This window comes from Acinonyx jubatus, chromosome D3, assembly GCF_027475565.1.
Source record: "Acinonyx jubatus isolate Ajub_Pintada_27869175 chromosome D3, VMU_Ajub_asm_v1.0, whole genome shotgun sequence".
Classification (NCBI taxonomy): Eukaryota; Metazoa; Chordata; class Mammalia; order Carnivora; family Felidae; genus Acinonyx; species Acinonyx jubatus.
In genome coordinates this window covers 52,171,050-52,231,717 of record NC_069392.1, presented here as the reverse complement: position 1 = coordinate 52,231,717, position 60,668 = coordinate 52,171,050, and the positions used below count along the sequence as shown (strand labels likewise).

Below are 60,668 nucleotides of genomic sequence, written 5' to 3'. Positions count from 1 at the left end.
TGTGCTATGTGAAGGTGGCCATCTACAGGGCAGGAATAGGGGTCTCCCCAAGAACTGAATCTGCTGACACCTTGATCTTGAACTTCCCAGCCTCCAGAACTGTAAGAAATAAATGTCTGTTGTGTAAGTCACCCCGTTTATTGTATTTTGTTGTAACAGCCTGAGCTAAGACACCTATTGAGGTATTCTTACTAATTCTAAGATCATGACCTGAGCTTACTAATTCCAGGGACCCCTGGGTGGCTTAGTCAGTTAAGCGTCCAACTCTTGATTTCAGCTCAGGCCATGACCTCACAATTCATGAGTTCGAGCCCTGCATCCAGCTCTGCACAGACATCATGAAGCCTGCTTGGGACTTTCTGTCTTTCCCTCTCTGCCTCTCCCCCGTGTTCTCTCACTCACTCAAAATAAATAAATAATTTTTTTCTAATGTTTATTTATTTTTGAGAGAGAGCGCGCGAGAAACAGGGAGAGAGGGAGACACAGAATCCAAAGCAGGTTCCAGGGTCTGAGCTGTCAGTACAGAGCCCAATACAGGGCTTGAATTCACGAACTGTGAGTTCATGACTTGAGCCGAAGTCAGACGCTTCACCAGCTGAGCCACCCAGGTGCCCCATCCAAATAAATAAATTAGTTTAAAAAAAATTAAAAAATAAAATGCACATTAAGATGTTGGGTAGGGGAGCTTGGATGGATGGCTCAGTCAGTTAAGCATCCGACTCTTGATTTTGGCTCAGGACATGATCTCACAGATTATAAGATTGAGACCCATGTCAGGGGGAGCCTGCTTGAGATTTTCTCTCTCTCTGCCCCTCCCGCTCAAAATAAATAAATAAACATTAAAAAAATTTTTAAAGATGTTGGGTAGTTTAGTGGTGCCTGCATTCAAGGGATTTATATTCTAAAGAGGACACTGAATAAAAATGAAAATAAACACGTAAGCTAATTTCAAATTCTAATAACAGTTAAGAAGAAACTATAGTAGGCAAATGACAAAATGGGGAAGAGTTTTTGGCTAGAATTGTGAGGAAATATCTGGTGAGAAATGACATTTGAGCTGAGAGTTTGAATGATTTAGAGGCAAACACACCAAACTCCAGAGAAAGAGCCTTCAAACAACAGGAATAGAAAGTACCATGGCACAGGGACCACCTTAACCTTGGTGTGTTTAGTGAACCTAGAGACCAGTGTGGCTGGGGTGTCAGGATCAAGGAGAAGAAGAGTGTAGTGAAGTGAAATTGGAGAGGTAGGTAGGGGCCAGATCATGAAAGTCTTTTGAAGAGAACGGGAAGGCATTTGGGTTTTATTCTAGTAATAAGGGGAAGCCTTGGGAACAGTTTAAGCAGCGGAGAGGGAAAGGACATAATCAGACTTCTGCTTTTGAAGATCCTTCTCACTGCTGTATGAATAACGGACCATAACGTCTTAAGTGGAGACAGGAAGTCCTGTCTACTGCAGGAATCCAGGCACACGATGAAGATGATTTCGATTAAAATTGTAATCCCAGAGATGGTGAGAAATGGATGGATTTAAAACATTTTGATAAGTTGCTGATGAATTGACCAGAATTTCAGACATTCTAATTCTGTACACCCGGGAAGGGCCCAGAAGAATGCAGTAACAAGTAACACAAGTGGCTCTGATGAAGTATACTGAGAAAATATATTTGTAAGGAACTGAGAACGCACCTGACATTTCTTTTAATGAAAAGGAAAAAGTGATTTAAAAAATGAAATTATTGTTTTATGTTTGAGAAACTATAAGAGCTTTCATTTGGTAAAATGATCCCAAACTTTGAGTAAAATTAAGCAAAAATTACCATAGCAAAATGAGTATCAGTTCATGTTTCTAAAAAACTGGTCTCGTTTTAACTTTTTGCCTCTCTTTTCCATATGTATTTTTTTTTAAGTAAACTCTACCCCCAAGGTGGGTCTCAAACTCATGACCCTGAGATCAAGAGTGGCATACTCTACTGACTGAACCAACAAGGTGCCCCTCCACATGTTGTTTTTTTTGTTTGTTTGTTTTATTAGTTTATTTTGAAAGAGTGAGAGAGGGAGAACAAAGGAAGGGCAGAGAGAGAGGGATGGAGAGAGAATCCGAAGCAGGCTCTGCACTGTCAGCACAGAGCCTCATGCGGGACATGAACCTCTGAGATCATGACCTGAGCTGAAATGGAGAGTCAGAGGCTTCACCAGCTGAGCCACCCAGTGCCCCTTTCCACAAGTATTTTTAATACCTTTTCCCTGTGGACCTCCCGATGTCTGCCTCCCGGCTTGTGCTTCCATGGTTAGCATTCCAATATCCAGATCTCTTCTACCTAAGGCAATTGCATTTCCCCAATGCCTTGATATCACATATGGCCAACACTTGCTTTGGCAAATGCACTGTGAGTGCAAATGACCTGTGTAATCAACTCTTTAGCCCACTGTGATGAGGGATGACTGGGGAAGCCCATGGTGATACACAAATGCCATGAGACCAAAACAGTCTGGGATTCTGAGACTGGAGAACAGCTGTCAAGAGAATAGGCAGGATCCACAGTTGACTGAGTGAGCACTGGGGTCTGGGGTTGTTTGTAATTGCAGCATGACCTTATCTACCTTGATCAATCTCTTCCTGGGGGAGTTCCTGGGGGTTCACCTTCATTGGGCTCTCACACGGCTGCTCTGTGGCAATGATTAGCTTTAATCAAGACCCACCTGTGGCCTTCTCTGGAACCTCCAAGATTAAAATACCAGATGATTTTCCAGTAATAAGCTAGAAACTTAAATATATCTTAGCCTCAAAGATCTCAGACATAGGTGTCCCTCTGCCATATATTGTCATCTTCAGTAAAGATAATCTAGATGATAAAGGTAAGTCTTCTCAACCCATTCTGGACTGCTTCTATCTTTTAGGATGCACTCAGTAAACAGTCATCAGAGGTCACATCAATAGCACCTGTGTTCTGTCCTGTACCTCTTGTGGAAAACCCAAAAAGCTTTCGTCTGTTTGAATATATTCACATCTGAAGTACACATGATTGTTACATAGTATGTATTTAGCATAAATACATAGTATGTATTTAGCAAGGAGTAGGATTTATAGAGTTCATTTACATCTTACCTTTTAAATTTCAATGAGGCCCTTTGGAAACAGAACCAGTAATAACTCCATGATGCTCAGCATTACCTTGGCCTAAATCTGGGTTTCTAAACCTCAGCACTATGACCTTTTGGACAGGGTAATTCTTTGCTGTGGAGAGTTAACCTATACATTGTAGACGTTGAACAGCATCCCTGGCCTCTCTCTATGTAGCCACATCCCTGGCCAACAGCACACCTGAGATATGACAACCAAAAATGTCCCTAGGCATTGCCAAATGTCTCCCGGGAGGCAAAATGACCTAACTACTGGCCTAAAGGAAGGTATATGTTTGCGATAGATATTCCTGAACAATGACAATTTAAAAAGCTAATCAAGTTTGTGTAAACATTTATCAATATCCGTATTTAAGAACAGACACAGTAGGGGTGCCTGGGTCGCTCGGTCAGTTGACTGCCTTGATGTTGGCTTAGGTCACGATCTTGCAGTTCGTGAGATCGAGCCTCACATCGAGCCCTGCATCAGCCTCCTCGTTGCAGGTACTGAACCTTTTGGGATTCTCTCTCTCTGCCCCTTCCCTGCTCTCTCTCTCTCTCTCAAAATAAATAAACATTAAAAAAAAAAGCAGACACAGTAGATATTTTAATGAAAGCAATGGTCCTGCCATTCTTTATTTCTAACAATAATACATATTTACAGAAGGAAAAGAATTGTACATTTTAAATTCTGATCACTATACAGATTTGTTGTTGTGGTTGAGTAATAAAGGAATGAATTCCTCAGTGACTTTTTAAAATCCCTAAAATCAATGTTTAAAGGTACAAATGATACTATAAACATTGAATAACTGGAGTACACTCACTTCGAAATGAAAGACACCTAACACCAGGTAAAGAAACAAAGCAGATCTCTCTTAGGAGATCTGATCTGAAACTCTCTTTATCCTAGATTCACAATCCAATTTTTCAAGCTACAATTTAGAAACTTGGGTTAAAAAGCCCACAAAGAAAAATCTCCGTAGGTTTGTGTTGGGTTAGAAGAATTTGATCTTTAAAGAGTAACACGTGAACCAGTTTTTCCTTTATAAGGCCTTGAAAAAATTGCATCTTGAAGCACTATAGAGAAAGTAAAATATTTTGTTAACAGTCAACAGCTTCAAATACTGGTTCTCATCCCACCCCCCCCCCCAACCCCCTGGTTTGATTGAGAAATAACGGACATACATCACTGTATACTTATGTTTAAGATGTACAGTATGACAGTTTGATTTACGGTTTTCATTTTTTTGAAACACTGAATTGTCAATTCCTTTTTATAAAAGGTTAAAGGCACAGTGAAACAATGAGTATTTGCACTTCACCATGTTAGACCTCAAGATAATTAATTCAGAAGGCAAAATAATTCAGGCGGCCAGCACCTCGTTTGTCCTGTAGGTGGCAAAATTATCCTAAGAGGAATCCAGGGACAGGATGCAGAATTGCTGTGCTGAAGTTAATAGTGGTAAAGGATTTAAAGCTTGCCTTAAAATATGGTTTTCAACGTTTTGAAGTTTTTTTGTTTTACAGATTTAAAGATGCCTTTTGTGTTGCTCTGAATTAATAAAGCTTTATTTTTCTGGATAATCAGTACTAATGCTCAGAAATAAATTATTACTATTATTATTATTTTTTTTTTTAGGGACTAGATTTTCAGTCTGGTTATCTTTGAAAAATGCCTCTCTTTTTGTACTTGTCTAGCAGGTTTTGCTTTATTGGATGGTCCATCCAAATTGCAGGACAAGAGCTTGTGAAACTAAAAACCTCTTCCTACTTGTTTGCAGCTGTAAAAAGCAAGCTTGAAGCCAGTATCTAAAAGAGAGGAAATAAGGCCCTCTAGATTTCATCCGGTTTTATGTTTTTCTAATTACCTCACAGAGGATGGCAGAATAGTAAGCAAGACTTTAAAGAAGGAATGGATAATTATAAAACATTTGGGGCAGCGTGATTATGACTACATTTATGTGTAAGAAACAAAGTTTATAATGATTACAATTAAAAAGCTAAGTACAGCCAAATATTTTATCCTCAGTTGTTATCACTAGTCTTCATAGCTTCCTTTTCTTCCTTTCAATACAGAAACATCATTCTATGTCCTGGATTCATCATTAAAGATCCAGATATGAAAAAAACAGAGTCATCAGGTAACCACCAGTGACAAGCACTATATATATAGTTATTTGAAGAAGTAAGACTAAAGGGGGGATAGAAGGGAGACAGTATGTTATGTTATACCAATATGTTCTGGAATTGCTGACATAGTATGACTTTTAAAAATAGAGAATGGGTAGAGCAAATGAAAAAATTTTAATTGTTTCAGTTACCATATTGGTGATGATGGTTTTAGCATTGTTATTCTGAGGCTGCTGCATGTGTAAGGTAAATAAAGGAAGTGAATAATTGTGGGATAGTCTAACTCTATCATGCCCTGTGTCCTTGAAAACCAGGATTCTCGGTGTAGAAAATGGAGACATAGTAGTAACAGGAAGGATTAAGTAAAATCCCTGTAGTACTCAACTTGACTTGGAAGTTTTACAATAAACTCAGAAAGTGTCTTATCTTGTGAAAAAAATAGGTATTTCCTAGCTCTCTCCTAGAAACCATGGCTAAGCTACTAGCAATGAGCATGCATAGAGTCCTGATTATGATTTTGAAATGCCATTTCTCACTGAAAGTAACCAAGCTTTTTAGAGAGATGGCTGATTCCAGGTCTGGGGCAAATAACACACAAGTTGAGCCTGGATCTTCTGAGATAGCAAGGAAACTATTAAAGATGGCTAGTGTAGTGTCAAAACGACTCAGCACCAACTTGGGGTGGCTCCCAATAGCCAGATATGGGACAATTTGAACTTCAATAAGGTAATATTTGAAATGGGTTGAGGCCTATCAAACATGTTTGAATTCATGAGTTCGTAACACTGAAAAAAAAAAAGAAAAAGTGATCTCTGGAAGAAATAGGAAACAAGTTTATTATCTTGAAAATTAGTAAATAAAGGGAAAATACAAACATTTACTTTCCCTTTCCTATACAAATCTGACCGTTGGTCAACCAAATAGTAGATGTGGGGAAACATCTCTTTATAAAAATGTTCCAACTAATAAATGAAAGAGAAATGATAGGGTTAGAATATCCTCCAACTCACAATAAATCAATGGATCAAGGCATTGAGTATCAATTTCAGGAGACATCACGAAAAGAGAGAACCAGACATTGTGTGCCCTCTGATGAAAGAACACACCATGACCTATAATCTTGCCAAAAAGGATTAAACCTGAGTCTATTATATTTGGATCCATGTGTCAATATTCAGAGGAAAGAGGAACATGCTGAATTGCACCATGAGTATGCAAACAGCAAAATACAAGCTGTGGATAACTCTATCCAGACCAAGTTCTTAACTAATAATACATTTTAAGGAAAAGAAAAAACCTACAGATTAAAAATACACACTTAGGTGTTGATATCACTGTAGTGGTTACTCCTGTGGAAGACAGCTAATAACTGTGAGTGGATACACAGAGGACATCCAGAGTGGCTGGCAGAGTTCTAAAACTGTTTCCTACATTTTCTGTTTGGTTTTCAGTATTTATATTTTATTTTATTTTTTCTAAAAGATAAAAGTAAAAAAAAAATCAAAGCCCTTAGGATTTTCCACTAAAAATTATGAATATGAACACTTCTATAAATATCAGCTAAAGGTCCTTAAGAAATTACCTATATTATAGAAATATTTCTAAATAATAAGCTACAAATATTTGAAAATATAATACTAAATTCTTATTGTGCATAGTTATAAAAAGTCAAAGGATTAAGTATACATTGTTAACACATTTACTTTGTTTACAGTATTATGTTTTATAATTTGGTTAAGCGGACTTTGTTGACTTCCAAGATTTTCCTTTCCTACTTTGATACAAGGCTACCCATATTATTCTGTTAGAGATTAGATAAGCACTAGAGCAGATTTCAGGTTTCCTTGAATGTCCATACTTGGTTTCATTCTCCATCTTTTTACATAGAACAAATATAAGTTATCTTGCCCAACTATGATGATAGTTATTAATCTATAGCATTACACATAGTATCATCCAATTTGCAAATAAAGATCGTTCACCCACATATCCTGCCTCATGTTTTCTTCTATACCTTGGTGGCTGATGGAGACTATTTTTTGTTAAGTGTCTAAGAAAGTCAAGAATGTAAAACAGATTTAAACCATCCCAATGAAAGCAGTTTTAAAATGCAATATAACAATAAACATAGACAAACATATAACTGTGTTGTACATTTTTGCCCATCGAACATTGACAATTTCCCTCCAATTGTTCGAGCAGCATCTTAACAAATGGTGCAATTGAATGGTCTCCTCTCCTTTCCTTTGAATAAAATTATGTGGTGTTTGAGTGATTCACATATTCCAGAAGTGACCGGTCTAAAACCCTTCGGATAAGAGCTTCCTCAATTATATTAAAATCCTACAATAAAGAAAAATAATTAGAAACATAGAATCAGAGACGATAGTTTTCAGCAACTGGAGGATAAAGGTCAAGGCAATGCCTCATTTTGCAGGAAAGTAGAGCTCTGAATTTAGTGACCTGTCCCACGTTTCCACAGAAACTCTCATAAACTTATCCCAGAACTTTTGCTTTGGGGCTAGTACATTTTTCTAGTTCTTCTTAATGCATAACAATTAACTTGTTATTGTCACAGTAGAATAGCCTTGATTTGGAGTTTACACTAGTAATCTTTAGTCAACATTATAAATCATGGTCAGGGTGCTATGTTCCAAGTAAACTTCTAATATGGAGTAAAGTCAAGACATTCCCCTAGAATTAACCAATCCCAGGACTTCTACTGAATATCTATCTCTGAAAAGTATATTGAACACAAAACTCTTTCCCCTTGCCTCCCGATGGTCAAAATGGCTTTCGAACCTTTAAGTTAGCACGTGCTGTAAATAAAACAAAAACTATTAAGAGCCCTATCCTGTGCAACTCATCTCCTCTTCTATAATACTAATAATAATAAGGTAAAGTCTCTATTGGAAATCTATCCTAAAACATAAAAGCATAAATGCAAATCAACAAAATCCAAAGGAAAGCCACAAGGCGTAGGTGAGAACAAGATTTGGACCAATCCTGGTTTTTTCTTAGGCAATTTATTAACTTTTGAGCTTCAGATGTTTCATAGCTAGTGACGACAGTAACACAATACTCACTTCATAGAAGCTGCTGTAAGGAATAAAATGAGGTAATATGCCTAAAGTGCTTAGTATAGTACTTCGTAGCTTGGGAAACCAAAAAGTCAAAACAAACAATACTGCTTCTACCTTATTTCCACATCCAAGAATATGGTTTTGAGTGGGTTGAAAGTACTCTCATCAAAGTCGCTTCCTCCTGACCAGCCCTGAATCATACTTTGAAAAATCTCGAGAAGAATGGAGTGACTATGAATAGCCAGAACAGATATGAAATCAACCTAGTTTTTAAAACAACTATCAGAGCTAAGGGAAAGAGGAAGCCCTATGTGTTGTAAAACACGAGAACATATAGACCGGAACCAGCCTCTGTTGAGGCCCTGTGAGCTTCAGCAGCCAGAAAAGACATTATTTGAGCGCTGGAGCTGAGAACATGAAGCCTCTGTTGTGTAGCCTGTTCAATTCTTCAAGTGGTCCTAGTACCCCCATTTATCCTCTCCCCATCTCCAACTCGCCTAACGCCCTTGCCCAAACTGTGCATATCACTTTACATGCACTATCAAATTTAAGCCTCTCAAGAGCTTATGGGACAAAGTGGTTTTACTCTCCTCACTTATCAAATGAACAGACAGGCTCAGTGGTTAAATACCTTGCCCAAGGTCACAGAGCTGTGACCGAGTTGTTACGTAAACCCAGGTCAGAACCCAAGCTCCTCGTGTTGTAACCACAGTGGGCAGATCAGAAAGCAGGGAAAAAATTTTCAAGTGACAGTCTTCAACAATTATTGAATTCTATCTTGAAATTGCATTTAAAAAATTGCATAAAAAGAAAGCAGTAAAAAAAAAATCATGTGAAAATTGTATGCAAAGTTAAATTTAGCCCTTAATATTTCATGTATTTAGATAGAGGAAACAATAAAATATACTATTTCAGAACATGGCTATGAGGGATTTCCTCCCATAATAGGCAATACCGCCTTTGCTGAAAGGGACTCAGGGGATAACACATTACCCTCACATGGCAACACATGGAGCAAAGTAGAACAAAGGCTACATTAACTTTTGGCTTGTTGTTCTCATTCCTGATCATGGGAAATATGGTCATAAGTTAGAACTATTCATACTACATCTAACTTTTCTTCCATCTTAAAAAAAAAAAAATCTTGGGTGGGGGAGAGGTAATTGGATGAAGGTGGTTGAAAGGTACAAACTTCCACTTATAAGATAAATAAATACTGGGGATGTAATGCACAACATGAAGGCTGTAGTTACCACCAATGTATGGTATATTTGGAAGCTAAAAGTTCTCATCACAAAGAAAAATTTTTTATTTTGCATCTATATGAGATGATGGATGTTAAGTAAAATTATTGGTGGTAATCATTTCACAATACATAAACAAGTCATTATACTGTATATCTTAAACTTACACAGTGCTGTAAGTCAATTACTAATAATACTGAAAGAAAAAAATTCTTTTTTAATTTTTTAAATTTTTATTTTTTTGAGAGTATGCATGAGCGCATGTGAGCAGGGAGGGGCAAAGGAAGAATGAGAGTGACAATGTTAACAGGCCCCACACCCACCACAGACCCCGATATGGGACTTGATCCCACAACCATGAGATCATGACCTGAGACAAAATCAAGAGTCAGATGCTCAACTGACTGAGCCACCCAGATGCCCCCCGAAAAATTCTTAATACAATGAGATTAGCCATGAGTTGGTAATTACTGATGGGTAGTTATTGATGACATGTGGGAGTTCATGGTGCTGTTCTGGCTACCTTTGTACATGTTTATAATTTTTCCTAATAAAAACTTTTCAGTTTTGAAAAAGTCCAATAAACATGACTTTTGTGTTTTATGGAATTTAAATAAAACATGACCTGTGTGTCTTACTACACTGATAACACCATATCTGTTATTAGCCATTCAATGTAGTATCAACTGCATGCAGAATAAACTCTGAGCCATTTCATTACTCATGTGATATAATTTCATCTCAGGCACATAAGTTTTCAACTTCATAAATATTAAAACTAGACACACAGAGGGACTAGAGTAAAAATTAAAATAATTTGAAAGTGAACTCTAGTACCTTATACAAGGAGCAATTATCTCAATCACAAAGAAAATAATTTTGTCTAAGGCAGATAACTCATATTAATAGTCAAGTTTATAAAACACTATATTTTATAATTTCCTACTTAATGCTATTACTTAACTTCAGGTCTATACACATTTTTTTCCACCATAATTTTCTTTGCTTGAATTTAAAAAGGTAAGGTTAACACACACCACATAGAAACAATGTAAAAGTAAGAAAATATACTTACTATGAAATCATCATAAAACAAAGTGTGATTGACTTGCAAATGTCTTATTAAACTGCCACTGAAGCTGCCTGGATTTTCATTAGGTAGTAATCGGCAGAGTGGACAGAACTGGAAATGAAGGAAACCAAGAGTTCAAGAAAGAATTAAAAATAATCATTAGTGTCAGAATTTTTACAAAATTAAAAAAAAACTATTCAGCAAAGTGAATTTTAACTTTATGAATCTATTGACCATTCCTCACCATCATATTTTATTTTTTATCTATCTACCTATCATCTATCTATCGATCTATCTATTTTTTGAGAGACAGTGAGCATGTGCATGTGCACTCAAGCAGGGGAGAGGCAAAGGGAGAGGGAGAGAGAGAATTTTAAGCAGGCTTCACTCCCAGTGCAGAGCCTGCCACAGGGCTCGATTCCACGATCATGAGTTCATTACCTAAGCTGAAATCACGGGTCGGACGCTTAACCCACTTAACCAACCGACTGAGCCACCCAGGCACCCCCTCAGCATGATATTTTAAAACTGCATAAATATTAATAATACTAAGTAAAATTGCATTTATTTCTTCATATGCACTTCTGTACATATTTATCAACTTATTATTTAAACAACACTGCAGTTAGCAGATCAATTAATTGCCTCGCTCTTGAAATATATAAGATTTTTTTGGTATGCAGATATTTTGTTATTACAAATGATGTAATCTATAGTGTTCACCTTTAGATTTATTCTCATAGAACAACATAGAACAATTCTCATAGAACAATGGAGATTAGCAGGTCAACAACTATGAACATTTGTAGTTCCTAATATCTATTGCCCTAAAGTTTTTTATTTCCACCAGCAATATAGATTACAACCCACTAGCATCAATTAGTATTTACACATATTTTCCTAATTTAATAGCAGTAATGGCTTTAAAAAATAACCTTCTTCATTTTCAAACATTTATAAACTCATGAGAAATTCCAAAGATAATGCCAGAGGTCTTATGACCCCATCACCTAGCTTCCCCAATGGCAACATCTTTTTTTTTTTAATGTTTGTTTATTTTTGAGAGCGACAGAGTGCGAGTTGGGGACGGGCAGAGAGAGGGGGGGGACACAGAATCCCAAGCAGGCTCCAGGCTCTGAGCTGTCAGCACAGAGGCCAATGCAGGGTGCAAACTCCTAAGTGGTGAGATCATGACCTGAGCCAAAGTTGGACACTTAACTGACTGAGCCACCCAGATACCCCCAAATCTTTTTTTTTTTTAATGCTTACTTATTTTTGAGAGAGAGCAAGCACGAGCGGGGTGGGGGCAGAGAGAGGGAGAGACAGAGGATCCAAAGCAGGCTCCATGCCAACAGCAGAGAGCCTGATGTGGGGCTCAAACCCACAAGCCATCAGATCATGACCTAAGCCAAAGTCGGTCACTTAACTGCTTAACTGATTTAGCCACCAAGCGCCCCGTCCCAATGGCAACATCTTACGTAACTGTAGTACATTATCAAAACCAGTAAATTGGCAATTAACAACAAACCTTACTTAGAGTCCACCTATTTTTGCATGAACTCAGTTTTTTCGGTGTGCCTATGTAGTTGTATGAAATTTTATCACATGTATAGATTTATATAATCACAAACACAATCAAGATACAGAACTGCCATGTCATTACAAAGGAACATCCTTGGGCTTCCTCTTTACTTTGTCTTTTCTCCCTAAACCCTGGTATCCACTGATCTGTTCTCTACCTCTAGAACTCCATCATTTTGAGAATGTTATATAAATAGGATTAATCTTTTGAGATTGACTTTTTTCACTGAGCATAATGGCCCTGAGATTCACCCAGGTTGCTGAATGCATCAAAAGTTCCTTCTTTTTTATTGCCGAGTAGATCTCCCTGATGTGGCTGTGCCAATGTATCCATTTACTTTCTGAAGGACATTTGTTGTTTTCAGTTCTTGGCTGTTATAAATGAAGCTGCGGTGAATATTGGTATACAGATGTTTGCATAAACATGTTTTCATTTCTCTAGAATAAGTTTCCAGGAGTGTGATACCTGGGTCATATGGTGAGTTTTACGGTTAACTTTGTAAAACACTGCCAAACTATCTTCCAGAGTGCTTGTTCCATTCTACATTCCTACTAGCAATGTGTGAGTTATCACCAGCATTTGGTACTGTCTGTATTTTTAAAATTTAATTGTATTGTGTCGTAGTTTATTTATTTTGAGGGAGAAAGCATGAGTGGAGGAGGGGAAGAGAGAGGGAGAGACAGAATCCCAAGCAGGCTCCTCATTGCCATCGCAGAGCCTAGTACAAGGCTCGAACTCACAAACGGTGAGATTATGACCTGAGCTGAAGTCGGATGCTTAACCTTACCCCGTGTGTGTGTGTGTGTGTGTGTGTGTGTGTATTTTTTAATTTTAATCATTTTGATAGGTGTGCAGTGGTATTTCATCATGATTTTAATTTGTATATCCCTAATGGCTAATTTAAATGACTTTCTTTAACAGACACTACTTTATTATGTTTTAACTTCGGTTTCTTTTTAAAAATTCCATTTCCTCATGCATTCATTTTAAAATACGAGATGCAGTGGTGCCTGGGTGGCTCAGTTGGTTAAGCATCCAACTCTTGATTTTGGCTCAGGTCATGATCTTGCTGTTCATGAGTTTGAGCCCTGAGTTGGGCTCTGCATTGATGGTGTGGAGTCTGCTTGGGATTTTCTCTCTCTCTGCCCTTCTCCTGCTCTCACTCTCTAAATAAATAAATAAATAAATAAATAACTTAAAAAAATATGAGATGCAGAATCATTACTGAATGCAAGGTATGTGTTAGGCATTAAATTAGGTACTATTCTTATTTGATCCTCACAACCCAATTTTTTTTAAATTTTTTTCTATGTTTATTTATATTTTTGAGGGAGAGAGAGACAGATTGTGAGCGGGGCAGGGACAGAAAGAGAGGGAGACACAGAATTGAAGCAGTCTCCAGTCTCTGAGCCATCAGCACAGAGCTGTCAGCACAGAGCCTGATGTGGGGCTCGAGCTCGTGAACCTCGAGATCATGACCTGAGTCCAACCGACTGAGCTACCCAGGCGCCCCGATTAATTTATTATCCTATTCCCTTCAGGAACCCAATTTCAGAAAGGAAAAAAAATTAACTTCAATTTATACCACTTTAAGTATCAGAATGGGAATCTAGGCCTCCTAATAGGCAATTCAACATTCTTTTCATATTATAACAGTGTTTAATCTATCTGCTTGGATGATAACATTTTCCTTTACATTTCAATGAGGGCTTTATGTAATTTTTTCTTACTGTTTTATGGAGGTCTTGGTTTCAGTATGCTCAATATCTAAACATATACTTCTGAATTCTGCGCTACTCCACTAATATTTGTCTTATTTTTATTTATTTATTATTTTTTTAATGTTTATTTTTGAGAGCGAGAGACAGTGTGAGTGGGAGAAGGGCAGAGAGAGACAGAGACAGAATCTCAAGCAGGCTCCAGGTTCTGAGCTGTCAGCACAGAGTCCCGTACGGAGCTCGAACTCACAGAGTGGGAGATCATGACCTGAGCCAAAGTCGGATGCTTAACCAACCGAGCGACCCAGGCGCCCCAATATTTGCCTTATTTTTAATAAAATTACATCATTTAAGTTACTATTGCTTTATAATCATTTCCGATTTTCTAATCACAAAATGCTATCCCAAGATAGCACTTAATCTACCCTGAGACCCCTATGTAGTAATGAGAACACAGCTGAGACCAAGAAATATTTTAAGGAAAGGCAACATTAATTTTTTGTGGTGCGAAGGAAGGGAGACTAGTTATAGAAGTATGTTCACTCAATACTCTTTCTTGTGCCTCTACTATGTGCTAGGCACCTGGAATACGGGAACCAGTAAAGATAGGGTTGTGTTGCATGGCCTGTGAAATCAAAGAGCCTTGGGTTCAAATCCCTGCAGATTCTTGCTTGTTATGTGACCTTCAGCACATGAGTTTCCCTCTTCTATGAAGTGGAGATACTACCACCTACCCTGTAGAGCAGTTATGATGTTTAGAGATAATGTCCTTAATGTGCCAGGTACACACTAGGCACTCAGTAAACACCATATATTTACTACTATTTGATCCTTGTTCTTGAAGAGTTGGAGCTCCATGATGGAAGCAACTACGTGTGTCCCGTTCACTCCTGCATTCCCAGTACCTGGAAAATTGTTTCCCATTTCATCTCTACCTCTCACTGACTTAACCTTGGCAAGTAACTAATCTTATCCTGCAAAGTGAGAACTATCTCTGCTTTGCGGGGCTGTTTGTGTATTTAAAACACATCATTTAACATTCCGAAGCTCAGTCATTATATGAGCTCAGTCCTTGGCACAAATACTAAATGGCTGCTATTGTTATCATTGAAGCAAATACTTTTACTACTGCATAGGAAGTGCTATACCTGAGACGTTACGCTATATGTTCAAATGTTATACTCAAAACAACAGTTCAAGACCTAAAAAGGGAATCATTAATTTTGCCCAGGAAATCAGCAAAAGCTTCAGCCAAGCTGCTGGTAACTGAAATGAGTCTGGAAGAACGAGCCAGCAATGCCACAGTGAGGAACATCAACAGGCAGAAAAATCAATGTGGGAAACGGCCGGAGATCTAAAAGGACAGGCCTGCTTAGGCAATGGGAAAAGCTGTAGGAGGCTGAAGACAGGGCATGTGGCAGGAAGTAGTAGGACATGAGTCTGGAAGGATACACTGGGAGCAGTTCTGCTCAATAGATGGTTCATTTGAGCACCTATTCTGGTTTCTGGAGGCCCCATGTCAAGAGTCAGAGGTACAGAGATGCTAACCCCTGGCCCAATGATTAAGGAGCTTTGAGATCTAGCGAAGGAGAAAGATACAGAAAGCCTGGAACTTTAAGTAGCTTTTGTTTTTCGTCTGATTTTAGTAGGAACTAGTGGAGATGAGACTTCAGTCTTCTGCTGTACATCTACCAGAAGGACATTGTAAAACAGGCCAACAGCTATAGTACTCTAAAGATTTTTTGTGTGTCTTACATTGAAGGATCTGACCTGAAGGAGGAGAGGGTAAGAATAAGAAGGGGAAAGAAATGGTATGAGAGTTACTAATCATTACCAAGTACCTAAGTGTTCACCTATACTCTCCCTACTGCTGCCAATGGCTAATATCGGCTCATCCTTTATTATTTGCCTCTACTCAGTGCTCCTGGGCCACGCTACTCAGATTAGGAATCAACCATTGTGCAGTGTGCATTCAACACATGTTGGCCTCATCCCAGTATGGACTTTATCTGATGGTGAACAGCACAGGTGAAAAACAGCCTCCAGATTAGAAGCTACCACCAACTTCAATCCTTCGGAACATCTATTACAATGGACACCCAGCTCTATCTGTGGTTTAGGTTAACTTTTTCACAGCAACCATCTGATGCCAAGCGCCATTTGGGGAAGAAATTTAAAATTCCTGAGTCAAAAAAAAAAAAAAAAAGAGAAAAGAGACATGCACCGAAAATAATTACAGACAAATATGTAACCAAAATTAAGGTACCAGACTGCACATCTAATTTAGTAAGAGTTTGAAAGCAAATTGAATACAGATTTTTCTTCCTTCCAAAACATATTCTCCCACTACCCAGTCGAGTCACAGATATTCTAAATATCCACAGAAATAAACCTCTGTGGGCAGGTGGCTCAGGCTCTAGTCACCACAGTTTATGTTCCAAACCAATAAAAGTCCTGTCCCTTCCCTTAAGGAATGAATCTCAGGAACAAGGCAGAAATTAAGAGACTACTGCATCCTTTGAATGAAATGATGTTTTCTTTAATATCTTATTTTTCGTAATCACTATATCCTCCTATGTGCTAGGTTGTCTTCCAACAGCTGGCCAAGCAGTGTTGAACCAAGAGGTTCCATGACTTCGTGAACCGAATAACTTACAGGGAAAGACAGACATGAAATGAATACACAATTACAAATTGTGATGAATAAGAAAAAAAGAGGAGAGAAAAGCAAGAGCTACAAGTAATTTGGGGGTCAAGGAGGGCTTCCCTGAGGAAGTGAGATTTAAGAGGAGTTCTAAAGGATAAGTAAGAGCCAACCACTGAAAGAAAAAGAATAGCCAGAAAGTGTGGCTCTTGTTGAAACATCTTCCCTTTAGAGGACAAAATACCAAATTTCTCTCAAAAGCGGTCTCACAATTCAATCTGAAGCAAGCTGTTTATGTCATTGGCCTCCTTTGAGTTTAATATTCCAGAAATTTTTTTAAATAAAACATTGCAGATGGGGCACCTGGTGGCTCAGTCATGTAAGCATCTAACTTCAGCTCAGGTCATGATCTCACAGCTTGTGAGTTCGAGCCCCACGTCGGGCTCTGTGCTGACAGCTCAGAGCCTGGAGCTTGCTTCGGATTCTGTGTCTCCCTCTCTCTCTGCCCCTACCCTGCTTGTGCCGTCTCTCATAAATGAATAAATGTTAAAAAAAAAATTTAATAAAACATTGCAGAATATTACTACTGTGTGGCAAAAAGGAGCTGTTGGTTGTTGTTGTTGTTTGTAAGTTTATTTATTTTGAGAGACAGAGAACAGGCGTGGGAGGGGCAGAGAGGGAGAGAGCGAAAATCCCAAGCAGACTCCATGCTGTCAGTGCAGGGCCCAACCCGAGCTGAAACTAAGAGTCAGACGCTTGCCTGACTGAGCCATCCGGGCACCCCAAGGAGCTGTTGGTTCTTAAAGCTGCATGTGAGAAAATTCAAAATTCCCTGATGTTCTTAACCCACTACCCCAGTCTTAAGAAAAGAAAGAAAAGATTAGTTGCTTGGGGTTCGATCTCTGAATTATCTAATTTTATCTAGAAGGCAGAATCATTTGCTCAAATGTCTAACTGCCATGAAACTTCTTATGCCAGATAGGTCAGATGATGTCACTGATCTTATCTGCAAGCAAACCCAGCAACCCTGCCCCTGAAAGCAATGATTCCTTGCTAACTTCCAAACCAGTCCAGAATCAGCCCTGGACATAGGACTTCTCAGGGAGGTGTTTCCCCGACTGGGGATCCCTAAGCATGTGAACCTCAACTATGCCACAGTACCTGCTTCCAGCCTTTTCATAATCAAAGCATATCCCCTGAATTCTAGTGGCTCTAGATCCTTCAGAGTGACACCTGTCTTGATTTCCTATTCAAGCATGGAACATTAACATAGGAAGCTGAAGGTCTTCTGTGCTAGAAGCCACCTAGACGGCCCTCGTGTTATTACTGAACCATGGATTTTGTGAACAATCTGCTCCTGCCTCAAGGCCACAATTGCATCCTGGTCTTGTGAAATTCATTACTTCACACCCCTTCCAGCTTGGGTTCCCCAACAGTGAGGGTACACGGCTTCCTTGAAATCTCCACTGGCCTTGGTTTTATGTAGTTGCAAAAGCGGTAGTAGCCCACCATTATCACCTGACTCACTTACTACCACCCGGTGAAAAGGGCATCATCCCCATTTTAGGAATGATGACACAGAGGTGAAGACATTAATGGGATTTGCACCAAAGATGATCTCCTCTAAAGCTAGGTTTCAGCTATTAATTCTGTGGGCAATCTGATCCCACCATTTCTGGTTTATTTCTGCCCTTGGGTCAGCTTTCTTCAATGATGTCTGTGACCTCTAAATCAAGGAAGACCCAGCTTCCATGGGCACCTTTAATCTGATAGGCAAACTGAGGAGCATGAGGACTGGGCTTCTGTTGGAGCCACGTACACAGTACCAATGGACAGACCAGTACACAGCCTGTCCCAGATTACTCCTGTGATGCAGCCTAATACCAAGGCCCAAGGCACCTGGTGTTCCTCCAGTCAGAGTAGCACTTGGGTACTAGTGGTTAGGACTCAGGCTGTGTGATAATACCTCCACAGGGTAGTCAGCAGACAAGGAAGCACTTAGAACTCAGTACATGGTAGCTATTATTATGCCATCCTAACGCTTTCTTCTAACTTCTTCTAGCTCCCCAGGGACCTATCATAACATAGTTCCTTAGCCCAGTTCCTCCCACAGAGCAACTTACAAGCCGTGAAAGCCCGTGACAGTCTCCCCTGCTCTCCCAACACATATCAAGCCATTCCAAGAACCAAAATGCCTAAGCCATTAGGATCAATAACAAATACCTTTGATCGTATTGTGTGGCTTTTCTTGTGAACCTGTTAGTAGATCATAGGGGTCGACCATGCTCTGGAAATTAGACTACTGTGTTCAAGTTGGGGCTCTGCTACTTAACAGCTGTGTGACCTTGTAAGACTTAGTTAACCTCTCTGAGCCTCAACTTATCATTTGTAAAATGGAGGTAATCACACCTATCTTCTAGGATTGTTGTGAGAACTATCCTTGTATCTATCTATCTATCTATCTATCTATCTATCTATCTATCTATATCTATCTATCTATCTATCTATCTATCACCTATCTATCTAATATACCTATGTTTCAATCTCATCACTTTCCAAAAGGATTTTATGGAGGAAAATAACCTTAAAATTCAAATTAAAAAACAAAACAAAACTCATATCTATATAAATGATACACATACATATATGTCTGTGTGTGTATACACACACACACGTATATATATAACATAAAACTAAAATAAAACTCAAAATAATCTTCGAGGTATCATTTTATATCTGCTAAACCTTTAATTTTCTCTCTTTCTTTCTTTCTTTCTTTCTTTCTTTCTTTCTTTCTTTCTTTCTAAAAGTTTATTTAGGGGTGTCTGAATGGCTCAGTCAGTTGAGCGTCCCACTCTTGGTTTGTGCTCAGGTCACCATCCCACAGCTTTGTGCGTTAGAGCTCCCCCTGTGTCGGGCTGTGCACTGGCAGTGTGGAGCCTGCTTAGGATTTTCTCTCTCTCGTTTCTCTGCCTCTCCCCCACTCGTGTTGTCTCTGTCACTCTCAAGATAAATAAATAAACTTAAAAAAAATAAAGTAAAGTTTATTTACTTATTTTGAGATAGAGAGAGAGAAAGAGAGAGAAAGAGAGAGAGCGGGGAGGGGCAGAGAGAGAGGGAGAGAATCCCAAGCAGGCTCCACTCTGTCAGCTCAGAGCCCAACACAGGGCTGGATCTCACAACTGCGAGATCATGACCTCAGCCCAAATCAAGAGTCAGATGCTTAACCAACTGAACCACCCAGGCGACCCTTTTATTTTAATTTTAAAGTAAATGTACCCACTGTTGGCCAGGTTAAGATGAAGGTGGTTTACTTATCAATCGCTTACACAAATATAAATTGACTCAACCTTTCTGGAATGCATTTTAGAAGTATATTTCAAGAACTATTATAAAGTTTGCTCTCTTGGTCCCAGAAAGATAAATCTAAGGATTTCCTCTCAGGAAAAAAAATCCAATAGAAGGAAGAGTTCAAATGTACAATATGAATTCACATCCTAAAATTGGTAACCAAGGGTACAAAAATAGTAAAATGGCTAAGTAATGTACCCATCACCACCCTGCTTTCCCTCACAACTATACCAAAATGAAAATCATAAAAGTTACACTGCAAAGTGGAACTAAAATGCCAAGCTGAAAAGAAAAAAGGAAGCATTGCAATGAACCTAGGAAATGATAAGCAATATGTATATTTATTGTGCACGCATATGGATAAATACTCAGATTGTGAAATAAAACAACAGATTGATTGAAGATGAATAACTTCCTACTGCTCATTTCTAGTGAATTATTGTGATAACCTTATTTGCATTATTAAAAAATGTTTTTAACTTAGGACGTGACCACAGTTAGTATACTCAAGTTCGATTTTAGCTGTGTAGTTTTTTGTTTTTGTTTTTTAACTTATGTTTATTTATTTTTGAGGAAGAAAGAGGAAGAGAGAGCGAGCGAGCAGGGGAGGGAGGCAGGCAGAGAGAGAAGGAGACACAGAATCAGAAGTAGGCTCCAGGCTCCCAGCTGTCAGCACAGAGCCCGATGTGGGGCTTGAACTCATGAACTGTGAGATCATGACCTGAGCTGAAGTCGGCCGCTTAACCGACTAAGCCACCCAGGTGCCCCGCACATTAGTAATTCTTACCACTCACATATTGTTAACAGTCACAGAATTACCACAACCTTGACATAAACTATCTTTCATAATATATCTACAAGCAGAAGCCTATTGAACGGGTTTCTAGTGTATACCGAACTTAGACTTTGCAGAAGTATATGGTAACAAAATTCCTTACCACAGATCTCCTTTCTGATCTGTGATGAGTGATACAGTGATCCAGCAAGCTGTCTTCATCCAGTTCCCTCTGACAAAATGGACACACACACCTGGAAATTGCACAGAATACAAAAATGACTAAAATTTCTAGCATTTAACTAGAGCTAAGCAATAGAACGTAGGCGGATCTAGTTTCCAGCCCTTGTTCTGGAAACTTCCAGATTTGACATTATTTTTCTGATCCTGATAATGGTCAGATGCCTACGCTTTTTCTCATGGAGAAAAGCTAAGTATCCTCCCAGGGCCACCACGGAGAAACGGCTAGAGCAGCACGTGAAGCACTTTATTCTCTTTGGAAGCGAAGTGCAGTCTGAGCACCCATTAACTGACAAACGGGGACCACGTCACCCAGCTGTCGCTGGGTTACTTTTTCTCTTTCTCTTCCTCCCTCTCCTAATTCAGGAAACATAACTGGGTGTTGTTTGTTCTTCAGCCCCACCAGCATATTACTACAGGTGACTATAAGGAGTATTTGACCTTTACGTCCGTGCTGTCCAGTACAGTAGCTATTAGCCATATACGTCTGTTGTCACTTAAAATGTGGCTATTGAAATTGAGTGATGCTGGAAGTACAAAATGCACTGTGAATTTCAAACGCTTAATATAAAAAAAAGCAAAATATCTCAAAAATGTTTATATTGATTACATGTTCAAATGGTAACACTTAAGCTATCTTTGGTTAAATAAAATACACTAAAAATTAATTTCGCTGTTTCTTATTGCCTTTTTAGTGTGGCTATTAGAAAACATAAACTCACATATGTGTTCTATTGGACAGTGCTGCCTTAAACGCATAGGTACAATATGGAGGCTTGAAATTTTTTGCTCACTTTCTATCATAGATATAACTTCCTGTTCCCTAAGACTTATACCCTTAAGAATTTTAAAAATTTGAATCATGCAGCAGTTAAGTTCTTCTATGAAGCAAAGATTTCTATCTTAAATGCAAATCTTACTCCATCCTAGAAGACTGATTAATCAACAACCCTCCTCATTTTCTATTATTTTGTTTATTACTTAATTCTAACTAGCAGAAGACATTAGGATTTAAATTAGCCTGGATATATTTTTATATTTTTATAAAGGCTAACAACCTTGCAATCAAACGCATACATTTTCTTAACCCATTTATTGTCCTTCCTTCCTACTGGTCCTTGCAACCAAGCTAATAGAATTCATACTCTCCTTTGAGCTAAAATACTCATTTAAAATTTATAACATCATGGTATAAAACTAACCCTACAATAAATGGATACATTTGCAAAGCAATCTCTAGTAAAACAAAGGGGGCAATCATCTAGACTTTCAGGTTAGGAAATTTGAGCTTTCAGTGCATTTTCTTAAAATAAGTAAAACTACATTTTCTTTCAGGAGAGGGAAAAAAAGTCACATTCCTACTGAATATCACTATTCATAACTGAGCTCATACTTAGATTAATGGTTTCAAAGCCATCAGCCCATGCAGGAAAACACAAATCATTTCCATATTTTTTTGGTAGGGAGAGACTCCAACCTTTGTAATTACTCTGGCCATCAAGAGAGTAATGGCTCAGATTCATTTCTCTTTTTTTAAAGGAAAAAATAATAATGATCACTATTCTTCATTGCCCCTACTAACCATTTCCATCCTTCCTCCAGCCCCATAAGATTACCCACAAAAAAGATGCCTGCCCCAGACCTGTTCTTCCTTGTTAGATTATATACTGAGGTGTCACTTCCTCCCTTCTAAAGACAAACCAGCAACACAAGAGGAAACGAGCCGAGGCACTGAGCAATGGCAGTGGAAGAGTGAAAAAGAATCCAGGATCTACGTCAATCTATTAGTCAGAAAATAGAGCCGTGAGGAACTTGAACAGTTCCATGTTTTAGTTTTGGATCTTCCTTAATACAAACTTGTCTGAGGAAGTTCTTCCAATCTCTCCAGTGCTTGGTTGGTACCCCCATGCAAAGTTTTTCAAGTACAGAAAGCAAAATTCTTTTGTAAAATGATTACCAATAGGAGGTGTTATGGTTCAGAGCCTAAACACACTCCATACATATTTTCACAATAAAACAGTTAACTGTTCCAGTCTATTAACTTCTCTCCCAAGCATATCAAATTTAGCATTCAACTATGTTGTGCTGAAACAAACCTTGTTGCCGTCTCCCCAAGTTCTTGCAGTGGTCCATACTTATCTATATACTTCTGACAAGATCTTATGTGTGCCCTCATTTCGCTGAGGCAAACCTATATAAAAGCAAATTCAAAATAAATTGCCTGTTGCAAAGGGGCTCAATGAAGTCTTATGATCCAGCTTTATTACTTTCATTATTTCAAATAAGATCATATATAGTGTGGGGTCAGTTGATTAAAAGGATGCATTCATGACAACAGCACAACAAAGTTAAGGCATTATCACAAATAACACTTTAGAAATTTCTCTAATACTTCAAAGACCCAAATGTTGAGTTCTTGAATTTGGTTCTTCCAGAAAGCATATGTTTTTTAAAGTGGAAAGACATTTATTAACTCAAATTTACTTTTTTTGGATGCCATTACCTAATCTGGTGACGGTTAAGAAGTAAGAAAGAAAAAGGGGAGAGGAAAAAGAGAGCAAGGTGGAGGAAAGAAAAAAGAAAACAGTAAGAAGAGACAGAGGGAAAGGAAAACAATGACAGATAAAAAGAGCCAAAAGATGGATTTTAATTTTAAAGACGGTCATAGTAAGTAAAGGAAATCCTGTCCCTCAGGGAAAGATATAAATACCACAGTTTTATAATATATCCAATGGTATTACATGAATTCACAATACACAGTATACTTAATGGCCCCATTAAGAGCAAACATAAAAGACAGTTCTTACAGTCCATTTTTACCAAGGCAGAATAAAGAGCCCTTGTTCCTCCAGATATACATTCAGAGATCCTAACCATGAGGCTGTCTGTGGCTAAATAACACATATTCTACTAAATGTTTCATTAGAAACTGATAAGATCTTGTGCTAAAAGAAGCTTTGTACTGCTGTGGTAAGGTGGTCGACCCACCCTGCTTCGTTTCACTCAAACTACGGAAGTTAAACCTCAAACATGAAATCTAACGTGTAAGGAAACTGTTATAATTGCTTAACAAAAGACAAAAACAAAAGCAAGTGGAAAAGTGAAAACATATCCTTGTTTTACACATATCCACCTAAAAGATGTACAAAGTAGGACCGATTGAGGTAGCTGTCAAGACACTGTTTTCCAACTTTTAACAACCAACTTTATACGTCAATTCTCTCACATCTCGTTATTACTTTTGTTAAAAGTTCTTCCTTTGTATTTCTTGAACAACAAAGATAAACATTCTTCATACAAATTAGAAATTTGGGGACTGTATACTGACAAAGGAATTGATAAATTCATGGAGTGTCTACTCTAGACACAAAATTGTAGAAGACATTGTAAGAGATGGCAAGCCACTGCGCTTGCTCTATAGGTGCTTATAATCTAATAGAAGGGGGCAAAACCACATGTAGACAAGTAGATAGGAAACTGTTTGATACTGGGGACTCCAACACTAAGGCCAGGCCTCTGAAATGGAAATCTGGCCGTGACTCTGAAGAATAGGTAGAGTCTAAAATGGCTCTAGAAGGTGGGGCGCCTGGGTGGCTCAGTCAGTTAAGTGTCTGACTTTGGCTCAGGTCAATCTTGTAGCTCGTGAGTTCAAGCTCAGCATTGAGATCTCTGCTTTGAATCCTCTGTCCCCCACCTCTTTCTGCCCCTCCCCAGCTGGTTTTCTCTCTCTCTCTCTCTGTCTCTCTCTCTCTCTCTTTCAAAGTAAAGAATAAACTTTAAAGAAGGAATGGCAATATTCCTGGCAAGAGGAATAACATAAAAAGGAAGAGACAGAGGGGCACTTGGGTGTCTCAGTTGGTTGAGTGTCTGACTTTGGCTCAAGTCATAATCTCATGGTTCATAGGTTCGAGTCCCGCATTGGGCTCTGTGCTGTCAGCATGGAGCCTGCTTCAGATTCTGTGTTTCCCACTCTCTCTGCCCCTCCCCTGCTTGTGCTCTGTCTCTCAAAAAAATGAAAACACATTAAAAAAAATAAAAAAAAAAAAGAAGTGACAGTTGTAAGAAATACCTCAAAGGAAAAATCAAAATACTTGTGAATAATCAGATATAAGGGGTGAAAAAAGGAAGGGGATTTCTATCCAGGATAATTGAGAGAATATTCTTGTTTCTGATAGACACCAAAGGTGGGATAAAAACTAGATGACAGAATACTACAGTGAGTTGGATTTGTGCATGTTGAATTTTATATGATGACAAAACATATCAAAGTAAAAATAAGCAATAATCTATTATTATAAATATTAAAAGCTATTGATTTTGAGCATTTACCGTGTTCCAGACAGTGTTAAAAGCCATACATGTTTTATCGTTTTCCCTTACAACCATCCCATGGCATGAACACTATCTTTTTTTTTTTTTAAAGTAGGATTCATACACAGCACAGAGCCCAATGAGGGGCTCAAACTCATGACCCTGAGGTCAAGAAGACCTAAGCTGAGATCAAGAGTAGGACCCTTAACTGACTGAGCCACCTAGGCACCTCATGAACACTATCTTTCCCCTCATTTTACAAAAAGATGAACTAATACTTAGATGATAACGTCCCCAAATCACAAACAATGAATGACAGAATTCGTGTTTGATCCCAGGATGTCTGACTCCAAAGACCATGCATACATTCTGTAGTCAGACAGCCATGAACAGATTATGGAGTCTTACATAAATATTCAAAAAAATATATTAAGCACTGTGCACCAGTCACTTTTCAAAGTGCTGGGTACGCAGTTGCCAATAAAATAGACAGTCCTTTACCCTCATGGAAATCAAATCTGGTGGGGATAACTGACATTATATTAAAAAATCCCAAAAGCATAATTCCAAATGGTGATGAATAGTACAAAGAGAAAGCATAGGGTACTAAGAAAACATAACATAGATTAACAATCAAGAAAGGTTCTCTAAAAAATTCAGATCCTCAGCACGTAATCTCTCTTTTGATCTCTAGACTTCATATAATAATTATCCCCCCCTTAGCAGTTCAAATGTAACATATTTAAAACTCTGTGGATTCTTCTCCAAATTTGCTCTCTATATCAGCACCTTCACCTACGCATGTCAGAAACCTGGGAGGATTCTTCTGACACTTTATATTCTCACTCACCCCCACATCCAGTCAGTTACCGATTTCCTTCCACTGTCTCTCCTAAACACCCCTCGAAACAATCCTTTATCCTTGTCTAACGCTCTCGCCCTAACCCACCTTTCTTACCTTAGCCATCCTTAGCCACTGAACTGGCTTCACCAATCCTGATGTGCCCCCTCCAAATCATTCTGCGCTCACATGCCAGAGCAATATCTTAAAAATATAAACCCGATCGAAAGCTTACACTCAGTGACTCACTACTGCATTTAGGATAAAATCTAGAATCTTCCCATGGTCTTTGACACCTCACATGATCTAACCAGGCTAGTAGGAAACCCGCAGAAAGATGTGATCAACGGAGAGAAACACTGCAAAGTCCAGAATACAGGAGGAAATATGCCACTGGAATTATGCCAGTAGGCAACATGATGGGGGCGGGGGAGGTCACAGGACCGACGGGAAGGGAGGAAATGGAAGCGGTGGGTGAAAGCATTTGTCTGAAAAATTAGGTGATGGTAGGAGTCAGGGGCCAATTGCACCACAGCCTACACATATGAGAACAGAGAGAAGGAAGGGGAGAGGCAGAGACAACAAACTTTAGAAAGTCAGGGTAGGATGAAGACAAAGGCATGGGTGAAATGATCAGCTGCATAACAATTTCCTCAGCAGTCTAAGCCGGGAACCGTGAGCACAGGCAGAGGGCCACTTACCAGGCTGTCACACTCAGCGCAGTTCTGGTACTCTGATTTCATTCTTCTGGCTACATCAGTTGCTGGAACTCCTTCTGAAGGAAGATATGCCCGGCAATAAGGGCAGGTCCATTTATTGTTCTTTAGACTGGTAGCGATACAGGAACGGCAGAATCTACCCAGAAGAAACCAAGAATACATCACTCTCCTGAAAAGGTATAAAGGAGCCACCACTCTGTGTTTGTTTGTGCACGCTGTATTTCCACGGCACCTTGCACGGTAGGAGCTGTACTACCAAATGCAATGTGCATTTGCATCCCCTGCTTGGCAGACAGTCTCTTGCTTTCACATGAGACTTCTTTGGAGTCACAACTCACTTCATGCACTGCATGCACTGAAACAAAAGAACACAAAGTAGTGGAATAGAATTCCCATAAACAGAATGAAAACCATAACCCAAAGGATACTTAATGTGTTCTTTCTTTTCTTTAATTCTGGGGGGGAATTCGGGGAGAAAATAGGTCTTTGCTCTGTGGGATTTTGTATGTTAGAGAAGAAAGTAGCAAGAAGTCAAGGAGGCAAAATACCATACATGTTATTATTCTGATAAACTAATCGTAATGTCTGGGCACCTGGGTGGCTCAGTCGGTTGAGTGTCCAACTTTGGCTCAGGTCATGAGTTTGAGCCCCGTGTCCAGCTCTCTGCTGACAGCTCAGAGCCTGGAGCCTGCTTCGGACTCTGTGTCTCCCTTGCTCTCTGACCCTCTCTCTGCCGCTCGCTTTCTCTCTCTCTCTCTCAAAAATAAATAAACATTTAAAAATATTTTTTTAATTGTTATATGCACACAAAGGATGCTGACATTTGCATTGTTCTTGAGGCATTTGCTTGATGTTTATGCCTGTCCAACATCCATTTCCTCTTTCTTGCAACAGCATCCTGATTTTGCTCTGCAGGAACTACACCTCTTATATGAGACACAATCTGGTGGGACCTCAGTCAAGGTGCCCACAATCCCCTGCTGAAGACAAGAGCACCTGGAATGGGCCAGACTCAGTAAACCCTCTCTCTAGAAGATGAACACTAAACAGACTGACATAAAGACCGATTCAGCAACAACTTGATGGGATTGTCCTGCTCTTTATTTGGAATCCCAGATCTGTCTAGATCCCTACCCTTTCTTTTTTCCTAGATGTTTTGCTTTTATTGTTGTTTAGTAACTTTTTATTCGAAGTAACTTTAAACTTCGTACACTTTTTTTTTTTAATTTTTTAATGTTTTATTTATTTTGCAGACAGAGAGAGACAGAGCACAAGCGGGGAAGGGGCACAGACAGACGGAGACACAAAATCTGAAGCAGGTTGCAGGCTCTGAGCGGTCAGCACAGAGCCCGACACAGGGCCCGGACCTACGAACAGTGAGATCATGACCTGAGCCAAAGTCAAACACTTAACCAACTGAGCCACCCAGGCGCCCCTTTTGTTTTTTATTTTTAACAAACTTTAAAACACTTCCAAGTGCCTTAATTCATTTGACCTTAACAAACCCCGAGGAAAGATCACTATTGCCACTTCTAGAAGAGGAAATTGAGGCACATCAGGGTTAAGTTACTTCTGCAAGGTCACAACTGTAGAAAGTACCTGAACTTGGTTGGTCTTAAGCTGGGTTTTCCGACTCAAAATTCAGTAACTGTTCTTTCAAGAGAAATTCCTACCAGAATCAAGAGATGGAAGTCCTCTGCTGTATTTTCCTTCTCTGAGCTTCAGGTGATTAACTGCAAGTTGTAAGGCACATTCTGCCCTCGCACTTCTTTGAGTTCCCAAGAAGTGGTTCTCAGAGTGTACTTTTGAAGGGTATTTATTTCAAGTGGTCCATATGCTCAAGTTATACTTCTGACACAATACCTTGGGTTCGTTTAATTTAGGAACAAGCGGATGATACTTTGTTTTTGTTTTTAGTCAACTAAAAACCTTCCCCTTTCCTCACAACTTACTTGAGTTTTATACCAAGACAAACAGAAGACTAATATTGGTGCCCTGCCCTGTGGTGGACCCTAATAGACATGATCTCACCTAGCTCCCAGAGTAACCCTAAAATGCTGCTCTGCCTTTTCCTCACTTGACTGGAGGCAAACTGAGGTTGTTCACAGAGGTGTAAGAACTTGCCAAGTTTACACACCCTGAACCCCAGGTAGTTTTGGTCGGGGCTCAAAAGTCTGTGTAGAAGGTCTTCAACTTACAGTGGTTCCACTTACGGTTGTTTGACTATAGTGACGCAAAGGCGATACTCATTCAGTAGAAACTATACTTCAGATTTCGAATTTTGATCTTTTCCTGGGCTAGGAATATGCAGTATGATGCTCTCTTACAATGCCGGGCCCTCCCAGTCAGTCACTCAGGGAAACAACCAATACACTTAAAACCATCCTACACCCATATGACCATTCTGTTTTGCACTTTTAGTACAGCAGTCAATAATCATAGGAAATATTCAACACTTATGAAACAGGCTTTGTATTAGACGATTTTGCCCAACTGTGGGCTAATGTAAGCGTTCTGATCATATTTGGGTAGGCTACAGGCTAGGCTAAGCTATGAGGTTTAATACGTCAGGTGTATTAAATGCATTTTCGACTGACGTTAATTTAGGATGGCTTTACCAGAACAAACCCCATGTGAGTCAATGAAGAGCTGTAGTCCTTTTTAAGTCATCTCAGTTCCTCCCAGTGACCACCAGAAGCAGCAACACTTTGAGACTGTGGGTGTACTCGTATAAACCAGTGGGCTTTACAGAGTACATTTCTATGGTCATTTTGTGGGTCTTGCAAGTGTTTTTGTAACTACAACTGATAACTACAATGGAAATGCCTAGGAGATATTCATGAAAAGTAGCACACTTCAGGCATTAAAAGAAACCAAGTCCCTCAACTATAATTCCCCTACATTATTTACACAATGATAGACGTGGCAGGAAACTCTCAAAAGAGCATACATCGACGTTATTGCATTATATGAGAGAATATTCGTTGCAAATCTGGTAGGTCAGTCAATTAGTTGTCCTCATCTTAACAAAAGTGATTATTAAATGGAGAACACACATCAAGGCTAAAGTGTTTTGGAACAAACTGACCTTGCTGGTTTTGAGTACATAAAAACCACGAGTTTTTAAAGTGTTACCAATAAGGAAATGAACTTGATCCCACTGCAACTTTAGTCTCATGTTTAGAGTGCAGAAATAAGATTGCAGAACTACTTAGTTCAAAAAAGTCTGAGGTTAGCGGTTAGTTAGCCATTGGGCTCTGCGCTGACAGCTTGGAGCCCGCTTTGGATTCTTTCTCTCCCTCTTTCTCTGCCCCTCCCCAGTCCATCCCCAGCTCCCCAGAAGCATTCTCATTCTCTCTTTAAGATAAATAAAAACTTAAAAAAAATTTTTTTTTAATCTGAGGTTAAAATTCTCCCCTAAAAGGTACAGTTATCAAATTCAAATCTTGTGAACTGGAGAATTTAATATCCTTACTCTAGTACATTAGCATAAGAAGTATACAAGTGATCAAGCATTATATGAGTTATCTAATTAGAATCCATATGGGGATATTCAGGTTTAGGTAATGTGTGTATATATATAAGCTATGTAACAAGGTACAAAAGCAAGATAACTCCAAAATACAACCTCTTGGAAAGCAAAGTGTAGAACTATGTATATAGTATAAGCTATTTATAATTTGTAGATGTATAAAAGCATCTAGAAGGATTAAAAAAAAAAAAAGAACATTTACCTACCCGTTGGAGAAATGGAAACTGGAAAGAAGAGGTGGGTATGTGGTAGAAGGAGGAGATTTTCATCGTTGAATTTCAAGTTTAACCCTATAACCATATTACCTACACAATAAATGATTCTTTAAAAAAGTTAATCAATTATAATCATTCAGGATGAATGGTCTGGTAGTTTTTTAGAAAACAAAATATATAGGCACCCTTTGGTCCTGCAATACCAAGCCCATGTTTTCACTCAAGAGAAGTGAAAACATATGTCTATTTGTACAAGAATATTAATAAGGAATGTTTTCATAACAGCCCCAAACTTGAAATAACCCAGGTGTCAGCAACAAGAAAATGAATAAACAAACTGAGGCATATTCCCCCAATGGAGTACTAGACAACAACAAATTACAATACACACAGCAATATGGATGAATCTCAAAGACATACCAAGTGAGGAGTGCCCGGGTCGCTCAGTGGGTTAAGCGTCTGACTCTTGATTTCAGCCCCGGTGATGATCTCACAGTTTGTGGGATCCAGTCCCGAGGTGGGCTCTGTGCCGACAGTATGGAGCTTACTTGAGATTCTCTGTCTCCCTCTCTCTCTGGCCCTCCCCATGTGCATACTCACTCTCTCTCAAAATAAATAAACATTAAAAAAAAAAAAAAGATATACTGAGCGAAAGAAGCCTGACACAACAGAGCACATCCTGTATAAACTCTACTTATATGAAGTCCTAAAACTGGCAAAACTGATGTATGGGATAGGAAAAAACTCACAACAATGGTTGCCCATGGGGGATACATGGACAGGGATCGGCTGGCGATATGTGGACATGAGGGAACTATCTGGAGGTAACGAACATTTCTGTACCTCAATAGGGGTTATATCTAGGAGGTATTCATTTCACTGCAGGTGTAATTTACCCCGAAAAAACATAAACAAATACTGAAGTCTGGTTAGTACTATGTATGTTGAGAGAAGAAGGAATTGAGTGTGCTGATTATTGTAATCTACTCTGAAATGTATCCAAAAGTAAGGTGGATCAATGATGGATAGGTATGTGAAAAAATGAGATAAAAGCAACATAGCAAAATTAACAATTGTAGAATCTAGTTGGTGGATATCTAGGTGTTCACTGTACGATTTCTTCCAATTTAGCTGTAGGTGTGAAGTTCTTCATAATAAAACGTTAGGGGAAAAAACGTTAGGGAAAATTAACCATCTTACTATGACTTAAAGTTTGTTCACTCCTGAGAAAAAGTTAGCTGTAAATTTAGGAAAGGAAATTTTTGGAGGATGAGAAACCTGAAATGTTTAATGGAACATGAAGAGAAAAACATTAAAAAAAAATTTTTTTTAACGTTTATTCTTTTTTTTTTTTTGACAGAGAGAGACAGAGCACGAGTGGGGAGGGGCAGAGAGAGAGGGAGACACAGAATCTGAAGCAGGCTCCAGGATCCAAACTGACAGCACAGAGCCTAATGCGGGGCTCGAACTCACAGACCGCGAGATCACGACCTGAGCCGAAGTCAGATGCCCAACCGACTGAGCCACCCAGGCGCCCCGAAAAAAACATTTTTAAAAATATTTTTTAAGGACATCCAAATTCCATCTGAAGAAAAGATTATGCTGCATTTATGCCTACTTAAATAAATTTCTTTCTTTGTTTATTTTGAGAGTACGTGTGTGCGTGCACAAATGCACATGAGCGGGGAGGAGGAGCAGAGAGAGAGGGAGAGTGAATCCCAAGCAGGCTCACAGGCTCCTTGCTACTAGCTTAGAGCCTGATATGGGGCTCAGTCTCACGAACCGTGAGATCATGACCTGAGCCAAAATCAAGAGTTGGACGCTTAACCAACTGAGCCACCCAGGTGTCCTACTTAAATAAATTTAAAGAGCGCAAAACAATTTGGAATACAATAAAAGGTTGAAGAGAGAAAATTCCATAAGGAATTTTTATAACCATCGCTTTTAGCAAGAAAAGTTAATCCATGGTTATACAGAAGACTTTATGAGAGAATGCATAAATCTGCACAAACCTCCCTAGACCCACCCATACAAACATTCATGCACTGGTGACATTTTTAGTAATTGCTTACTATTGTCAGTGTTCGAGATGAAATCGTGGCAGTGCCGAAGGTCCCTGCTCTCAGAGTTCTAGAAATGGGAGAGAGGCAATAAGCAGGTAAACAAATAGACCGGCAAATGATAAATGCTTCAAGAAGAAAACAGTTGACAATAAAAATTAAGTGGGGCAGAGAGAGCATTTAGATGGGTGGTCCCTGAGATGATACTTGAAGGCACCACTCTGAGGAAGACCTGGGAATGGTTTTCCAAGCTGAAAACAAAGAGTACAAAAGACAGGGACGAGACGTTGCTGAGGTATAGAAAGCCAGCATGCTCGAAAGGCAGGAGGTCCCAGGGAGAATACCTGGAGATATGGGAAAGGGGAGTAAAGGGTCAGGAGACAGACCATAAAGCCATAACTAAGGGTCATCGGAAGGCACTGGAGGGTTTTAAGAAGGAGGGTGATGCAATTTGACTTACATTATATAGATCACTTGGGGTCCCTGAAGAACAGATTACAGAGGTACAAGAGCCTCCTAAGAGTGAGGAGCTTAGGTTTAAGTCATTGGAAGAGTAAGTTCAAGAGAGGGGGATGGCTTAGACCAGCAAAGAGGCAATAGACAGTGTAAGCGGACAGATTTAGAATTTATGTTGGAAGTGAGGCAAAGGGACTTATGACATACCAAACGACAACAAATATATGCCCTATTATAATAAGTAAAATGAGTCAAACACAAAAGACTACTTATTGTAGGATCCCAAAACGTAGTTACAGAAAGCAGATGGGGTTGTTGGAGCCAGGGGGTTGGGAAGGGAGTTGTCTACAAACAAGGTGAAGGAGGGGGACGTGGGTGACTCAGTCAGCTAAGTATCTGACTTCAGCTCAAGTCATGATCTTACAGTTCATGAGTTCGAGCCCCACATTGGGCTCTCTGCTGCCATCTTGGAGTCCTTCAGATCCTCTGTCTTCTTCTTGCTGCCCCTCCCCTGCTTGCACTCTCTCTCTCTCTCAAAAATAAATAAAAATTTTAACAAAAATGTTTAAAAAAAAGAATTTGAAGGAACTTTTTAAGGTAATGTAATTAACTGTACTAGGTCTTGTTTGTGGAGGTAGTTATAGGATTATAGATAACTACCAAAATCCATCAACTTGTACACTGTGTGAATTGTACTGTATCACCTCAATAAAACTGAAAAACAACACAACAAAACAAAAATGCCCCAGTGATGGCACGCTTGGGTGGCTCAGTCGGTTGGGCTTCTGACTTTGGCTTGGGTCATGATCTCGTGTCTCATGGGTTTGGGCCCCATGTCGGACTCTCTGCTGACAGCTGGGAGCCTGGAGCCTGCTTCTGTGTCTCCCTCTCTCTGTCCCTCCCCTGCTCATGCTCTCTCTCTTTCTCAAAGAATAAATAAACATTAAAAAAAATTTTTTTTAAATGCCCCAGGGACAATAGACTGGAAACAACAACATTGCATTAAGAAGAGCACCGAAATACATACAGCTCAGAACCATTCAGAATTCTTTTAAAAAAAAATTTTTTTTTTACATTGATTTATTTTTGAGAAACAGAGTGAGACAAAGCGTGAGCGGGGGAGGGGCAGAGAGAGAAGGAGACACAGAATCCGAAGCAGGTTCCAGGCTCGGAGCAAGCGGTCAGCACAGAGCCTGATGCGGGGCTCGAATTCACAAACTGTGAGATCATGACCTGAGCTGAAGTTGGACGCTCAACCGACTGAGCCACCCAGGCGCCCCAGAACCATTCAGAATCTTGCAGGCCTCCTTCCTACCCCACCCCAGGCACATAGTAGCTACTCAGTAAACTGAAATAACTAAATCACTTATGAGGAATGGATCAAAGGAGAATTTTCTGGGCAGGGCCCAACATTCCCATCAATAACACTGTTGTATCCTTCTGAAAGAACCCAAGGGATAGAAATGAACACAATAAGCGATTCCTATTTGTCTGCCCCCTCCCCACCTTCATAAGGTGGTTGAGAATGATCAATCATAAAAGACATAATCAGAATGAAGAGAAATTGGATGAAAGACAGAAGCTAAGGATAGAAGGCATTGTATTTTTTTTTTAAACTACTTCAATGTTTTCAAAAATTCTGAGTGAGGGGCGCCTGGGTGGCTCAGCCAGTTGAGCGTCAGACTTGGGCTCAGGTCATGATCTTGCGGTGCGTGAGTTCAAGCCCCACATAGGGCTCGCTGCTGTCAGCCTGTCAGTGCAGAGCCTGCTTGGGATCCTCTGTCCCCTTCTCTCTGACCCTCCCCATTTGCGCTCTCCTAAAAATAAATAAATATTTTTTAAAAATTCTGAGGGAGTTGCCATTGCTTTAAAATCAGATCTTACAACTAAACCCAAATTTCTGACTTTTCGTGAAAAGCTAGTCTCCTCCAAGTCTGGACTCAATTCCCCTGTGGTCATGTGGGCTAATGCCCCCATCCTGTGGAGTACTCACCCTCCACATTCATTTACATCACTTGTTGTTTGCAGCTCCTGAAGAAATGAATTATGGATTCATTCATATGGAAATGACTCTAAGATCTTTGAAACCAGATGGAAACTTAAATACCCTGCTCCCAAGAGTTATTTTATTAACTCCTTGCTGTTTCCTGAAATTACGTGATTATCAATAAGACCCTTATAACGAAGAGGTCAGCAAAGCATTGTAGAAAACTAAGGAAAGGCTTGCTGAGGACACCGGGTACAATTATGTACCCAATCTCAAGAGGTAAAACTGAACCCTATGTATAGTAAGGGAGGGAAGGGATGCATTAGGGACTCCATGGGGTCTAAGGCTAAACAGGCAAAAGAAGTATCCAGGCATCGTCCCAAATGGGACTCTGGAAGAGCCACTGGCAACATGAGGTAGATCTAACATTTTATTTCTGTTCTCAAGAAGCTGCCTCACTGTGGGCATGCCGATGGGAAGCTGAATGAAAATCTTGAGCGGGCTTGGTAAGCTTGAAAATGTGAATAGAATAAGGGGAATTGCTATTGTTATTCAAGGTGATAAGAATCTTAGGCTAAAACATTCCAGTGTAGGGCAATAAACACGTACACACACCCACACACACCCCACTCCCTCTTCACCTACATGCATCAGCCTGGACAGGCCTGAGTACAGCTATTCTTAGAGCATAAACCCTCCAGCCACCCACTGCCCCTAAGATTTCCTTTGATGTATTTATGTATTCAATTAGGTTCCACTCCAAGTCCATCCCGGGAATGGTTCAGCTTCCAAAACCTGACTCTGCATATCTCTATACCACATTATGTGTTGATTTAAAATTTAATCCCCTAGGGGAGCCTGGGTGGCTTAGACGGTGAAGCAACTGACTTCTGATCAGGTTGTGATCTCACAGTTTGTGGGTTCAAGCCCCGCGTCGGGCTCTGTGCTTACCGCCTGGAGCCTGCTTTGGATTCTGCGTCTCCCTCTCTCTCGGCCCTTTCCCAACTTGTGCTCTGTCTCTCTCTCTCAAAAATAAATAAACATTAACATATAAATAAATAAAATTTAACCCCCTAAAGAAAAATTCTATTTTTTTTTAACTTAAAATCTTAGAGGGGTGCCTCTCTTTAACCTTCAAATGCTGTCCTCAACTTGCTGTATTTTACTGTCAATTAAATAGGGTTGGCTAAAGCCATGCTTCAAACTTTAACATGGCTATCAATCACCTACACATCCTATTAAAACAGTTCCCAATTCAGTAGATGTGAGATGGGACCCAAGATTCTGCAATGCTCCTGGTCCACGGGCCCGCAGCCAAGTTCTGAGGAAAATCTCGGCATAAAACTCAATCTGCTACATTATTTAGGTTTTGTTTGTTAGAGAATACATAATTTAACAGATCACTAATATTTAATTTGCCTATGACAATACTAATGTTGCTAAGTAAACACAGAGCAGTCCAACCACCAGAGGAGGCATATTTTAGGCCAGCTTAATCACATCTTTCTGAAATTCTCAGTAATACAGGGACAGATGAGTAACCTCATAAAAATAATGGAGTTCAAAAACTATGATGGAACTGCTATCTGTTACTCAACTACATAGCATCCGTTGGCTGTCACTACAGACTGGTTGTTCCTGCCTGAGGGACATTCACCAAAGTATTCAATCTGCATTTTATTTTAGACTCATTCATTAATTCAACTAATATTAAACATCTACTAAGTGCCAGACTTTTAAGGAACAGCAATGTAGGAAGTAGCATTCTTTTATTAGAGCAATGGCTCTCCAGAGTGTTTGGACCTTGATGGTACAAGAGATTCTAATCACCTGAATTTAAGTGATGCTTAACCCAAGCACACGGGGAAGAGGAGTCATTCTGTATACACTTGCTTTAACATCAGGGGTCTGGATGCTCATATTTAAACTTCCAAGTTTCATCTTGAAGTCAAATCACAGGTCAAATAATATGTCAATGATAATTGGCAATCAGTTAGGAACTTCCACAATATTCCACTTCTTCAATTCACCTGCATCTGCGCCCATTTAATGCTCTACATCCTGTGAAATGAATAAACGGTCCATTCTCCTAGCTAAGGCCAATCCTCCCTCCACTCCCCAATCCGGGCTTGTAAATTCCAGCACCTTCCTCCCACTCCAGGGCATTGCTTCTGAAATTCTCTCCTCTCCCATGAATGAGTTTCCCCCTCACTATTGATTCATTTCCATAACCATGTGGCATACACCATTTTTCTTCTCTTATAAGAAAACTCTCTTGATCCCACTTCTCCTTCCTGTATTGTCCCAATTTCTCTCTTTCGCTTTGCCTCCCAACTACATCAAAGGAATTCCTATGCTTCTTTCCTCTAACGCCTATGATCGATCACCAAACCACTCTAATTAGGCTTTGGCACCTACCATTCCACTGAAACTGCTCTTCTCAAGGTCACCAATAGCCTCCACATTACTAAATCCAGTGATCAATTCTCAATCTTCATCCACCAGACCTTCAAGCATCACTAGATTCAATGGATCCCTCTTCCCTCCAAAGTGCTTCTTGCACTCACTTGGCCTCCAGGACACCAGATGGTTTCCTTCCTACCCCTATGGCTACTTCTTTTACAAGTTCTCTCTCTCTCTCTCTCTCTTTTAATGTTTATGTATTTATTTTGAGAGAGACAGAGAGAGCGCACATGCACAAGCAAGGAAGGGGCAGAGAGGGAAGGAGAAAGAGAATCCCAGGCTCCTCCCTGCCAGTGCAGAGCCCAACGTGGGGCTCAATCCCATGAACCATGCGCTCATGACCTGAGCTGAGACCAAGAGTTGGATGCTTAACCGACTGAGCCACCTATGTGCCCCTGATTTTCAGGTTTTCATGTCTCAGCTTCCAAATGTTGGTACGTACCACTGCTCAGTCCTTGGACCTCTATTCTTTTCTGACTACACTTACTCCTCAATAAATTCATCCAGTCCCATGGATTTATATCAAGGATATGTTTATGATTCCCAGTTTCATTTATCTACAGCTCAGATCTTCCTCTGAACTCTAGACTCACATATCCAATCGCCTATGCAACATCCCTTGGTTGTCCCAGACTTGGCCTGTCAGTTATGGAACGCCTGACCTGACCTTTTTCCTCATTCCACCTTCCCAGTCTTTCCTATCTCAATTAGGGCAACCCCAACCTTGGCTCAAGCCAAGCACTTTACACTCAGCCTTGACTCCTCACTTCCTCCCACACTCCACATTGAATCCATCTTGTTAGCTACACCTCCATACTGATCTAAAATTCTACCACTCACCACCTCCACTGTTCCCTTGCTGGTTGGTCCTGGTCTCTTTGCTGGATTATTACAGTGGCCTCCTAACTCACTCTCCTGGTCCTGCTCTTCCCACTGCAGTCCATTCTCAACACAGCAGCCAGAGTCATCCTTTTCAATCAGCTCATGCCATGACTCTGTTCAAAATCCTCATTTAGGGGCGCCTGGGTGGCTCAATCGGTTGAGCATCAAACTTTAGCTCAGGTCTTGATCTCATGGTTCAGGAGTTCAAGCCCGGCATTGGGCTGTCTGCTGTCGGCGCGGAGCCTGCTTTGGATCCTCTGTCCCCCCTTTTCTCTCTGCACCTCCCCTGTTTGCACTCTCTCTTTCTCAAAAATAAGTAAACATTTAAGAAATAAAATAAAATAAATGTCCCACACCCCATGCAACTGCCCCTTACATTTTTCTCGAGCTGAACTACCTTCCTCACCTTCTAACTTCCTCCAAAAAAAGGTTGTTGAGACCCTGTTCATTAATAGTTCATGCTGAATTAAGTATAGAAATTGAGAGAAGTATTTTCAGAAGCTTGTATAGAAATCTGACAGAGTAATTTTATGTCTGTTGAGTATGTTTAATAACTTTTAAAATGAGGGCTTGTGTTTTATGTATCTTTGGTATTTTTTAATTTCAGTTTCCCATAATATGTTTTTTATTTTATAAAAGTATTGGTCAGTGATGGGCTGAAAAACACAACAAAACAAACAAAACCTCAGTGGTTCTTTACAGCAGATAATTTGAGAAGCACTGCTCTAAATATCTTTAAAATTGCATCTCTCCCACATACTTCCCATCCCATTTCCTCGCCTATTTTTTTTTTATCCCTAACACCTATCTCTATATGACAAGGGATATACTTAAAAAAAATATTTTTAAATGCTTTTATTTATTTTTGAGAGAGACAGAGACAGAGCACAAGTAAGGGGTAGCGGGCAGAGAGAGAGAGGGAGACCACAGAATCCGAAGCAGGCTCCAGGCTCTGAGCTGTCAGCACAGAGCCTGATGTGGGGCTTGAACCCACAAGCTGAGCTGTGAGATCATGACCTGAGCGGAAGAAGTCGGACGCTTAACCAACTGAGCCACCCAGGCACCCCTCAACCTCTTGATTCTTTTAGATAACTAACTCCCTTAGCTCCAGCTCTGACCCTTCCTCAAACCCATTGTCCCAGTGCCTTTGGGATATTTCTATTTGGATATTTCCCTCTCAGACCACTGTACGCTCAACAAGCCCCATCACTTGTTCATTAACAACCTCCTGAGCTGAACTCTGTCCCCTTTTATCTGTTACTTGCTAAGGAGTTGCCTTCCACCCCTTTCTCCCCACTTTATCATATCCAACTGGTCAACAAATTTCCTTGAATACTTACTTTAAATATAAATCAGACTCCCTTTCAGTTTCCTTTGTACAGCTTCAACTTATCTGCCCCCTCCTCATCTACCCCTTCCCCCTCACCCACTGATAGTAGAAGATAAAGTAGAGGTAGGAAACCTTTCCCCCAAAATATGTTTTAACAACTGATACAGAGATATGAATAGAGTCAATTTGAAATGACAGAGCATTAAAATAGAACTTCTTAAATTCAAGGCCACCAAAGGAAAAAGAACTAAGCTAAAAGAAAGGCTATCTGGGACATCTTGAAAATGTCATAGATCAATCTTTTATGGCCCGGTTTTATTCCAAAAGAAATATAAAGATAAGAAATAATACTGTTCGTGGGTTCTTGCTTTGTGGAATGACTTTAAAGGAAATAGATATCCTGTATTGAGGCCTTATGATGAGCTACTTTTACATTTCTTAAAAATTCATAAAAATTCCATTATTCACCCTATTTTACAAAGGAAGAAACAGAGTCAAAGAGATTCAGCAACGTGGTGGTCAGACTGCTGGTCAGTGGCAGGGCTGAATTTCAAATCAAGCCCACTGTTTCTACTGCATCACAATACGATTTATAAAGTGCTATGTACGTATTCATTCAATGTATTTTTGCCATTATTAATATCTTGCTTGACTTGAAATAGGTTTATTTTACTCATTATTATTATTTATTTTTTAAGTAGGCTTCCACACCCAGCATGGAGCCCCATGTGGGGCTTGAACTCACACCCTGAGGTCAAGACCCGAACTGAAATCAAGAGTGGCACCCTTAAAGGACTGAGCCACCCAGGAGCCCTCTATGAAATCAGTTTATAAACAGAAATCAGCATACACAAACAAGTTCAAAAAGTTTGGAAATTAGCTTCCATATGGGATAATATAGACAGGTTTCATCTGCATTTCTTAATTTTCCAATCAAAGGTCAATGGAAGAGAGTAATTCATTTGAGAAATACAAATGGTGTTAACAGCACTCACAGCCTCCAGTGCAGAAGGAATTGGAGTTAACATTTAGAAAGTGGAAGGGGCCCAAGCAAATTTGCCAAAGGGAGGAATATGGAAATTCTGCCCACAGCCAGAACAATGGACATAGATTTGTCAAAACAAAGAACAGTAAAAGTGAGGGAAGGCCATTCCTCCAGCCCTTGTTGTGCTACTTCATGACTATTTTTCCAGTTGCTGGTTTTCTATTCAAACTCTAACAAAGAAAAAAATTAAACAAAAGGTTTAACTTTTTACACCTATGTATTATCCTTCAGCAGAACCAAAACCCTGCGAACAGTAAGTTGTAGTATTCAAACTCCAAAAGGAGCGGGGGTGGATAGAAAACTATCCCCAATCAGATAACAATCTCCAATACCAAAGTTACCCAATTCCATTCAGTTCTACAAAAGACACCTTCAAGACTTGACACCCACTGTGTATCTTTGGGGCAACTTTAAAGTTTTAATGCTCATTCAGGCTAAATTTAAATATAGTTACCACAAGGTTATTACTGCCCTGAGCTAATCAATATGTTATACCATCACACAACAATATCTTGGCTTCCATCTTGGCCTTGGGGTTTATGTCAATGAACTATATCTGGACAGCTGAGAAACAACATCAGTAATCAGACAGGAGGTCAATTAGACTTGAGTTTAAAGTACAAAGCTGAAACAACAGGCCCTGAAAATGCAGCCACAAAATAATGCCCAGGGCACTCTTTATTTAAAACACTGTGTGGGCTGCATTTTTCTTCCTTGGCTCACTACTGGGCTTTTCAGTGGTAAAAACTGCTTCTCAGTTACTGGTCTATAGGTGTCAAGGACCACCTCAGTCCTTTTAAAAACATTTTGTGCACGTGCATTTATAATATGGTAACTTTTTTCCTGGTAAGCCAAAAACACTTAACTAGCCATTGCGGTATTATTGCCTTGGAGCTTCATCAAACTATAAACGGCCGGCCAAAGACATTAAGCGGGCTTCCGCTCTCTATGCAACCACCCCCCATCCACGCACCCCGACCCCAACAGGCACACACTCGGCCACACACCCAGGCAGCCACGGAAAGCAAGCTTCTATGTAAACAGAGTGAACGAATCCACAGACCCAACTCCTATTACTAGTTACTCAAGCACACGTTTTACATAGGGATTTTGTTTTTAAACTCTTCTTAGAAACTAACAGCAAGTTTTAGTTCCATGGTACCTGGTTTTTAAGACAGTTATTTTTATCTATACTTTCCGGCGATTTAGGGAAGCGCTGCGTAAGGGAGGGTAGTCTGCAAGCTCCCGTCACTTTGTGGCTGGGTTTTTAAACAGCTACACTCCAGGGCTCCGTGCTAACGTTCAAATCCCAGCCCCGCCCTGACAGGTACTTAAACTGTTAGGACTACACAGAGTCACTTGGGCGTTCCAGTTTGGGTTGATCTTTCAGGGGCCTGAATGTCGGTGTTAGGAAAGGGAGGTGGGGGTGGAAGGACAGTTTGCTCAGATCTTTGTTTGCTCAAGAGGCTAGGCTCAGTGGGCGTTCTAGAACACGTGCACAAGCCAGCAAAACAAAACCGACCTGGGTTCTGCGGGGAGGGCGAGGGGGAAGCACGGCCCGATTAACTGAGTTCAGCGGGAGAAATGCTCTGCAGGAGCCCACTGCCTTGTGCCGAAGCGGGTGCTGGCTCTCCAGCCGACAGCACTTTCCCCACTTGGCAAGCCCCGGCTCCCGGCGGGTCCCGCTCCTGGGATCCCCATCCCTGGGGCTCTGCACCTGGGCTCCGGGAACAAGCAGCTGGGGTGATGGGGGGAGGCGCTGCAGAGCCCGCTTGTTAATGTTTTCGCCTCCTGAAATCCTGTGTCACCTTCCGACTGGTCATTTTTCCCGCGGCCCGCACTCGACGGGTCCAGGTGTCTCCCTGCGGTAGCTTCATTCGAGCGCTGGCTCCTGAAATCCCCCATGCCTTCCCCCAACCTCTCCCTCCCCAGGGTGGGCGCGCGAGCCGAGCTCCCCCGGCACTTACACGTGGCCACAGCGGGTCCGGACGGGCTGGTGCAACACCTCGAGGCACACGGAGCAGTCGAAGGACGTGACGGGCAGCTCCGGGTCCCCCCTGCGCTCCAGGGCCCGCGGGGCGGCCGAGGCGGCGGCGGATTTGCCGCTATCGCTGCTAAGCACGGAGCCCATGGCTGCGCCTCTCGCCCAGACAGCTGCCAAGAGTTCAGTGCCTGCTGCCGGGTTGTTTTGTTGTCCTGCGGTAGAGGAAGGAAGTCCCGGCCCAGCTGTGCTCGCCACCTCCCAGCGCGCCCAGCTACGGCAGCTTAGCAGCAGCCTCAGCCACGGCGCCCAACCTTCGTCTAGGGCAGAAGAGTGTGCGCGGCCGCGCCTGGAGCTGGCTTTCGAGCGCAGCCTTAGCGGAGACGGGGAGGCGGAGGCGGCAGCCGCACCGTGCACGCTGCGACATCTCGTGCTCCTGGGAGAACTGAAACCTGAAACCTCAACTGCAGAGCTGAGGACCTGCGCTTCAGTGAGCCTTCCAGGCTATTGCACACAGCCTCCTTACCCAGTCTTGCAAGTTACAGAGAGTGCGGGCCTGGTCATGCTTTATGGGAACCAGACCCCACACGTAAGGTGCTGGTCCTATCTGCCCTGCACGGTGGGAATCACCATAGGCTACAAAGACGAAATTTGATCGAGTGTCGCCAGGACTTCAGTCATCTAATCAATACTCCACTAATGGAGAGGTAGTATGGGGCGGTGAAAGGGTTCTGGAAACCCGGGTTCGAATTTCAACTGTAAGACAAGGATTCTAGTGCTAAATTCTACGACCCGGGTTTCCTTGGCTCAGGGTCTCCTGCTATTGTTGGTACTCTTCGCCCCATCCTCTTTTAGACATGACCAAATATATCATTTATTAAGTCACACATTTAATAAGACTTCTTTAGTGCCCACTGTATGCCACACTTCGTTCTGGTGATGGTGACACAGTTCCCAACAAGGAGACAAAATGCCAGTTTTCACAGAACTTACTTAAAAAAACAAAACCGAAAACATTTATTTTGAGATAATCAGATTCACATGCTTATCATTTATACATAACACATAGTAATATATAATACACACATATATCATGCAGTAATACATGTAATACATATTAATCCTATAAACCTTACCCAGTTTCCCCCAGACTTTAATTTTAATGAGAAGATATAATCAACAAATAAATGAACAAGATCATTTCAGATGATAAGAGCCATGCATAGGGTAAACCAGGACTGAGGATGGGGATGGGGAGGATAAGAAGGTCAGAGAAGACTATTTGGATGAGGCAAAAAAGTCATTTGAGCAATCATGAATAATGAAAGGGGGTCAGCCATTCAAAGATGTAGGAAGAAGCTTGCTAAGCACTGAGACCAGTGAGTGAGAAAGCAACAAAGAGCAGAAAGAAGCCCGTGGAGCCAGAACACAGGGGGACAGTGGGGTAGATGGGATGTAAGATAGAAGAGTCTGATCATACATACTCAATCTCATAAGCCAAGACCAAGAGTTTGGATTCTTTTTCAAAACCGTGATTTCATTTACCATGACTGCCTTATGATTTCAAAAAGACAAGAACAAAATAAAAATGGAAGCAGAGAAACCAGTTGGAGACTACTGAATTAATCCAGGTGAGGATGATGGTGGCTGAAACCAGTGAGTTATCTGGGTTGAAGGTGAGAGATGGACAGACTTGGGATACATTTAAGAGAAAGACCTAAAGCGGCTTCCTAATGAATTGGATATAGAGGTAAAGGAAAGATAGCCATCTTTATCTTTAAAAGAAAAACAAAACCCTCCCTTGATTCCACTTGTCCCTCAGCTCCTGCCCTATGTCCTCTTAAAGGCCAAATTTCTTGACCTGCTTCTTTACCATCTGTGTCTCCATTTCCGAATTTTCCTCTCTTTATCCAGTCCAAACTGGGTTCTGAACTGAACCACTCCACTTCCATCTGTCTAAAAGTTGCTTCTTCACCAGTCACCTGTGGCCTTCATGTGGCTAAATCCAACAGAATCTTTTCAGTCTTTTTCTTCCTTGACTTCTCAACTGCATTTGTAGGTGTTGAGCACGCCTTCTTTGTCGAGCACGCCTTCTTTGTAAAAACTCTTTGACTTTCCCTCTTTCTTTCTGACTGTTCTTCTCAGTCTCCTTCACTGGCTTCTTCATTTTCCATGGAAAAACTAAGTGCTGGAGGCCCTAGGATTCTGTTGTAGGGCCTTTTCTCATTCCTCACCCTCTCCCTAAGAATCTCAAACATCACATAGATTCTGTTACCATCTGGGTTCCAAAGACTCATAAGTCTTTATCTCTATTCTGAGCCACTCAGATGTCCAACTGCTTACTTGACGTAACCACCTCGTTGCTTCAGGCACCTTCCGCTCAACATGTCCAATAATGAACTCATTATAGTAATCTCCCACCTGTTCTACTTCCAGTTGTTTATCCCTGTCTTAGTAAATGGCACTACAATCTAGCTGGTTGCTCAATCCAGATGCCTGGGAGCCATCTTGATTTCTTCCTTTTCCTCATTCACATCGAATCAATCACAATCCCAATTCACAATTCTGCCTCCAGTGTATCTCTCAGTATCTCTTGAACAGGTTCATTTTTCTCTATTCCCATGGCAACCACATGTTTTAAATCATTGCATTCTCTTGTGTTACCTGTTGCAATAGTTTGTATCTCCTACACTTGCCTCCGCTATTGCCACTGTTCAATCTATTATCCACATTGCAACTAAAGTGATCTCTTGAAAAGCAAAATTCACCACATGCTTAAAAACATTTAATGGCTCTCCATAACCCTTAGAATTAAATTCCAGATTTTTAATATGATCTACAAAGCCCTGTGTGATCTTCCTCTTTCATTAAATATAATCAGTTAAGATGCCTTCAGTGGTCGGTATACTCAACTAAAATTGCCTTAATCAATAAGGATATTTATTATCTAATAAGATAAATTAGTCCAGAGGTGAGCACTTCCAGAGTTGGCTCAGTAGTTCAGTGATGTCTTCAAGTGTCCAGCCTCTTGCCATCCCAGTGTCTTTCTCAGGGCAGAAAGATGGCGAGAACAGCTCGAACAATCACGTCTACACAAAACACTCTCCAAAACCAGAAAGGAAAGATGGGAATTCAAAATAATTATTTTTGGCCCCATCTGCTATCACTCTCTCCCTTATTTTCCATGGTCCTAAATTTCTCTATTTCTTTCAATTCCTTGAGTAACTAAGTTTTCTGTAACCTCAGGACCTCTACACATGCTTTTCTGGCTCTGCCTAAACGCTTCCTGCCAATACCCACCACTCTCAACTTCTTCCAACTCAAAGTTCAGGTCTTAGTTTGGTGATTTTCTACACCGCGTCCATCTCCTACTATCTCCTTGATTTTCTCATAGTCTGCTGCATTTGCCTTCCTATTAATCTTGCTTGTGACTACTTCAAGAGTTAGAGATAGTGCATGTAAAGTACCTGACATGTAGGGAGTGACACATATATTTATATTTATATATGTAACTCAATACTAATCTCAGAGGTAGACATTATTGTTCCCATTTTATAGGCTCAGAGAATTTAACTTAGCAAAGGCTACATAATGCAAATAAGTGGCAAAACAGTGTTTTTATTCTAGATCTTTTGTTTTAAAAATCTATGTGCTCTTTACTAAGGGACTTGTGTAAAAATAAGAAGCACTTAGAATCTTAGAAAAAGAGTGAGACAAAATTAAGTAATATAAAGCAGGACAATGAAATAGGGAAGGCTAGGTAAAATGAACTATCTAATATCATTTATAAGGTTCCTAATAAATTTATAAAGGTGACAATGACGACGGCGATGATGATGATGATGATGATGGTGTCAGCCAGAGAATAAATTTACGATTCAGATTCTAGGTCCTGGCTAGCATCAGAAGTATAAATTAGTATAAAGGAAATTTAAAAGCCTTATAATCAACATCTCTGATATCACATGGAGTGGGAAGAAAGACTTTTACTATATGACCTTTCGCACATTTTGACATTTGTACTGTGGATATCCATTGCAATAGATAAAAATTAGAACTTTTACATACAAATGTCCTTTAACTCAGCAGTTCTACTCCTTGAACCGATATGTGGACAAACATGTGCACAAGGAGGCACAACAGGAATGTTCTTTGTGGCATTGTCTATAATACCAAAACCTTGCGACCAACAAAATTTCTATTCATACAGGAATGATCACATATATTATAGTCCATACATACTGTGGAGGGCAATGCAATAGTTAAAAAAGAACAAGTAATGTTCTTTTGTTATAGCACTTAACTACATATCAGATATTAGTCTAAGTACTTTATACGTGTTCACTAATTTAATCCTCATATTAACCCTAGGACATAGGTAAATAATATCATCCTTGCTTCCAAGAAAGAGAGGTACAGATAGCTTAAAAACTTACCTTAGATCACATTTATGGTAAAAAACAGAGTTCAAAGTCCAACCCAGGAAATCTGGTTCCTATTTATTTATTTATTTATTTATTCATGAGAGTGAGAGAGAGCACAAGTCGGGGAGGAGCAAAGAGAGAGAGGGAGACACAGAATCCGAAGCAGGCTCCAGTCTCTGAGATGTCAGCACAGAGCCTGAAGCAGGGCTCAAACCCATGAACTGTGAGATCATGACCTGAGCCGAAGTCGGACACTCAACCAATTGGGCCATCCAGGTACCCCTCAAGAAATCTGGTTCTTAATGTCTATGAACTTCATGCAATACTGGTCGTCCTCTACTGTGGATAACATGGAGGTATCTCTAAGACACTGTTACCTAAAAAAGCATGCTATGGAAGAAAGGGGTGTTATTAAATAAAACAAAACTCAACATAAGGTACGCTTCTCATGGAGAATAGCATTATGTTTCTCACTGAAGGAAAGCAGTACAGTCCATTTTCAAGATCCTAGCTGTTTCTCTTGCTCACTGAGTAACCTTGGCAAGTTACTTCTTTGGTCTTAGTTTCCTCATTTGAAAAACACAGATAACATGTACTTGTAGAATTGTGAGAGACTGACTGCAATAACATTGAAACGCTTGCTCACTGTCTGGCAGGTAGCGTTAGTTCTCTCTCTGACACCGTTCATTTCCCATTCAGGAAGAGCCTACTATGTGTCCAGGTCTGCACCAGACACGGGGGTGGGGGTGGGGGTGGGCGCAACTGGGAGCAAGACCCAGTGAAGTGGACAGCTGTTGTTTTTGTTCCGCCAAGCATCTCCACTTCTTCCCTAACGACACCAGACACTCTTCATTTAGAGGAATTTTCTTTTCATCGTCCCACAAGACTTCGTGGGGCTGCCTATCATAGGCTCTGCCTTTTACCTGTCATGGGCCTCCCTTGGCATGGGTAGAAGTTCCTGTTGCTGTGGTCTGCAGCTTCTCTGGTGTCTGTCCTTCCTAAGCTGATGCACTTCCTTTTTTGTCTTCTAACTATGTAGCATCTTACCAGTACTTCCTTTTTCTTCTTGATTAATTTCCTCAAAGTTGAGTTTTGTTGCTTGCAACCAAACTTACTGATGTTTTTGTCCTGTGTCCTCAAGGACTTTCATGACCTAGTAGGTAAGATGGACAAGAAAAGTGGCATTGCATTTATCACTTGATATAAGACCCATGTGTAGACAGAGAAACAGCAATGGTGCTAACTTATCCCAGAGGGATATAATGAAGAGGAGAGGAAACAAAGAACATTCCAGATAGAAGGAAACTGGAGTGAAGGAAAGAAAGGCAGAGCATTCTAAAAAGAAGGGACCTGGTGAGTATAGAAAAGAAGAAAGTTTGGAGCATCTACAAACAGTTCCTTGGTGGTTGGAGTTTTCAGCACAGGGTGGGTGATGGGGATAGAAAAAACTGGAGACTTGGGCAGAGACTGTATGTATGAAAGATGTATGGGCAGGTTAAAGATCTTCAACTTGCTTTGTGACATTGTGGAGCCAATTAAGAGTTTAGGTAGAAGAATGACATGGCGAAATCTGCAATTTTGACAAGTCACTCTATGTCAAGAGTCGTCTAACTTTATCTAGCATCAGAATCACCTGAGTGGCTTGTGAAAATGGTCCCATTCCAAGCTATTTGAATTTATGGCCCAGGGTGAGCTACAGAAGTTAAATTTTTTTAAAAAGTAGTCTCCACGCCCAATGTGGGGCTGGAACTCACAACCCCCAGATCAAGAACTGCATGCTCTACCATCTGAGCCAGCCAGGCACCCCAGAAGCTGCATTTTTAACATTTGCCCAGCTGGTTCTGATGCAAGGTTCAATGGGCCATTCTTTGAGAAATAGGATTGTATACGATGGGCAAGCAGCAGACCCTTCCAGTTACTTTGACAACAGCAGGGATGTCAGGTGGGGAGAGACTTACATTCATTCCTAATGTAATCCGTCCATGACCATGAGCCTGCCTCCTCAACAATGGCAACACTACACTGGTTAATATCCTGGCACTGAAACATACATGCTTCTGAATTTATAAAGAGAATTAAAAAACTTCCTATCCATGAACCAATGGAAAATAATAAAGATCCCTAGTGTTCTACAGAAATCTAAATATCCCAGAAATGATCTTGAATAGTGTTCAGCACACCTCCACCATCTGAAGTGTTGTTTGATAATAAAATGAAGGACTATTCTCTTCTTAAAGGGAGAAGGACATCATCACAAATGAAGCTCTATTGAATGAAAGACCCAGGAGATTGACCAGTCAAGGACCTGGATCTTTGGCCTTGGTTTCAGCAGAACTGGTTTTTACAATCTGAATATTGTCCTCAGTTTCCCTGGTAGCCAATCTCGCTCCCAGATGTTGCTAGGTTTCCCAGGTAGCATGTTGGGGGCAGCTATTCCCATGCCACCCTGACAGTTGCACTTTACTGCAGTTGTGAACAGTCGCACTACAGCATATACTCAAAGCATGTGTTTACTCCAGGAATAGCTCAGTAAATACTTCTGTATTCTGTAACTTTTAGCCGGTAGCACAACTCCGTAATGATTGAACCAAATCCACATTCGGGTGTTTTACTTCAATGACCATGAAGTCATGGCATGTTTAGAAGGGGAAAGGGTCACAGGAAGCATCTGACCTAATCCTCTCATTTTGCAGATAAGGAAGCATTCCCAACAAGGTGAAAGCGTTTGCATTTCACCCTTCACCATTTCAAATGGATACATTCGAATGAAAAATTAAGTCCCTATAGTACTTGGGAAGAACTGGCGTATTTATAAGAGATGTAATCTATTTGGGGAAATAAGATCACAAATGGTGAAAAGGTAAGTAACGATAAATGATGTAAATAATAGTTTATTTTTTTATTACAGTTTTTTAAATCTCTACACCCAATGCATTTGTATACAAATATACAATCTTTTTGTGATTTTGCCCGACACCAACAATGATATAAATAGTTTGCCATTGGACATACATATCGGTATATACTGAGTATATGTAAATATGCTCCCATTATGGAAGGCCTCTTTAACCTAGCAGATAATAATTAAAGGAACAACAGATACTGTTTTGACTCATTACTATGGATCATGCACAATGTTTATTGCTGTATACACACACACACACACACACACACACACACACACACAAACACATATATATGTATATAGACATATATGTATGTGTCAGTGTTATAACAATTAGACCATTTATATATACATATGTATACATGCATATTTCTATACATATGTGTGTATATAGTTTAATGTTTATGACAACACTTCTTTCTCATCCCCTTTGCAAAATTTAAGCTCAGAGAGAAACTGGCCCAAAGCCAAACAATCTCTGTATAGTAGAGCCAGAGTTTGAAACCATATTGTTTCAGCCTCCTAAAGGTCTATACTTCTGACACTATACAAACATTGGTCTACAGCACCAATTTTTTCCATCCTACCATCAGATATAGAGGTAGGACTGAGTCTGTTCTGTTTTTGCTGCTTCTTCTTTTTAATGTGTTAGAAGTTTAACTTCCAAATCCAGAAAATAACATAGGAATTGGTGACAACAGGCAGACTTGATTTTTTTAAGGCGCAATATAGGTAACTTAAAGTATCTTAAAATATTAAAGATGTCCCTGGAATAAAGCAGATGTACATTTTACTGTACTGATTTTACAAATGGAAAAGTCAAGCATATAAAGAGGGCTAACACACTGTTTACTTCTAGCTGATGCCCTCAGAATTGGAAACATAGGTCAGTTGAGAAATAAACACACAGAAATTATGGTAGAGGTTAAATTCCAATGATCTGGCGTGGCAACAACAACTAGAGTATAGATTTTATGCAGAAATTCCTGGGAAGCTTTAGTGGTAAGAGCTATTCCTCTGTGCCTCAAGCTAAAAGATCAATTTCTTCTCTTAAAAAATAGCATAGCAGTGGTGTGGGGTTTGGGGGGCGCCTTGGTGGCTCAGTTGATTAATTATCTGACTTCTGCTCAGGTCATGACCTCAAGGTTCATGAGTTCCAGCTCCACATTGGGTGAGCTCAAGCCTCGCTTCTCCCCCCGCCCCACTCTCTCTCTCTCTTTGCCCCTCACTCACTTGTGCCTTCTCTCAAAAAAAACAACAAAAACAAAACCAAAACCAAAACAAAACAAAAAAAAACAACTAGCATAGCGGTAAGAGTTGTGGGTGTCATTTTTTGACATTATATCAAAACTGGTATCAGTTGCACCATGTGAAAGAGCCACAGTGTCCTCAGACGTTGAAGTAAACAGCAAATTGCCTATAAGAAAGCGTTAGAACAAATACATTTTGTGTGTTGTTTGTGCTCCTCTTCCTCCCTCCCTCTTTATATTTGGTCTTTTATTTAAACCGTTGGAGGGGTGCCTGTGTGGCTTAGGCAGCTAAACCTCTGACTTTGGCTCAGGTCATGATCTTAGTTTGTGGGTTCAAGCCCCGTATCGGACTCTATGCTGACAGCTCAGAACCTGGAGCTTGCTTTGGGTTCAGTGTCTCCCTCTCTCTCTGCCCTTCCCCCGCTCACGCTCTGTCTCTGTCTCTCTCTCTCTCTCTCTCAAAAATAAATAAACATTAAAAAAAATTTAAGAGGGAGGCGCCTGGGGGGCGCCTGAGTGTCTCAGTCTATTAAGTTGGCACAGGTCATGATCTCACAGTTGGTGAGTTCAAGCCCCATGTCGCGCTCTGGGCTGACAGCTCAGGGCCTGGAGCCTGCTTTGGGTTCTGTGTCTCCCTCTCTCTGCCCCTCTCTCACGCATGCTCTGTCTCTCTGTCTCTCAAAGATAAACATTAAACAATTTTTTAAATAAAAACATTTTAAGAAAAAATAAATAAACAATTGGAAAAGTGGGACGGGGGGAGAGACATGGTCCATGTAGGTATTAGGTGCACACCCATGGACCAGGTGGGATGATGATATGTGGTGAGGCAATTCTCCAGATGCCATGCTAGGTGCACAAAGCTTTCTCACAGCTGGTGCCCCGCCAGGTCAGGTGGGGTGGTGGCTGGATGGGGTCACTCTCTGTCCCTGTACAATTAGCAAAATTGCTGAAGGAACAGATGTTATGAATCAGTGGATGCTGGATTAACCTTATTAATTTCACACTTCAACTGGATTGCTAAAAGTGTAGGATTTCTCCAACTTCAGTGCAATATACCAAAACAACATATCATCGCTGGTAATCAGAGTTTATTATAAGCACAATATCCAAGATTATAGAAAAGATCATTCAAAGGGAATTAACTTAAATCCATAAGTCCTTCTGCAAGGCACTGGGCAATTGGACACAGTGTGTTAGGAATTTGCCACAATTGTTTTTCAGCGTATGTATGTTTATATTGGCCATTTCCTTCTTTTATTGATTCTAATATAAAACTGGCTACTCTTCCAACATATGAAACCAGCTGCTATTAAAATGCTACCATGCATAGGGGCGTATGGGTGGCTCAAGCAGTTAAGTGTCTGACTCTTAGTTTTGGTTCAGGTCATGATCCCATGGTTTGTGGGTCCAAGCCCCACATCAGGCTCTGAGCTGACAGTGCAGAGCGTGTTTGGGATTCTCTCTCTCCTCTCTCTCTCTGCCCCTCTGGCTCTCTCTCAAAATAAATTTATAAGTTTTTAAATGCCAATATGCATATAGTGAGCAATTTTGTGATCAAAAACACATCAATACAGTCTGTCAGATTTGAAGCTATTAATTTTTTAGTTTACGTATGAGTCTAATCAAAGATCATTCCACTTAAAGAAAAATAAGCAGCTCTAAGTTTGCCTTCTAGTTAACCTTTATGTGCAATTGCTAACCATAATACATAAACTAACAAACTCAGTAGACTTAATGACAGTATTGTTGTATTAGGTTTGCTTTAGAGAATTATCTGGAACTCCATTGCCAAATGAGAATGGAGAGACAAAAGACTGGTCAAAAACTGAAGTTATTAATGGTGATCTGTAGAGTAGCAATAATATAAAAGACAAGAAGACTTTACATGGAATGAAGTTCATGTTAGAGTAATATAAAATTGACGTTAATCAAAGATTAATTCTGCCATAAACAAGAACTGTAGGAGTAAAACCTAAACAAAAAATCTAAACCGAACCCCCATGTCCCTGGCACATATAAGGCCTGACTCAGAAATAATGGCCTTTTCCATGGCATAGCAGGACCCTCCATCTAGCTTGTCTCCGCAGTATTAAAGTGAATACAGAAAACTCAGGTGATTCTAGGTCAGCAGTTGCAGAGGTAAGGGAAAAATCATTGTTTTCTTCACTGTAAGGCTCTGGAGAATCCTCTTTCAGGAGACAGTGGAAAAATCGATGCTAGATGCCTCTCAAGGAGATGCTACTAATGGTTCTGCTATTGTCAACTCATCTGTGAAAAAAAAATTCCTTTGCAGTTAATCGATAGAGCAATGCAGCTCTGGAAACCTCATATCCTGTGAACTGCTGATCTCCCCAGGAGAGGAAGGCACCCTGCTCAGTCTCATTCCTGCAGGCCCTAGCGAAGACCATTGCTCACAGTGCCAATGATTTATGACTTGGTTCAGACAAAGCAGCAGAAAATTTCCCCTTTTCACTTTTTATTTGTTGTTGAAATGGTATTTTAAGCAATTAAAGAAACTTTGTAAATGATACTAGATACTACTTATAAGGCACTAATATTGCCAGTGCAAGTGCATTACTTTTTCTATTGAAGCATAATCAACATACAACAATTTATTAGTTTCATATGTATAATATAATGATTCAACATTTGTATACATTATGGAACAATCACCCCAGTAAGTTGATTATCTGTCACTACACAAAGTTACAAAAAATGTTTTTCTTGAGATGAGAACTTTTAGGATTTGCTTTCCTAGCAACTTTTTTTTTTTTTAATGTAAGCTCTCTGCCCAATGTGGGGTTCGAATTCATGACCCCAACAAGAACTGTATGCTCTAGGACTGGGTCAGCCAGGATCCCCTCTTAGCAACTTCCAAATCTGCAATACAATATTATTGACTATAGTCCCCATGCTGTACATTACTTATTTATTTTATAACTGGAAGTTTATACCTCTTGACTTCCTTCACCCATTTCCCATCTATTCCCATCTATTCTCTGTATCTATGGGCTTCGTTTTGTCTGTTCATTTGGTTTGTTTATTTTAGATTCCACATATTAGTGAAATCATACAGGCGTTGTCTTGCTCTGACTTATGCCACTTAGCATAATACCCTCCAAGTCCATCCATGTTGTTGCAAATGGCAAGATTGCTTTCCTTTTTATGGCTGACTAGTACTCCATTGTGTATGTATACACCATGTTTTCTTTATCCATTCATCCCTCAGTGGACGTTTAGGTTGTTTTCATATCTTGGCTATTGTGAATAATGCTGCGATGAACACAGGGGTGCATGTATCTTTTCAAATTAGTGTTTTCATTTTCTTCGGATAAATACCCAGAAGTGGAGTTGCTGGCTTTTATAGTAGTTCTATTTTAAATTTTTTTCAGGAACTTCCACCCCATTTTCCATAGCGGCTGCACCAGTTTACATTCCCACCCACAGGGGACAAAGGTTCCTTTTTCTCCACATCCTCAGCAACATTTGTAATGTCTTTGTCTCTTTGATAATAGCCATTCCGACAGGTGTGAGGTGATCTCTCCCTGTGGTTTTGATTTGCATTTCCCTGATGGTGAGTGATGTTGAGCGTCTTCTCATGTGTCCATTGGCCGTCTGCACAGCTTCTTTGGGAAAATGTCTATTCAGATCCTCTGCCCATTTTAAAAATTGGATTGTTTTCTTGTTATTGTAACTCATTCATCCTTCACTCTTGGATGGCATTTTCACCATTTTAAGTGGAAGAAGTGGCATGAGGCCAGGCAGCCTGTAAGTGGTAGAGCTGGAGTGTAGACACAGCTTGTGTGGCTGAAATTTCTGAACTGAAACTCAAGTCTCTGCTGTTTTTTTTTAATTTAAAAAAAAATTTATTTTTGAGAGAGACAGAGGGAGAGACAGAGCGTGAGCAGGGGAGGGGCAAAGAGAGAGGGATACACAGAATCCAAAGCAGGCTCCAGGCTCTGAGCTGTCAGCAAAGAGCCTGACATGGGGCTCAAACTCCCAAACTGTGAGATCATGACCTGAGCTGAAGTTGGAGGCTGAACCAACTGGGCCGCTGGTAAAACTGCTTTCATTTCCTTGTATTGTTGCTCATATGAATATTGCTGCAAACTTCTTTTGGGTTTGTTGTTGCCCCACTGTCTCTCTCCTTTTGGGTCAGCAGGAGTAACTGTTTTCCTAGAAATGACCTTGCACCCAACACGCCTCCCCCAGCCACCAGTCACTGTTTATTAGTTCAAAGATGGCTGCCTGACCCAAGCTGGGTTGAGAAGTTTGCTCTGTAGGAATTTTGAAATTTAGGCAGAGAGATTTCAAAAGCTAGGGAAGGAGAGAGCAATGGCGGGAGGAGAGAAAATGAATCCATTTCTCTCTGCTTTAGCTAGAACATGTAAAATTCGGAAGCTACACGTAGTCATATTCCACTTTTTGGACTGCAGGATAGAGAAGAAAGCCTTTGGGGAGTGACAAAAAGGCAGAAGCACCAGAGAGAGACAGAGAATGAGGACTCTTGGGTTCTCTACAGCATTTCAGGCTTTCTCTCTTCCTGAGGCCCAGCTGTGACTCTGTCCTTGGATTCTGTGAAATGTGTCAGTTTTCCAAAAAGTTCTCTTTTGCTTAAGATAGCTACAGTTGGCTCTTGTCATTTGCCACAGAAGAGTCTGAATGAATATTTTACAAAAAAAAAAAAATTCTCTAGGCATTTCCCCAGTTGTCTGTCTCATAAACATATCGATAGGACTGGAGGGAAGACAGTGTGAGTCAGGTCTGCAGATGTCCCTGCCATCAGCTGCAAGCAAAGACAATCTGAGTCACGCTGACTTAACCAGTCAGGAGACTCACTGGCTCATGTGGCTACAAGCCCAGAGCAAGTGCAGGCTGTGGGGTGACTTAATCCGGAGGTAGCAGCACCATTTCCTTTTGCCTTGCCTCCTCCTCCATGACCTCTCCCTCTCAGGCAGGTGCTGAGATAACTACCACGTACGACGTCAAGGAAACTCTCCTACTGTCCCCAGTGCGTTTTCACGGCCCTTAATTCTTGCTACCATTCCTGTGGCCAGGGCAGTGTCGTGTGCTGAGGTGGGGCCTGAGGTCTTGAACCAGCATCTGGAATGTTGGATGCAGGACAAAGATTCATCCCTAAGATTATGGCTGCTCCTGTAGGGCAGGGGTGGGACAGATGATGGAGTTTCTTCCACAATCTGCTCAACGTCCCTTGGGCTCGCTGGCACCCTTAAATGCACTCCTTTCTCTTCCTTGTTGAGAAGCAAGAGTTATGAACAGCACTGGCTGTAAAGGCAGACTGCCTGAGATATTTCAGATTTCTGGCTTTCCTCTGAGTCCTGTTCCTGTCTTCAGCAGCAGCTGCCCCTGTCATGATTCTTGCTTAAAGAAAACCCTGAGGTCTTTGGTCTGCACTGAGGAGCCTTTGCTCCCCACTGACCCTGATATGGCTGCTGACTGCCCCTTCTGAGATAGCCGGGGAGGCCAAGGATGAGCCAGGGAGCTCCCAGAGTCAGGGATCCTTTTGGCCATGGCAAGCTGAGCCCGCTGCCAAGCTTTATCTGGGCTGATCTGCTTCTTGTAGTAACTTGATGTTTTTCTTGGCCCTGAATTTCTCAGCAGTGATACTGGGTATGAAGGTAGTTGGCTTGAAATGAGTACTACCCAAGTGGTTGAGAGGCAGAACAGAACTCTCAAAACGGAATGCCTAGGCTTGGATCCCAGCTTGGAAGCTTACCAGCTGTATGACCTTGGACGGGCTACTTGATCTCTCTGCCCCCCATTCTCTTCATCTGTAGAACGGGGTTAATGATGGGTTGTGAGAATTAAGTGAGTTAATATATGTGAATCCTTTTGAAGAGTGTCTGGTACATAATAAGCCCTAAGTATTTCCTAACAATATTGTTATTGTCATTTATTATCTGAGGTTGAATTCCCAGGAAGTAGGTTCTGGGATAGGAATTTAGGTACAGTAAAGTTATCGGGCAGTACTTTGGGATCGACCACTGTGAGTGAGATTGGGATCGGGCAGAGGGAGGAATTTATCTGTGATGCAGTTGTAACGGAGCCCATAGGGAGAGGTGGGCAGGGAGTTGTCCTTCTTTGAAGCCTTTGTACCACCTCTCACTTCCCCTCCCTACCCCGCTATGAATAATGTTGGCTGCCGGCTTCCCCTGAGGACAGACGTAATAAGGAGGTGGGGCAATTTCTAGGGTGAGACCTGGCTGTGAGCCCCTAACAGACATCACGCTTGGAATGAGTGCTTTGGTCATGGAGGAGCGATCTGGGTAGTGCACTGCAGCATCCACAACATACATCATCCTACATGACCCACTTCTGAGATGCATTCACCCAGGAGTCAACCCAAAGACGTGCAGTTGTGGGATCAGCAGCAGCTTCCACCATCTGGGCACTGTGTTGTCATCTTTATCAATCCCAGCTATAGCTCCTCAGGGGGCCTGTGTCTGAATGATAAATCGCCCCCAGCTCCCCAGTATACAAAGAACAAGACAACTGATTAAAAAATGGTAAAACAGAAGGCTGGACAATAACACACCGTTCCAAAAACATATCCTATCCTGTTAGACAGGAATAACAAGAGCTCCCTGTCATGCAGAGAGGTGAGGTCCTTGGTTAACCACATTGCCAGCCTGAGGCTGTGCCCCCAAGAGGGTTGCCCTTTCTATTGCCTTTGTTGTGCCCTAGTTCTGTCCTCTGGGAAGATCTAGTCTGTCCAGTGTCCTCGTTGGCTATATCCGGGGTGAGCATCAACACAGAAGCCTCTTCTAAGGACTACATCTGTTAAGCAACCTATTTCCTAATGGTAGGCTTTCCAGGTCATGGAACTGCTTGGAGATTGAATGGGCATAAGATATTCAAAAACACTTGCAAAAAAGCCCACAACAGACTTTTCTTATTGGCTTGAATTAAGTCATATCCGTATTTAAAGTAAGAAAGGTCTAAATGACTTGGACCTGGGATCCTGAATTAATAATTGGGGAAGGGGATGGGTTTATCAGGTTGGGCATACCTCTATAGAGGCCATCAGTTTCTCAACCCTTTGGCTGCTATCCGATGGGAAAGAGAAATAATAGATGTTGGTGAGCGATCCACATATTGCCCCATTAGCAATTTAACTGGACCAGCTGGTGGAAGAGGCAAGATACATAAAGCAGTAATGAATTCAAAAAAATTTGCAGGCTAATCTCCTTCAGTCACACTCAAGAATCCCCAACTGTACTTCTAGCCTAAAGAATTGCTTAAGGGAGACCATCTATTCCAGAATAAGGTTGAGGTAAAGGCTTAACAAGGGATTATGTCAGCAGCAGAGAGGAACAATTAGCATATCAATTATTTGGCCTTACTTATACTGTATTGTTCATTTCAGGAATTCTGATTTCGACCTATGACCCAGGACTCGTACTACCAGGTATTTATCCAAAGGATACAAAAATCCTGATTTGAAGGGGCACATGCACCCCAATGTTTATAGCAGCACTACCAAAACAATAGCCAAATTATGGAAAGATCCCAAATGTGCATCAACTGATGAATGGATAAGAATGATAAAGATAAAGAATGTATACACACACACACACACACACACACACACAATGGAGTACTAATGGAGTACTACCCAGTGATCAAAAAGAATGAAATCTTGCCATTTGCAACAATGTGGATGGAACTAGAGTGTATTATGCTAAGTAAACTAAGTCAGTCAGAGAAAGACAAATATATGATTTCACTCATATGTGGAATTAAAGAAACACAACAGATGAACATAAGGGAAAGGAAGGTAAAATAATATAAAAGCAGAGAGGGAGACAAACCCTAAGGGACTCTTAAATACAGAGAACAAACTGAGGGTTGCTGGAGGGGAGGTGGGTGGGGGGGATGGACTAAATAGGTGATAGGCATTAAGGAGGGCAGTTGTTGGGATGACCACTGGGTGTTATATGTAAGTGATGAATCACTGGGTTCTATTCGTGAAACCGAAGAACACTGTATGTTAACTAACTTGAATCTAAATAAATAAAATTTTAAAATAAAGTAAAATAAAATAAAGAGTTTTGAAGATTTTTTAAAAATTCTAAAAAAAAAGAAGTTAAAAAAAAGAAATTCTGATTCTGACTAAAATGCAATTTGTGATCGACTTGTCTGTCTCCCAGTTAGGGACCCAATCTCATTCAACCTTATAGACCTAACATCTAAGAGGAGGTCTTAAACATGGTAAGAACATGATGAATGTTTGTTAAATGGCAAGTGGAAGTTCCTTGTAACTAGTCATGTACTCCACATTTACTGGCATTTTTATTTTTTAGAGAGAGAAAGCACGCACAAATGGGGAGGAAGGGCAGAGGGCAAGAGAGACAATCTTAAGCAGGCTCCATGCTCGGTGCTGAGTCTGACATGGGGCTGGATCCCATGATCCTGGGATCATGACCCGAGCTGAAATTAAGAGTGGGACGCTCAACTGATTGAGCCACCCAGGTGCCCATACTGTTACTTTTAAAATGAGCTCTACTTGGAATGGAACTTTTTCTTCTCTCACCTCTCTATATACTTAGCACAAAATGCAGGAACATTTTTGAGAAACAGAATCATTATTATTAATGTCAATATACCTTTATAAGCAAATGAAGTCTTCTAAATTATTTGAAAGTGGTTGAAAACAATTTGCTTTTGAGAGCGTATAAATATGTCAGCTATGTCCTGCAGGGAAAACTGTTCCTTATGGGAAAAGTGGAAATGTGTCTGGTTTTCCAAAGCCACATCTGTTTATAGAACACATGGAAACATACTAACAATTTCACGGATTCTCAGTGATGCAGGAGCTCGTCCACCCCAGTCCTCCGGGAGCATCAGTACTTCTGGGATTTATCACATGTTTCCACATATGCAGCAGGGCCTGTTCCCATTGGGCACTCTCACTGCTTCGCAGTACCTTCTTGGTCAGATCGCACTACCCCTGGCTGGCTGCTGCTTTGTACCTTTGCAGGGCTGCCCCAATTCTCTGCCTAACACAGGTTTTTTTGCCTGGTATACTTACCTATTTTTTTTTGAAGTTCATTTATTTTGAGAGAGAGAGAGAGACAGCAAGTATGAGCAGGGAGGGGCAGAGAGAGAGAGAAAGAGAGAGAGAGAGAGAGAGAGAGAGAGAATCCCAAGCAGGCTTTGCGCTGTGAGTATACAGCCTAATGTGGGGCTCAAACTCATGAACCGTGAGAACGTGACCTGAGCCAAAATCAAGAGTTGGAGGGGCATCTGGGTGGCTCAGACCGTTAAGGGGCTGACTTC

General features: G+C 40.7%; 1 protein-coding gene across 1 annotated transcript; it reads right to left on the bottom strand.

The window, feature by feature from the left end:
* Nucleotides 1-6,066: 6,066 nt before the first annotated feature.
* Nucleotides 6,067-48,106, bottom strand: RNF125 (ring finger protein 125). Its single transcript, XM_015083183.3, has 6 exons — nt 42,773-48,106; nt 26,818-26,971; nt 23,061-23,155; nt 20,888-20,978; nt 10,658-10,765; nt 6,067-7,598 (listed from the first exon to the last, which is right to left on the bottom strand). The coding sequence occupies exons 1-6, from the start codon at nt 42,934-42,936 to the stop codon at nt 7,512-7,514; spliced, it is 699 nt and encodes a 232-aa protein (XP_014938669.1). The 5' UTR covers nt 42,937-48,106; the 3' UTR covers nt 6,067-7,511.
* Nucleotides 48,107-60,668: the final 12,562 nt, after the last annotated feature.

What these genes read in the sequence shown, in the direction of transcription:
- RNF125 (XM_015083183.3), bottom strand. Translation starts at nt 42,936, where the DNA reads ATGGGCTCCGTGCTTAGCAGCGATAGCGGCAAATCCGCCGCCGCCTCG. An exon ending in CGGACCCGCTGTGGCCACGT is followed by an intron (nt 26,972 to 42,772) that starts GTAAGTGCCGGG and finishes TCTTCTGGGTAG; the next exon opens with ATTCTGCCGTTCCTGTATCG. An exon ending in TGTTTTATGATGATTTCATA is followed by an intron (nt 7,599 to 10,657) that starts GTAAGTATATTT and finishes TCTTTATTGTAG; the next exon opens with GATTTTAATATAATTGAGGA.